The sequence below is a fragment of the Lagenorhynchus albirostris genome, chromosome 10 (assembly GCF_949774975.1).
Source record: "Lagenorhynchus albirostris chromosome 10, mLagAlb1.1, whole genome shotgun sequence".
NCBI lineage: Eukaryota > Metazoa > Chordata > Mammalia > Artiodactyla > Delphinidae > Lagenorhynchus > Lagenorhynchus albirostris.
Genome location: NC_083104.1, coordinates 33,722,787 through 33,794,183, shown reverse-complemented (window position 1 = coordinate 33,794,183; position 71,397 = coordinate 33,722,787). Strand labels below are relative to the sequence as shown.

Genomic DNA, 71,397 nt, shown 5'->3' with positions numbered 1-71,397 from the left:
CTTGCTCACAGCTCGTGGTCAAAGGACAGCACAGCCCTCCAGCGGGTGGCAGTGCTAAAAAAGCACAGGACGGAAACCTGGGAAGGGCCACATCTGCCGTCTACTTCACCCCAACTTTTCCTCGGTCTAGACCCACGCTGTCCCATGCTGCAGCCACGAGCCACCTGTGACCCCAGGAACACGGCTAGTCTGAATCCCTGTGTCCTGGCTGAGATACACTCCCGACCTCGAAGACTTAACACCAGAGAAATGTGAGTTATCTCAATAATGATGTTTACATTGATTTCACGTAGAAATGATAAATCTTTCTGGTATATTGGGTTAAATATGTAATCAGAATTAATTTCACCTCTTTTGCTGTTTCTAATGGGCTATCAGACATTGTAAATTACACAGGGGCTTGGCGTTATATTTTTATCTGACAGCACCGCCCTGGGGTTTCCTTCCCTCCCGCTCAAGCCCCGCCCATCCAGTTACCAGCAGCCCCTTCCTCCCTTTGAAGCCTGCCCCGCCCTTCCTCCAGATTCCCCAGAGCTCCCCATTACAGGTCATATCAAGCGTAAGCCACTCTCCCCAGCTTTCCGGGCCACCTGGTTCATTGACTGACCCCGTCCTGACCCCGGAAGCTGTCTCCATCTTCCTTTCATCTCCTCTGCGTCCTGGCACGCTGCCGCTGCCGCTGCCGCTGCCGGGACCCCAGGGGGAGACCCACCCTCCCCCGGCCCCGCTCCTTCTGGTCTTTTGCCTTCTGAAGTTTGCAGGTAATTGCTCCTTCTCTCCTCTTTTTTTTTTTTTTTTTTTGCGGTGCGCGGGCCTCTCACCGTTGTGGCCTCTCCCGTTGCGGAGCACAGGCTCCGGACGCGCAGGCTCAGCGGCCATGGCTCACGGGCCCAGCCGCTCCGCGGCATGTGGGATCCTCCCGGACCGGGGCACGAACCCGTGTTCCCTGCATTGGCAGGCGGACTCTCAACCACTGTGCCACCAGGGAAGGCCCTTTCTCTCCTCTTTAATGAGCTCCTGGCTCCTGGGCTGCAGGGAACACGGGCCTGGGCTTTGCCCTCCGTCCAGAGCCAGTTGCTGCCCAGCCTCACCCAGATCACCCTAGCGCATATGCCCAACAGGTGTGGGCCCACCGAGCCCAGCCTCTCCCGCTGAGCTGCGCCCCCGTGGGGCACTGACACTGGGCAGAGCCACAGCCACGGGGCGCTCCCTGCTCCCACCGTTCCTCCCCTCCCCGGGAGCTTTTCTGCTGGAGAGGATCTCCCTGACTTCCCTTCCTGCGAAACATCCTGCTCCGCCACCTGCAGAAGCCCCCTCCCACCACCCCAGGCTTCCCTGCCATCACCTCAACCAAGTGTGTACTCTGCTCTTAGAACTCCCAAAGCGCTTACCTCGGGGGCAGAAAGAAGGCCCCGTGGTCTGCAGTCCTCACTGAGGACGTTGATACTCACCAAGCACATTCACCTGTAGCCTTTAATTCCTGCAGCAATTCCACGTGGTGGCAATCATGCCCATTTAACGATGAAGAAGTCCAGGCTCAGAGTGATGGAGGAACGTTCTCAGCATCCCGTGGAGGCAGGCTCCGAAGCCAAGAAGTCGATCTCTGAACTTCCATGCTCTTTAGTGTTGTAAGAAGACCACAGACGGAGCAAGGTTTGAATCTCGCTTTATCATTTTCAAAGTCTGTGACTGTGCAAGCTTCTTTTTTTTTTAAAGTTAATCCCAAACACCTAATTTATCCCCCCTTTCCCTTTGGTAACCATAAGTTTGTTCTCTATGTCTGTGAGTCTGTTTCTGTTTTGTAAATGAGTTCATTTGTATCATATTTTAGATTCCACATTTATGTGATAACATGGAATTACTGTCTTTCTCTGTCTGACTTACTTCACTTAGTATGATAATCTCTAGGTCCATGCATGTTGCTGAAAATGACATTATTTCATTCTTTTTTAAGGCTGAGTAGTATTCTGTTGTGTATATACCACATCTTTATCCATTCATCAGTTGATGGACATTTAGGTTGCTTCCATGTCTTGAATATTGTAAATAGTGCAGTTATGAGCATTGAGGTGTATGTATCTTTTCAAATTAAAGTTTTCTCCAGATATATGCCTAAGAGTGGGATTGCTATATCATATGGTAACTGTATTCTTAGTTTATTAAGGAAACTCCATTCTGTTCTCCATAGTGGCTGCACAAATTTACATTCCCAACAGCAGTGTAAGGGGGTTCCTTCTTCTCCACACCCATCCAGCATTTATTATTTGTAGACTTTTTGATGATGGACATTCTGACTAGTGTCAGATGATACAACTTTGTAGTTGTGATTTGCCTTTCTCTAATAATTAACGATGTTGAACACCTTTTCCATGTACCTATTGGCCATCTATGTGTCTTTTTTAGAGAAAAGTCTATTTAGGTCTTCTGCTCTTTTTTTTTTTTTTTTTTTTTGCAATACGCGGGCCTCTCCCGTTGCGGAGCACAGGCTCCGGACGCAAGGGCTCAGTGGCCATGGCTTATGGGCCCAGCCGCTCTGTGTCACGTGGTATCCTCCCGGACCGGGGCACGAACCCGTGTCCCCTGCATCGGCAGGCGGACTCCCAACCACTGCGCCACCAGGGAAGCCCCTGCTCATTTTTTGATTGGGTTGGTTTTTTGTTATTGAGTTGTGTGAGCTGTTTGTATTTTTTGGAAATTAAGCCCTTGTCATTTGCATTGTTTGCAAATACTTTCTTCCATTCCACAGCTTGTTTTTTTGTTTTATTTATGGTTTCCTTTGCTGTGCGAAAACTTATAAATTTGATTAGGTCTGTGTAAGCTTCTTAATCCCTCGGTGCCTCACTCAGTTTCCTCATTTGTAAAATGCCAGGGATCATCTCAGAGTTGTCATGGGGATTAAGTGAGTTGGTGCAGGGTTTGCATTTAAAGCAGTGCCTAAGGGTGCCATATAGTAAGTTCTCAATAAACGGGAGCTGTTGATATTAATAAGTATTTAATAAGTACCCAATCTTCTCTCCCCTAGGCTGTAAGCTCCTGGAGTATGAGAGATGTGCCCTGGACCATACTTGGCCTCCCAGCCCTAGTCTCCAGTGAGGGTCTTGAAGGTGCTGTGATGATGACAGCAAGACAGGGGGATCCAGGTAAGTGCAGATTTTGTGAACTAAATGTTTGTGGCCTCCACAAAATTTCTATTGAAATCCTAACGCCCAGTGTGTTGGTATTTGGGAGCTACAGCTGAGGGCACAGGAGGCTGAATTTGAAACAGGAGCTGGTTGTTAAAGGTAATCATGTGCCATGGACAAGACGTTTTCCTCTGCTTTCAAGCTCCTTCTCTAGCTGCTTTTGCATCTCCTTGGTTTGGGACAAAAGGAATTGGCTTCTAGATGGATTCTTTAGGTTCCTGGGATATACGTGTGCTGTGGATGGTACTGAAACAAACTTTGGTGCTGGGGAAAATGTAGGACAAATGTTCTGTTGAGTTTGACACCGGCTGGAATTAGACATTTGTTCTTAAGAAATGCAATATTCGTATGTTTAAGTGCAGTTTGTGATTCTAACTTTTGGCTAGCGGAATAAATAATGTGGAGGTTTGAACAGCCCAGCTTCATGGAACAAATAAGCAAAAGGGGAAGCAAAGGCCAGTATTTGTAAGAGTGGTTCCAAGTAACCTGTTCTTCACATGCAATACCATATTAAATCTTAAATCCTACAGAATAGTATTATACCTGGTTCTATAGACAAGGACACTTAAGACTCAGAGGCTTTGTTGGTGACACAGATCACTCAGCAGTAGCTGTGTAGTCAGGATTCAAATCCAACTCTGTTGGCTGCAGTGTCCACGTTTCCTTCCACTGGCGCAGGTGGCAGAGTGACTAATGGGGGACTTAGTCTGAAGGTCAGCTCTCTTATACGTGATAAAATAGCCCATACAATCTGCCCATGTTCATAGGTTCTTCATCAAACTTTTCCCCATAGAACAGGAGGAAAAAACCACATCTAACATCACCTCAATTACCATCTACTGAAAACAGCAATAAATCACACTCATATATTTGTATGTACTATAGTCTTAAAAATGTACATAAAAGCTAAAAGTAAAAAAAAAAAATCCAAAAAGGATAAGTGTTAATGAGGAATTCCATTCACAGAAAGCTAAAAACAGCAACGACAAACGCCTGTTTTAGGGTTGCAAGTGGTTGTGAAATCTCTGGTTGCTATAGGACATGAACTTGATGATTTACAGTATACCAAAACTTATACAACACTGGCTTGCAGAAAAGAAAAATTATTTTCTCTGAAATGATAGGGTGTCACAAATCTGAGTTTACTTGTGTAGTTTGAAGTTGCATTCAGATGATGGAAAACACTGATCTGGTGCTGTGAAGAGGGACTTGTTGGTAGTTATTTGGTTTTGTGTTTTTAACTGAAGTATAGTTGATTTACAATGTTATGTTAGTGTCCGGTGTACAGCAAAGTGATTCAGTTATGCATTCATATATATATATTTTTTTTTTCTTCCTATTCTTTTCCATTGTAGATTATAACAATATGTTGAATATAGTTCCCCGTGCTATACAATAGGACTTGTTGTTTATCTATTTTATTTATAGTAGTTTATACCTGCTAATCCCAAACCCCTAATTCATCCCTCCCCAACCCTTTTCCCCTTTGGTAACCATAAGTTAGTTTTTTATGTCTATGAGTCTGTTTTGGCTTTGTAAATAAGTTCATTTGTATCATACTTTAGATTCTACATAAAAGTGATATTATATGGAATTTGTCTCTGACTTACTTCACCTAGTATGATCATCTCTCGTCCATCCATGTTGCTGCAGATGGCGTGATTTCATTCTTTTTTATGGCTGAGTAGTATTCCACTGTGTGGAGCAAGAGCATGGGATATCTTTCCATTTCTTTAAATCATCCTCTGTTGTCTTTATCAATGCTTTATAGTTCTCAGCCTATGTCTTTCACCTCCTTTTTCAGGTTTATTCCTAAGCATTTCATTCTTTTTGATGTGATTTTAAAAGTGATTGTTTTTGACTTTCCCTTCCCTTTCATTGTTAGCATAAAGAAATGCAACAGATTTCTGTATGTTAATCTTATATCCTGCTACATTGCTGAACCTGATTTTCAGTTCTAGTAGTTTTTGTGTGGCATCTTTAGGATTTTCTAACATAGTATCACATTATCTATGCATAATGACAAATTTACCTCTTCCCTTCCAATGTGGATATGTTTTCTTTCTTTCTCTCACCTGATTGCTGTGACTAGGACTTCCAATACTATGTTGAGTAGAAGTGGTGAGGGTGGGCTTCCTTGTCTTGCTCTAGATTTTAGCAGGAAGATTTTAAACATTTCACTGTTGAGTATTATGTTGGCTGTAAGGTTGTCCTAAATAGCTTTTATTACGTTGAGATATGTTCCCTGTATACCCACTTTCGTAAGAGGGTTTTCTTTTTTTATCATGAATGGATGTTGAATTTTGTCAGATGCTTTTTCTGCTTCTATTGAGATGATCGTGTGGTTTTGTCATTGCATTTGTTGGTGTGGTGTATCAAATTGATTGATTTGCATATGTTGAGTGATCCTTGTGACCCTGGGATGAATCCACCTTGATTATAGTGTATGATCTCTTTTACGTGTTGTTGGATTCAGTTTGCTAGTGTTTTGTTGAGAATTTTTGCATCTATATTCATCAAAGATATGGTCAGTGATTTTCTATTTTGGTATTGTCTTTGTCGGGTTTTGGCATCAGGGTGATGGTGGCTTCGTAGAATGACTTTGGGGGTATTCCCTCCTCTTCAGTTTTTCGGAAAAGTTTAAGAAGGATTGATATACATTCTTTTTGCATGTTTGGCGGAATTCCCCAGTGAAGCCATCCAGTCCTGGACTTTTGTTTCCAGGGAGTTTTTTAAATTACAGGTTCTATTTCACTTCTAGTGATCAATTTGTTCAGAATATCTATTACTTCTTGATTCAGTTTTGGTGGGCTGTACGTTTTAGAAACTTGTCCGTTTCTTATAGGTTGTCCAATTTGTTGCAATATATTTGTTTTTTTAAATTCCTTGTTTTTATTTTACTTTTTAAAATTTTTATTTTACATTGGAGTGTAGTTGATTAACAATGTTGTGTTAGTTTCAGGTGTACAGCAAAGTGATTCAGTTAAACATATACAGGTATCTATTCTTTTTCAAATTCTGTTCCTGTTTAGGTTATTACAGAGTATTGAACAGAATTCCCTGTGCTGTATGGTAGGTAGGTCCTGGTTGGTTATGTTTTTAAAATATAGCAGTGTGTTCATGTCAATCCCAATCTCCCAATCTATCCCTCCTCCCACCCCATCCTTCTCCCCTCTGGTAACCATAAGTTCATTTTCTAAGTCTGTGAGTCTGCTTCTGTTCTGTAAATAAGTTCATTTGTATCATTATTTTTAGATTCCACATGTAAGCAATATATAATAATTGTCTTTCTCTGTCTGATTTACTTCACTTAGTATAAGAATTTCCAGGTCCATCCATGTTGCTGCAAATAACATTATTTCATTCCTTTTAATGGCTGAATTATATTCCATTGAATATATGTACCACATCTTCTTTATTCATTCATCTGTCAATGGACATTTAGTTTGCTTCCATGTCTTGGCTATTGTAAACAGCACTGCAGTGAACACTGGGGTGCATGTATCCTTTTGAACCATGTTTTTCTCTGGACATATGCCCAGGAGTGAGATTGCTGGATCATATGGTAGCTCTATTATTTCTTTCTTAAGGAACTTCCATACTGTTCTCCGTAGTGGCTGTGTCAATTTACATTCCCACCAACAGTGTAAGGAGGGTTCCCTTTTCTCCACACCCTTTCCAGCATTTGTTGTTTGTAGATTTTCTGATGATGCCCATTCTAACTGGTGTGAGGTGATACTTCATTGTGGTTTTGATTTGCATTTCTCTAATAATTAGCGACGTTGAGCATCTTTTCATGTGTCTCTTGGCCATCTGTATGTCTTCTTTGGAGAAATGTCTGTTTAGGTCTTCTGCCTATTTTTTTTACTGGGTTGCTTGTTTTTTTGATATTGAGCTGCATGAGCTGTTTGTAAGTTTTGGAGATTAATCCCTTTATAGTCTCATCGTTTGGAAATATTTTCTCCCATTCTGAGGTTGTATTTTCGTTTTGCTTATGGTTTCCTTTGCTGTGCAAAAGCATTTGAGTTTAATTAGGTCCCATTTGTTTATCTTTGTTTTTATTTCCATTACTCTAGGAGATGGATTGAAAAAGATATTGCTGCGATTTATGTCAAAGAGTGTTCCTCTAAGAGTTTTATAGTATCTGGTCTTACATTTAGGTTTTTATGTTTGTGTATGGTGTTAAAGAATGTTCTAACTTCGTTTTTTAACATGTAGCTGTTCAGTGTTCCCAGCACTATTTATTGAACAGACTGTCTTTTCTCCATTGTATAGTCTTGCCTCCTGTGTCATAGATTAATTGCCCAAAGGTGGGTGGGTTTATTTCTGAGCTTTCTATCTGGTTCCATTGATCCATATGTCTATTGTGCCAGTACCATATGGTTTTGATGACTGTAGCTTTATAGTATAGTCTGAAGTCAGGGCACCTGATTCCTCTAGCTCTGTTTTTCTTTCTCAAGATTTCTTTGGCTATTCGGGGTCTCTTTTGTCTCCACACAAGTTAAAAATTTTTTTGTTCTAGTTCTGTGAAAAATGCCATTGGTAATTTGATAGGGATTGCACTGAATCTGTAGATTGCCTTGGGTAGTACAGTCATTTTGACAATATTGATTCTTCCAATCCAAGAACACAGTATATCTTTCCAAATGTTTGTGTCATCTTTGATTTCTTTCATCGGTGTCTTATAGTTTTCTGAGTACAGTTCTTTTACCTCCTTGGGTAGGTGTATTCCAAGTATTTTATTATTTTTGATGTGATGATAAATGAAATTGTTTCCTTAATTTCCCTTTCTGACCTTTTATTGTTAGTGTATAGAAATGCAACAGATTTCTGTGTGTTAATTTTGTATCCTACAACTTTACTGAAATCATTGATGAGCTCTAGTAGTTTCCTGGTAGTGTCTTTAGAATTTTCTTTGTATAGTATCATGTCATCTGCAAACAGTGATTGGATTCCTTTTATTTCTTTTTCTTCTCTGATTGCCGTGGCTAGGACTGCCAAGACTATGTTGAATAAAAGTGGTGACAATGGACATCTTTGCCTTGTTCCTGATCTTAGAGGGAATGCTTTAACGTTTCACTGTTGAGCATGAGGTTAGCTGTGGGTTTGTTGTACATGGCCTTTATTATGTTGAGGTAGGTTCCCTCTATGCCCACTTTCTGGAGAGTTTTTTTTATCATAAATGGGTGTTGAATTTTGTGAAAAGCTTTTTCTGCATCTATTGAGATGATCATATGGTTTTTATTCTTCAATTTGTTAGTATGGTGTATCACATTGAGTGATTTGCATGTATTGAAAAGTCCTTGCATCCCTGGGATAAATCCCACTTGATCGTGGTGTATGATCCTTTTAATGTATTGTTGGATTGGGTTTGCTAATATTTTGTTGAGGGTGTTTGCATCTGTGTTCATCAGTGATATTGGCCTGTAATTTTCTTTTTTGTGGTATCTTGGTCTGGTTTTGTTATCAGCCTGAGGGTGGCCTCATAGAATAAGATTGGGAGTGTTTCTTCATCTGCAATTTTTTGGAATATGTTCTGAAGGATTAGTGTTAAGTCTTCTCTAAATGTTTGATAGAATTTGCCTGTGAAGCCATCTGGCCCTGGACTTTTTCTTGGGAGTATTTAAATCACAGATTCAATTTCATTACTTATGATTGGTCTGTTCATATTTTCTATTTCTTCCTGTTTCACTCTTGGGAGATTGTACCCTTCTAAGAATTTGTGCATTTCTTCTAGGTTGTCCGTTTTATTGGCATATAGTTGCATAGTTGCTTGTAGTAGTGTCTTATGAACCTTTGTATTTCTATGGTGTCTGTTGTAACTACTCCTTTTTCATTTCTAATTTTACTGATCTGATCCCTCTCCCTTTTTTCTCTTGATGACTCTGGCTAAAGGTTTATCAATTTTGTTTATCTTTTCTTATTTCTGCTCTGATCTTTATGATTTCTTTACTTTCTTTGGGTTTTGTTTGTTCTTTTTTCTCTAGTTGCTTTAGGTGTAAGGTTAGGTTGTTCATTTGAGATTTTTCTTGTTTCCTGAGGTAAGAGTGTATTGCTGTAAACTTCCCACTTAAAACTGCTTTTGCTGTGCCCCATAGATTTTGGATTGTCGTGCTTTTGTTGGATCATTTGTCTCTAGGTATATTTTGATTTCCTCTGATTTCTTCAGTGATCCTTCGGTTGCTTAGTAGCATATTGTTTATCCTCCATGTGTTTGTATTATTTACAGTTTTATTTTTCTTATTAGTCATCCATTTTATATACATCAGTGTATACATGTCAATCCCAATCTCCCAATTCATCACACCCCAATCCCCACCACCCGCCGCTTTCCCCTCTTGGTGTCCATATGTTTTTTCTCTACTTCTGTGTCTCAATTTCTGCTCTGCAAACCGGTTCATCTGTACCACTTTCTAGGTTCCACATATATGTGTTAATATACGATATCTGTTTTCCTCCTTCTGACTTCCTTCACTCTGTATGACACTCTCTAGATGCATCCACATCTCTACAAATGACCCAATTTAGTTCCTGTTTATGGCTGAGTAATATCCCATTGTATATATGTACCACATCTTCTTTCATCTGTCAATGGGCATTTAGGTTGATTCCATGACATGGCTATTGTAAATAGTGCTGCAGTGAACACTGGGGTGCATGTGTTTTTTTCAATTATGCTTTTCTCTGGGTATATGCCCAGTAGTGGGATTGCTGGGTGATATGATAATTCTATTTTTAGTTCTTTAAGGAACCTCCATACTGTTCTCCATAGTGGCTATAGCAATTTAAATTCCCACCAACAGTGCAGGAGGGTTCCCTTTTCACCACACCCCCTCCAGCATTTCTTGTTTGTAGATTTTCTGATGATGCCCATTCTAACTGGTGTGAGGTGATACCTCATTGTAGTTTTGATTTGCATTTCTATAATAATTAGTGATGTTGAGCAACTTTTCATGTGCTTCTTGGCTATCGGTATGTCTTTTTAGGAGAAATGTCTATTTAGGTCTTCTGACCATTTTTTGATTGGGTTGTTTATTTTTTTTTTAATATTGAGCTGCATGAGCTGTTTATATATTTCGGAGATTAATGCTTTGTCTGATGATTCATTTGCAAATACTTTCTCCCATTCTGAGGGTTGTCTTTTCATCTTATTTATGGTTTCCTTTTCTGTGCAAAAGCTTTTAAGTTTGATTAGGTCCCACTTGTGTATTTTTGTTTTTATTTCCATTACTCTAGGAGGTGGGTCAAAAAAGATCTTGCTGTGATTTATGTCAAAGAGTGTTCTTCCTATGTTTTCCTCTAAGAGTTTTATAGTGTCCGGTCTTACATTTAGTTCTCTAATCCATTTGGAGTTTATTTTTGTGTATGATGTTAGGGCGTGTTCTGATTTCATTCTTTTACATGTAGCTGTCCAGTTTTCCCAGCACCACTTATTGAAGAGACTGTCTTTTCTCCATTGTATATCCTTGCCTCTTTTGTCATAATTAGTTGACCATAGGTGCCTGGGTTTATCTCTGGGCTTTCTATCCTGTTCCATTGATCTCTATGTCTGTTTTTGTGCCAGTAGCATATTGTCTTACTACTGTAGTTCTGTAGTATAGTGTGAAGTCAGGGAGTCTGATTCCTCCAGCTCCGTTTTTTCCCCTCAAGACTGCTTTGGCTATTCGGGATCTTTTGTGTCTCCATACAAATTTTAAGACTTTTTGTTCGAGTTCTGTAAAAAATGCCATTGGTAAAAAAAAAAAAAAAAAAAAAAAAAATGCCATTGGTAATTTGATGGGGATTGCGATGAATCTATAGATTGCTTTGGGTATTATAGTCATTTGCACAATATTGATTCTCTCAATCCAAGAACATGGTATATCTCTCCATCTGTTGGTATCATCTGTAATTTCTTTCATCAGTGTCTTATACTTTTCTGCATATAGGTCTTTTGTCTCCCTAGGTAGTTTATTCCTGGGTATTTTATTCTTTTTGTTGCAGTGGTAAATGGGAGTGTTTCCTTAATTTCTCTTTCAGATTTTTCATCATTAGTGTATAGGAATGCAAGAGATTTCTGTGCATTAATTTTGTATCTTGCAACTTTACCGAATTCACTGATTAGCTCTAGTAGCTTTCTGGTGGGATATTTAGGATTCTCTGTGTATAGTATCATGTCATCTGCAAACAGTGACAGTTTTACTACTTCTTTTCCAAATTGTATTCCTTTTATTTCTTTTTCTTCTCTGATTTCCGTGGCTAGGATTTCCAAAACTATGTTGAATAGTAGTGGTGAGAGTGGACATCCTTGTCTTGTTCCTGATCTTAGAGGAAATGCTTTCAGTTTTTCACCTTTGAGAATGATGCTTGCTGTGGGTTTGTCGTATATAACCTTTATTATGTCGATGTAGGTTCCCTCTATGCCCACTTTCTGGAGAGTTTTTATCATAAATGGGTGTCGAATTTTGTCAAAAGCTTTTTTTGCATCTATTGGGATGATCATGTGATTTTTATTCTTCAATTTGTTAATATGGTGTATCACAGTGACTGATTTGCATATATTGAAGAATCCCTGCATCTCTGGGATAAATCCCACTTGATCGTGGTGTATGATCCTTTTAATGTGTTGTTGGATTGTGTTTGCTAGTATTTTGTTGAGGATTTTTGCATCTATATTTATCAGTGAAAAGGGTCTGTAGTTTTCTTTTTTTGTGACATCTTCGTCTGGTTTTGGTACCAGGGTGATGTTGGCATCATAGAATGAGTGTGGGAGTATTCCTTCCTCTGCAATTTTTTGGAAGAGTTTAAGAAGGATGGGTGTTAGCTCCTCTCTAAATGTTTGATAGAATTCGCCTGTGAAGCCATCTGGTCCTGGACTTTGGTTTGTTGGAAGATGTTTAATTTGGTTTGTTGGAAGATGTTTAATCCCAGTTTCAATTTCATTACTTGTGATTGGTCTGTTCATGTGTTCAATTTCTTCCTGGTTGTCCATATGTCCATTGGCATAGAGTTGCTTGTAGTAGTCTCTTAGGATGCTTTGTATTTCTGCGGTGTCTGTTGTAACTTCTCCTTTTTCATTTCTAATTTTGTTGATTTGAGTCCTCTCCCTCTTTTTCTGGATGAGTATGGCTAATGGTTTATCAATTTGTTTATCTTCTCAAAGAACCAGCTTTTAGTTTTATTGATCTGTGCTATTGTTTCTCTTCTTTGTGTTTCATTTATTTCTGCTCTGATCTTTATGATTTCTTTCCTTCTGCTAACTTTGGGTTTTGTTTGTTCTTCTTTCTCTAGTTCCTTTAGGTGTAACGTTAGTTTGTTTATTTGAGATTTTTCTTGTTCCTTGAGGTAGGCTTGTATAGCTATAAACTTCCCTCTTAGAACTGCTTTTGCCGCATCCCATAGGTTTTGCATTGTCGTGTATTCATTGTCATTTGTCTCTAGGTATTTTTTGATTTCCTCTTTGATTTCTTCAGTGATATCTTGGTTATTTAGTAACGTATTGTTTAGCCTCCATGCGTTTGTGTTTTTTATGTTTTTTCCCTGTAATTCATTTCTAATCTCATAGCATTGTGGTCAGAAAAGATGCTTGATATGATTTCAATTTTCTTAAATTTACTGAGGCTTGATTTGTGACCCAAGATGTGATCTATCCTGGAGAATGTTCCGTGCACACTTGAGAAGAAAGTGTAATCTGCTGTTTTTGGATGGAATGTCCTATAAATATCAATTAAATCTCTCTGGTCTATTGTGTCATTTAAAGCTTATGTTTCCTTATTAATTTTTTGTTTGGATGATCTGTCCATTGGTGTAAGTGAGGTGTTAAAGTCCCCCACTATTATTGTGTTACCGTCCATTTCCTCTTTTAGAGCTGTTAGAAGTTGCCTTATGTATTGAGGTCCTCCTATGTTGGGTGCATATATATTTATAATTGTTACATCTTCTTCTTGGATTGATCATTACATAGTGTCCTTTCTTGTCTCTTGTAACCTTCTTTATTTTACAGTCTATTTTGTCTGATATGAGTATTGCTACTCCAGCTTTCTATTGATTTCCATTTGCATGGAATATCTTTTTCCATCCCCTCACTTTCAGTCTGTATGTGTCCCTAGGTCTGAAATGGGTCTCTTTTAGACAGCATATATATGGGTCTTGTTTTTGTATCCATTCAGCAAGCCTGTGTCTTTTGGTTGGAGCATTTAATCCATTGATTTTTAAGGTAATTATCGATATATATGTTCCAATTACCATTTTCTTAATTGTTTTGGGTTTTTATAGATCTTTTTCTTGTGTTTCCCACTTAGAGAAGTTCCTTTAGCATTTGTTGTAGAGCTGGTTTGGTGGTGCTGAATTCTCTTAATTTTTGCTTGTCTGTAAAGCTTTTGATTTCTCCGTTGAATCTGAATGAGATCCTTCCTGGGTAGAGTAATCTTGGTTGTAGGTTCTTCCCTTTCATCACTTTAAGTATAACATGCCACTCCCTTCTGGCTTGTAGAGTTTCTGCCAAGAAATTAGCTGTTAACCTTATGGAAGTTCTCTTGTATGTTATTTGTCGTTTTTCCCTTGCTGGTTTCAATAATTTTTCTTTGTCTTTAATTTTTGCCAGTTTGTTTACCATGTGTCTCGGAATGTTTCTCCTTGGGTTTATCCTGTATGGGACTCTCTGCACTTCCTGGACTTGGGTGGCTATTTCCTTTCCCATGTTAGGGAAGTTTTTGACTATAATCTCTTCAAATATTTTCTCTGGGCCTTTCTCTCTCTCTTCTCCTTCTGGGACCCCTATAATGCGAATGTTGCTGCATTTAATGTTGTCCCAGAGGTCTCTTAGGCTGTCTTCATTTCTTTTCATTCTTTTTTCTTTATCCTGTTCCACAGCAGTGAATTCCACCATTCTGTTTGCAGGTCACTTATCCGTTCTTCTGCCTCAGTTATTCTGCTATTGATTCCTTCTAGTGTAGTTTTTATTTCAGTTCTTGTATTGTTCATCTCTGTTTGTTTGTTCTTTAATTCTTCTAGGTCTTTGTTAAACATTTCTTGCCTCTTCTCAATCTTTGCCTCCATTCTTTTTCTGAGGTCCTGGATCATCTTCACTATCATTATTCTGAATTCTTTTTCCGGAAAATTGCCTATCTCCATTTCATTTAGTTGTTTTTCTGGGGTTTTATCTTGTTCCTTCATCTGGTACATAGCCCTCTGCCTTTTCATCCTGTCTGTCTTTCTGTGAATGTGGTTTTTGTTCCACAGGCTGCAGGATTGTAGTTCTTCTTGCTTCTGCTGTCTGCCCTCTGGTGGATGAGGCTATCTTAGAGGCTTGTGCAAGTTTCCTGATGGGAGGGACTGGTGGTGGGTAGAGCTGGCTGTTGCTCTGGTGGGCAGGGCTCAGTAAAACTTTAATCCACTTTTCTGCTGATGGGTGGGGCTGGGTTCACTCCCTGTTGGTTGTGTTTGGCCTGAGGCGACCCAACACTGGAGCCTACCCGGGCTCTTTTGTGGAGCTAATGGCAGACTCTGGGAGGGCTCACGCCAAAGAGTACTTCCCAGAATTTCTGCTGCCAGTGTCCTTGTCCTTTGGTGAGCCACATCTTACCCCTGCCTCTGCAGGAGATCCTCCAACACTAGCAGATAGGTCTGGTTCAGTCTCCTATGGGGTCACTGTTCCTTCCCCTGGGTCCTGAGGCACACACTACTTTGTGTGTGCCCTCCAAGAGTGGAGTCTGTTTAACTCAGTCCTGCCGAAGTCCTGCAATCAAATCATGCTAGCCTTCAAAGTCTGATTCTCTAGGAATTTCTCCTCCCCTTTCCAGACCCCCAGTCTGGGAAGCCTGACGTGTGGCTCCGAACCTTCACTCCAGTGGGCGGACTTCTGTGGTATAAGTATTCTCTAGTTTGTGAGTCACCCAACCAGCAGTTATGGGGTTTCATGTTACTGCGATAGCTCCCCTCCTACCATCTCATTGCAACTTCTCCTTGTCTTTGCATGTGGGGTATCTTTTTTGGTGAGTTCCAGTGTCTTCCTGTCGATGAATGTTCAGCAGTTAGTTGTGATTCCAGTGTTGTCGAAAGAGGGAGTGAGAGCATGTCCTTCTACTCTACCATCTTGAACCAATCTCCCCTACAGTTTTTTTCTGGTTGTTGATTTCTAATCTCATAGTGTTGTGGTTGGAAATGGTGCTTGATGTGATTTCAGTTTTCTTAAATTTGCTAAGGCTTTCTTTGTGGCCTAGCATGTGATCTATCCTGGAGAATGTTGCACTTGAAAAAAATGTGCATTCTGCTGCTTTCAGACAGAATGCTCTATAAATATTATCTAAGTCCATCTGGTCTAATGTGTCATCTAAGGCCTGTGTTTCCTCATTGATTTTCTGTCTTGGCGATCTGTCTGTTGATATAAGTTGGTTGTTATAATCCCCCAATATTGTGTTACTGTCAATTTCTTCTTTTATATCTGTTAACATTTACCTTCTATATTGAGTTGCTTCTGTGTTGGGTACATATATTTACAATTCTTATATCTTTTTCTTGGATTGATCCCTTGATTATTATTATCTATTTTATACTAATTAGTGTATATATGTCAATCCGAATCTCCCAGTTCATCCCACCCCCACTCCCCTGCTGTCCCCCCTTGGTGTCCATACGTTTGGTCTCTACATCTGTATCTCTGTTTCTGCCTTGCAAATTGGTTCATCTGTAACATTTTTCTATATTCCACATATATGCGTTAATATACGATATTTGTTTTTCTCCTTCTGACTTCCTTCACTCTGTATGACACTCTCTAGATGCATCCACGTGTCTACAAATGACCCAATTTCGTTCCTTTTTACAGCTGAGTAATATTCCATTGTATATATGTTCCACATCTTCTTTATTCATTTGTCTGTCGATGGGCATTTAGGTTGTTTCCATGACCTGGCTATTGTAAATAGTGCTGTGGTGAATATTGGGGTGCAGTTTTCTTTTTGAATTATGGTTTTCTCAGGGTATATGCCCAGTAGTAGGATTGCTGGGTCATATGGTAATTCTGTTTTTAGTTTTTTAAGGAACCTCCATACTGTTCTCTGTAGTGGCTGTATCAATTTACATTCCACCAACAGTGCAGGAGGGTTCCCTTTTCACCACACCCTCTCCAGCATTTCTCGTTTGTAGATTGTCTGATGATACCCATTCTAACTGGTGTGAGGTGGTACCTCATTGTAGTTTTGATTTGCATTTCTCTAATAATTAGTGATGTTGAACAGCTTTTCATGTGCCTCTTGGTCATCTGTATGTCTTCTTTGGAGAAATGCCTGTTTAGCTCTTCTGCCCATTTTTCGATTGGGTTGTTTGTTTTTGAGCTGTGTTGTTTGTTTGTTTTTTAGCTGTGTTTGCTGTTGTTTGTTTTTGAGCTGTGTGAGCTGTTTATATATTTTGGAGATCAATCTTTTGTCTGTTGATTCATTTGCAAATATTTTCTCCCATTCTGAGGGCTGTCTTTTTGTCTTGTTTGTAGTTTGCTTTGCTGTGTAAAAGCTTTTGAGATTCATTAGGTCCCATTTGTTTATGTTGTTTTTATTCCCATTACTCTAGGAGGTGGGCCAAGAAAGATCTTGCTGTGATTTATGTCAAAGAGTGTTCTTCCTATGTTTTCCTCTGAGTTTTATAGTGTCCGGTCTTACATTTAGGTCTTTAAATCCATTTTGAGTTTATTTTTGTGTATGGTGTTATGGAGTGTTCTAATTTCATTCTTTTACATTTAGGTGTCCAGCTTTCCCAGCATCACTTGTTGAAGAGGCTGTCTTTTCTCCATTGTATATCCTTGACTCCTTTGTCGTAGATTAGTTGACCATAGGTGCATGGGCTTATCTCTGGGCTTTCTATCCTGTTCCATTGATCTATATTTTTGCTTTTGTGCCAGTACCATATTGTCTTGATTACTGTAGCTTTGTAGTATAGTCTTAAGTCAAGGAGTCTGATTCCTCCAGCTCCGTTTATTCCCTCAAGATTGCTTTGGCTCTTTGGGGACTTTTGTGCCTCCACGCAAATTTTAAGACTTTTTGTTCTAGTTCTGTAAAAAAAAAAAAAAAAAATAGCCATTGGTAATTTGATAGGGATTGCATTGAATCTGTAGATTGTTTTGGGTAATATAGTCATTATCAAAATATTGAGTCTTCCAATCCAAGAACATGGTATATCTCTCCATCTGTTTGTGTCATCTTTGTTTTCTTTCATCAATGTCTTGTAGTTTTCTGAGCACATGTCATTTACCTCCTTAGGTAGGTTTATTCCTAGGTATTTTATTCTTTTTGTTTCAGTGGTGAGTGGGATTGTTTCCTCAAATTCTCTTACTGGTCTTTCGTTGTTAGTGTATAGGAATGCAAGAGTTTTCTGTACATTAGTTTTGTATCCTGCAGATTTACCACGTTCATTGATTAGCTTTAGTAATTTTCTGGTGGCATCTTTAGGATTCTCTATGTATAGTATCATGTCATCTGCAAACAGTGACAGTTTTACTTCTTCTTTTCCAATTTGCATTCCTTTTATTTCTTTTTCTTCTCTGATTTCCGTGGCTAGGATTTCCAAAACTATGTTGAATAATAGTGGCAAGGGTGTACATCCTTGTCTTGTTCCTGATCTTAGAGGAAATGCTTTTAGTTTTTCACCATTTAGAAGGATGTTTGCTGTGCGTTTTTCATATATGGCCTTTATTATGTTGAGGTAGGTTCCCTCTTTGCCCACTTTCTGGAGAGTTTTTATCATAAATGGGTGTTGATTTTTGTCAAAAGCTTTTTCTGCATCTATTGAGATGATCAGATGGTTTTTATTCTTCAATTTGTTAATACGGTGTATCACAGTGATTGATTTGCATATATTGAAGAATCCTTGCATCTCTGGGATAAATCCCACTTTATCACGGTGTATTATCCTTTTAAGGTGTTCTTGGATTGTGTTTGCTAGTATTTTGTTGAGGATTTTTGCATCAGCGTTCATCAGTGATATTGGCCTGTAGTTTTCTTTTTTTGTGACATCTTCGTCTGGTTTTGGTACCAGGGTGATGTTGGCATCATAGAATGAGTGTGGGAGTATTCCTTCCTCTGCAAATTTTTGGAAGAGTTTGAGAAGGATGGGTGTTAGCTCTTCTCTAAATGTTTGAGAGAATTCACCTGTGAAGCCATTTGATCTTGGACTTTGGTTTGTTGGAAGATGTTCAATCACAGTTTCAATTTCAGTGCTTGTGATTGGTCTGTTTATATTTTCTATTTCTTCCTGGTTCAGTTTTGGAAGGTTATACCTTTCTAAGAATTTGTCAGTTTCTTCCAGGTTGTCCATTTTATTGGCATAGAGTTGCTTGTAGTAGTCTCTTAGGATGCTTTGTATTTCTGCGGTGTCCGTTGTAACATCTCCTTTTTCCTTTCTAATTTTATTGATTTGAGTCCTCTCCTGCTTTTTCTTCATGAGTCTGGCTAAAGGGTAATCAATCTTGTTTATCTTCTGAAAGAACCAGCTTTTAGTTTTATTGATCTTTGCTATTGTTTCTCTTGCTTGTGTTTCATTTATTTCTGCTCTGATCTTTACGATTTCTTTCCTTCTGCTAACTTTGGGTTTTGTTTGTTCATTTTTCTCTAGTTCCTTTAGGTGTAAGGTTAGATTGCTTATTTGAGATTTTTCTTGTTTCTTGAGGTAGGATTGTATTGCTATAAGCTTTCCTCTTAGAAGTGCTTTTGCCGCATCCCATAGGTTTTGAATCGTTGTGTTTTCATTGTCATTTGTTTCTAGGTATTCTTTGATTTCCTCTTTGATTTCTTCAGTGATCTCTTGGTTATTTAGTAACGTATTGTTTAATCTCCATGTGTGTGTGTTTTTTGTTTTTTTCCTTGTAATTCATTTCTAATCTCATAGCATTGTGGTCAGAAAAGATGCTTGATATGATTTCAATTTTCTTAAATTTGCTGAGGCTTGACTTGTGACCCAAGATGTGATCTATCCTGGAGAATGTTCCGTGCACACTTGAGAAGAAAGTGTAATCTGCTGTTTTTGGATGGAATGTCCTATAAATATCAATTAAATCTCTCTGGTCTATTGTATCATTTAAAGCTTGTGTTTCCTTATTAATTTTCTGTTTGGATGATCTGTCCGTTGGTGCAAGTGACGTGTTAAAGTCCCCCACTATTATTGTGTTACTGTCGATTTCCTCTTTTAGAATTGTTAGCAGTTGCCTTATGTACTGAGGTGCTCCTATGTTGGGTGCATATATATTTATAATTGTTATATCTTCTTCTTGGATTGATCCCTTGATCATTACATAGTGTCCTTCCTTGTCTCTTGTAACATTCTTTATTTTAAAGTCTCTGTTATCTGATACGAATATTGCTATGCCTGCTTTCTTTTGATTTCAATTTGCATGGGATATCTTTTTCCATCCCCTCACTTTCAGTCTGTATGTGTCTCTAGGTCTGAAGTGGGTCTCTTGTAGACAGCATACATATGGGTCTTGTTTTTGTATCCATTCAGTGAGCCTGTGTCTTTTGGTTGGAGCATTTAGTCCATTCACATTTAAGGTAATTATCAGTATGTATGTTCCTATTACCATTTTCTTAATTGTTTTGGGTTTGTTTTTGTAGGTCCTTTTCTTCTATTGTGTTTCCCACTTAGAGACGTTCTTTTAGCATTTGTTGTAGAGCTGGTTTGGTGGTGCTGAATTCTCTTAGTTTTTGCTTGTATATAAAGCTTTTGATTTCTTTGTCATATCTGAATGTGTTCCTTGCCGGGTAGAGTAATCTTGGTTGTAGCTTCTTCCCTTTAGTCACTTTAAATATATCATGCCACTTCCTTCTGACTTGTAGATTTTCTGCTGAGAAATCAGCTGTTATCCTTATGGGAGTTCCCTTGTATGTTATTTGTCGTTCTTTCCTTGTTGCTTTTAATAATTTTGCTTTGTCTTTAATTTTTGTCCATTTGATTACTATGTGCCTTGGCGTGTATATCCTGCCTGAGACTCTCTGCACTTCGTGGACTGGGAAGCTATTTCCTTTCCCATGTTAGGGAAATTTTTGGCTATAATCTCTTCAGATATTTTCTCGGGTCCTTTCTCTCTCTCTTCTCCTTCTGGGACCCCTGTAATGCGAATGTTGGTGCGTTTAATGTTGTCCCAGATGTTTCTTAGGCTGTCTTCATTTCTCTTCATTTTTTTTCCTTATTCTGTTCTGCAGCAGTGATTTCCACCATTTTGTCTTCCAGGTCACTTATCCGTTCTTCTCCCTCTGTTATTCTGCTATTGATTCCTTCTAGTGTATTTTTCATTTCAGTTATTGTATTGTTCATCTCTGTTTGTTTGTTCTTTAATTATTCTAGATCTTTGTTAAATGTTTGTTGCATCTTCTCAGTCTTTGCCTCCATTCTTTTTCTTAGGTCCTGCATCATCTTCACTATCATTATTCTGAATTCTTTTTCTGGAAGGTTGCCTATTCCACTTTATTTAGTTGTTCTTCTGGTGTTTTATCTTGTGCCTTCATCTGGTACATAGTCCTCTGACTTTTCATTTTGTGTATCTTTCTGTGAATGTGGTTTTCATTTCATAGGCTACAGGATTGTAGTTCTTGCTTCTCATCCCTGAGGTCTCTTAAACTGTTCCCTTTTCTTTTCATCTTCTTTTTTTATCAGTATTTTTATTGAAGTATCATTGATTTACAATGTTGTGTTAATTTGTTCTGTAGTGCAAACTGATTCACCTATCCATACATATAATAATCCTTTTTATATATTCTTTTCTATTATGGTTTATTGTAGGATACTGAGTATAGTTGTCTGTGCTATATAGTAGGAACTTGTTGTTTTTCTATTCTATGTATAAAAGCTTACATCTCCTAACCCCAACCTCCCACTCCATTGCTCTCCCAGCCCATTCATTTTGGCCTCCAACAGTCTGTTCTATGTCCATGATTCTGTTTCTGTTTCACTGATAGGTTTATTTGTGCCATAGTTTAGATTCCACATACAAGTGATATCATATGGTGTTTGTCATTCTCTTACTGCCTTACTTCACTTTGTACAACTCTGTAGTTGCATCCATGTTGCTGCAAATGGCATTATGTCATTGTTCTTTATGACTGAGTAGTATTCCATTGTGTATATTTATCACATCTTTATCCATTCACCTGTCAATGGACGTTTAAGTCATTCCATGTCTTGGCCTTTTTAAGTAAGCAGTGCTTCTATGGACATAGAGGTGCATGTATCTTTTTGCATTATAGTTTTGTCTGGATATATGCCCAGGAATGGGATTGCTGGACATATGGTAATTCTAATTTTAGTTTTCAGAGGAACCTCTGTATGGTTTTCCACAGTGGCTGCACCAACTTACATTCCCACCAACAGTGTGGGAGGGTTCCTTTTTCTGCACACCTTCTCCAGCATTTATTATTTGTAAACTTTTTAATGGTGGCCATTCTGACTGGTGTGAACGCATGTCATTGTTGTTTTCACTTACATTCAATAGCTCTGCTGAGCATCTATTTATGTGCATATTGGCCATTTGTATCTCTTATTTGGAGGAATGTCTATTTAGGCCTTCTGCCCATTTTTTGATTGGGTTGTTTTTTGTTGTATTTTTTTTTTTTTTTTTTTTTGCTGTACGCGGGCGTCTCACTGTTGTTGCCTCTCCCGTTGCGGAGCACAGGCTCCGGACGCGCAGACTCAGCGGTCATGGCTCACGGGCCCAACCGCTCCACAGCATGTGTGATCTTCCCCGACCGGGGCACGAACCCATGTCCCCTGCATCGGCAGGCGGGCTCTCAACCACTGCGCCACCAGGGAAGCCCTGTTTTTGTTTTTTTTGTTTTTGAGTTGTATGAGCTGCTTATATATTTTGGAAATTAAGCCCTTGCCAGTCTCATCATTTGAAAATATTTTCTCCCATTCTGAAGGTTGTCTTTTCATGTTGTTTATGGTTTTGTTTGCTGTCGAAAAGATTGTAAGTTTGATTAGGTCCCATTTGTTTGTTTTTATATCTTTTGCCTTGGGAGACTGACCTAAGAAAACATTGGTACAATTTATGTCAGACTTTTGCCTATGGTCACTTCTAGGAGTTTTATGCTGTCATATCTTATGTTTAAGTCTTTAAGCCATTTTGAGTTTATTTTTGTGTGTGGTGAGAGGTTGTGTTCTAACTTCATTGGTTTATATGCGGCTGTCCGGTTTTCCCAACACCATTAGCAGCCACTTTCTTTTTCCCATTGTATATCTTTGCCTCCTTTGTCGAAGATGCCTTGACTGTAAGTGTGTGGGTTTATTTCAGGGCTTTCTATTCTGTTCCACTGACTCATATGTTTGTTTTTGTGCCAATACCATGCTGTTTCAATTACTGTAACTTTGTAATATTATCTGAAGTCTGTTAGGGTTATGCCTCCTGCTTTGTTCTTTTTCTTCAGGATTGCTTTGGCAATTCTGGGTCTTTCATGTTTCCATATTTTAGCATTATTTGTTCTAGTTTTGTGAAAAATGTCATGGGTAATTTAATAGGGATTATATTAAATCTGTAGATTGTTTTGGGTATTATGGCCATTTTAATAATATTAATTCTTCCAATTGAAGAGCATGGGGATTCCCTGGCCATTCAGTGGTTAAGAGTTGGTGATCCCACTGCTGGGCCTCTGGTTTGATCCCTGGTCAGGGAACTAAGATCCCACAAGCTGTGTGATGCAGCCAAACAAACAAATAAACAAACAAAACAGAAGAGCACAGGGTATCTTTCCATTTCTTTGAGTCATCTTCAGTTTTCTTTATTAATGTTTTATCGTTCTCAGTGTATAAGTCTTTCATCTCCTTGGTCAGGTTTATTCCTAATTATGTAATCTTTTAGGGTGCGATTTAAAAGGTAATTTTTTTACATTCCCTTTCTGATATTTCACTATCAGTGCAAAAAATGCAACCGATTTCTGTATGTGAATCTTGTATCCTGCTACCTTGCTGAATTTGTTTATCAGTTCTAGTAGTTTTTGTATGGAGTCTTTAGGGTTTTCTATATATAGTATCATACCATCTGCATATAATGACAGTTTTACCCCTTCTTTTCCTATTTAGATACACTTTATTTCTTTTTCTCATCTGATTGCTGTGGCTAGGACTTCCAATACTGTGTTGATTAGAAGAGGTGACAGTGGGCATCCTTGTCTTCTTCCAGATTTTAGCAGGGAGTCTTTTAGCTTTTCACCATTTGGTATTATTCAGGTGTGGGTTTGTCATAAATAGCTTTTATTATATTGTGATATGTTCCCTCTATACCCACTTTGCTAAGCTCTTTTATCATGAATAGATGTTGAATTTTGTCAAATGCTTTTTCTGCGTCTATTGAGATAAACATGTGGTTTTTGTCTTGTCTGTTGTTTATGTGGTGTATCACATTGATTGATTTGTGTATGCTAAACCATCACTGTGAACTTTGGATGAATCCCACTTGGTCATGGTGTATGATCTTTTCTATGCATTGTTGGATTCAGTTTGCTAATATTTTGTTGAGAATTTTTGTATCTATATTCATCAAAGATATTGGCCTTTAATTTTCTTTTTTCATGGTGTCTTTGTCTGGTTTTGGTATCAGGGTGATGGTGGCTTCATAGAATGTCTTTGGGAGCGTTCCTTCCTCTTCAATATTTTGGAAGAGTTTAAGGTGGATTGGTATAAGTTCTTTGTGTGTTTGGTAGAATTAACCTGTGAAGCCATCTGGTCCAGGACTTTTGTTTGCAGGGAGTTTTTTAATTACAAATTCTATTTCACTTCTAGTGATCAGTCTGTTCAAATTATCTATTTTTTCTTGATTCAGTTTTGGTGGGCTGTATGTTTCTAGAAACTTGTCCATTTTTTCTAAGTTGTCGAATTTGTTGGCATATAATTGTTCATAGTATTCCCTTATGTTTTTTGTATTTCTGTGATATCAGCTGTTATGTCTCCTTTTTCATTTCTTATTTTGTCTATTTGGGTTCTCTCTTTTCTTTTTGATGAGCCTGACCAGATGTTTGGCAATCTTGTTTATCCTTTCATATAACAAGCTCTTGGTTTTATTGACTTTTTCTGTTGTGTTTTTCTTTTTATCTTTTTTTTTTTTTTTTTTCCTGTATGCGTGCCTCTCACTGTTGTGGCCTCTCCTGTTGTGGAGCACAGACTCCGGACGTACAGGCTTAGCGGCCAAGGCTCACGGGCCCAGCCGCTCTGCGGCATGTGGGATCTTCCCAGACCGGGGCATGAACCCGTGTCCCCTGCATCGGCAGGCGGACTCTCAACCACTGCACCACCAGGGAAGCCCCTCTATTGTGTTTTTAATCTCTATTTTATTTATTTCCTCTCTGATCTTTATTTCCTTCCTTCTGCTGACTTTAGGTTTTGTTTGTTCTTCTTTTGCTAATTCTTTTAAGTGGTAGGTTTCGTTGTTTATTTGAGATTTCTCTTGTTTTTTGAGTAAGACCTGTATTGCTATGAATTTCTCTCTCACAACTAATTTTGGTGCCTCCCATAGATTTTGTATGGTTGTGTTTTCATTGTCATTTGTCTGAAGATATCTTTATTTTTCTCTTCTTTTCCACGTTGACCCATTGGTTGTTGTTTAATCTCCATGTAATCTTTTTTTTCTTATTTCTTTTTCTGTGGTTAATTTCTAGTTTCATGCCACTGTGGTCAGAAAAGAGGCTTGAGATAATTTCTATGCTCTAAAATTTGTTGCTTGTTTTGTGCCCTAGTATGTGGTCAATCCTAGAGAATGTTCCATGTGCACTTGGAGAGAATGTGTATTCTGGGTTTTTTTGGATATAATGTCCTGAAAATATCAATTAAGTCTAACTGTTCTATAGTATCATTTAGGATCTCTGTTGCTTTATTGATTTTCTGTTTAGAAGATCTGTTCATTGATGTGAGTGGGGTGATAAAATTTCCTACTATTATTGTATTTCTGTCAATTTCTCCTTTTATGTCTGTTAGTATTTGTTTTATGTATTTGGGTGCTCATATATTAGGTGCATATTTGTTGAAAAGTGTAAAATTCTCTTCTTGTGTTGATCCTTTTATCATTATAGAGTGTCCTTCTTTATCTTTCTTTATGGCCTTTGTTTTAAAGTCTATTTCGTCTGATATGGGTACTGTGACCCCTGCTTACTTGTCATTCCTGTTTGCCTGAAATATCTTTTTCCATCCCCTCACTTACAGTCTATGTGTGTCCTTTGCCCTAAAATGGGTCTTTTGTAGGTAGCATATCATAGGCACTTGTTTTTTTGTTTGTTTGTTTTTTAAATCCAATCTGCCACACTGTGTCTTTTGATTGGAGCATTTAGTCCATTGACATTTAAGGTAATTATTGATATATATGAGTTTATTGCCATTTTAAACTTTGTTTTCCCATTGATTTTATATTTCTTCTTTGTTCCTTCCTTTTTCTTTTCTTTCCTTTGTGTGTGTGTGTGTGTGTGTGTGTGGTTTGATGATTTTCTTTTGTATTATACTTATGTTCTCTTCTTTTTGTTTTTTGTGAATCTGTTGTATATTTTTGATTTGTGGTTACCCTGTTTTTCAAGTATGTTACCCCCTTCCTATATCTACTTGCCTTAGACTGATAGTTATACAGGCTCTAACACATTTGAGATAAAAAAATCTGTTTCCTTTCTCTCCCCCACCACATTTTATGATTTTGATGTCCTCTTTTACATCTTCCTGTTCATCCTTTTTCTGTTTATGGTGGTTATCATCACATTCACAGAAATTTTTTACTTTTTTAAAAAATCCATGTACTGGTTTATTAAGTGATTTTCTTTCCAATTGTGATTTTCTTTTTCCTATAGATTCTTAATACTTTTCTATTTAGAGAAGACCTTTCAATACTTCCTTTAGGATAGGTGTAGTAGTATTCCTTTAGTTTTTGCTTGTCTGAGAAATTTTTTCTCCTATTCTAAATGATAATCTTGCTGGGTAGAGTATCCTAGGTTGCAGGTTTTTCTCTTTCAGGACTTTGTATATATCTTGCCACTCCCTCCTGGCCTGTAAGGTTTCTGTAGAGAAATCAGCTGATAGCCTTATAGGGGTTCCCTTGTAAGTAGCTCTTTGTTTTTTCACTTGCTGCCTTTAGAATCCTCTCTTTAACTTTTGCCTTTTTTATTATAATATGTCTTGGTGTAGGTCTGTCTGGGTTTATCTTGTTTGGGACCCTCAGTGCTTCCTGAAACTGGATATCTGTTTCCTTCTTTAGGTTTGGGAAGTTTTCAGCTGTAATTTCTTCAGATACATTTTTGATCCCCTTTTCTCTTTCTTCCCCTTCTGGAATCCCCATTATGCATAGATTGACCCACATTTTATTACCCCATAGGTCTTTTATCTTGCTTTCACTTTTTTTTTTTTGGTCTTTCATTATCTCAGTTTTGAAATGGGCGTCTATTAGACTAAAGAGATTTGTTTCCTTGTTTGTTCTTTCAGGGGAATTCTCTTGGTCTTTTACCTAGGAATGGGTTCCTCTGCTTCTTTATTTTACGTACATTTCCCTTGCTCTCTGAGTTTAGGAGAAACAATTACCTACTGTGATTTTTTAGGGCTCTTTACATATGGGAGGGTGTCACTGTGTAGCTTGGCTGGGGTTAGTATATTGATATTTGGTGTGATGGTTGTTTTTAGTATAGATGCCTATAGCCTCTTTCCTCAGCATGTGCTGCTCATTATCCCCTTGAGTGGGGGTGTGCAGATAGGGTGGCTGATACCCAATCCTGGGGTTCTCAGCAGCAGCGGCAGCTCAGGTGCACCCCTGGAGCATGTGATGGGAACAGAGGTGGCTCACAACCTCTCTTGGAGTCTGGATGGGCAGTGAAGGCTCGAAACCACTCACAGTGACTGGACAGGTGACAGTGGCAGCTCACTACCCCTTCATTCTTTTTCCTTTATTCTGTTCCACGGCAGTGATTTCCACTACTATGTCTTCCAGATCACTGATCCATTCTTATACCTCATTTATTCTGCTATTGATTCCTTCTAGTGTATTTTTCACTTAATTTATTGTATTCTTCAACTCTGATTGGTTGTTCTTGATATTTTCTAACTCTTTGTTAAAAACTTCTTGTAACTTCTCGCTTTGTGCATCCATTCTTTTCCAGAGTTCTTGGATTGTCTTTATGATCATTACTCTGAACTCTTTCTTGTGTAGATTGCCTTTTCCAGATAGATTGCTTATCGCCATCTCACTTAGTTGTTCTTCTGGGGTTTTATCTTAATCCTTCCTCTTGGAACACATTCCTCTGCCATCTCATTTTGTGTAAATGTCCATTTGTATTTTCATGTATGTGGTATGTTTCTTGACCTTGGAGAAGTGGCCCTCTGTAGGGGATGTCCTGTGTATCCCAGCAGTACATTCCCCTCTCGCCATCCAAGGGCCAGTGATGAGCCCCACGGTAGGTTCTGGCTGGGGTTTGTGGACTCAGTTTCACAGGCTGAAGGACTGTAGAATTTTGCCTCTGGTGTCTGCACCCTGGTGGGTGAGGCTGGTCTAGAGGCTTGTGCAGGCTTCTTGCTGGGAGGGGCTCATGCCTGCCCACTGGTGGGTGGAGCTGGGTCTTGGCCTTCTGTTGGGCAGGGCCGTGTCAAGGGGCATGTCTAGAGGCGGCTCTGGGCTCAGCACGTCTTTAAGCAGCCTGTCTACTGATGGGTGTGGCTGTGTTCCTACCCTGTATTTTGTTGGGCTGAGGCGTCCCAGCACTGGGGCCTACAGTCAGTGGGGGCCAGGTCTCGGTGCTAATGACCTAAGTAAGATATCAATCTCCAGTGAAAATTTACTCAGATGAATAGTCCCTGATATCTCTGCCACCAGTGTCTATGTCCCCAGGGTGAGCACAGTCTCCCCCCTTCCCCGACTCCCCAGGGGACCCTCCAAGAATAGCAGGTAAGTCTGGCCCAGACGCCTATGAAGTCACTGCTTTTGCTCTGGTTCCTGGTGCTTATGAGACCTTGTGTGTGCCCTCCAAGAGTGGAGTCTCTGTTTTCCCCAGTCCTGTGGAGCTCCTACAATCAAGCCTCGTTGGTTTTCAAAGCCAAATGCTCTGGGGGCTCCTCCTCCCAATGCTGGACTCCCAGGCTGGGGAGCCTGATGTGGAGCTCAGAACTCTCACTCCTGTGGGAGAACTTCTGTGATATAATTATTCTCCAGTTTGTGGGTCATCCCCCCAGGGGGTATGGGATTTGATTACATTATGTGCATGCCCTTCCTTTATGTCTTTGGATGTAGAATACTGTTTTTAGTAGGTTCCAGTCTTTTTTATTGATGGTTGTTCAGCTATTAGTTGTGATTTTGGTGTGCTTATGAGAACAGGTGAGCTCACAGTTCTTCTACTTCACCATCTTATCTCTCATCCCTTAAAGGAAGCCATACTTTCTTCAAACACACTTTCAATCCCCTTTTCCCTTTCTTCTCCTTCTCAGATCCCTATTATGTATAGATTGGCTCATTTTGTATTATCCCATAGGTCTCATATATTGCTTTCATTTTTTTTCATTTGTCTTTCTGTCTGCTGTTTTCACTGAGTGATCTCCATTGTTCTATCCTCCAGATCACTTATTTATTCTTCTGCATTATTTACTTTGCTATTTATTGCCTGTAGCTTGGCTTTCATCTCAGAAAATGAATTTCCTAATTTTAATTGGCTCCTCTTTATAGTTTCTAGTTCCTTGTTACAGTGATCTGTATTTCTATCAATAACCTTTCTTAATTCCTTCAGTATTTTTATTACCTCCTTTGAACCAGGGATCTGGCAGGCTGGAGAGGTCTGTTTCATTGTTCCTTCTTTCAGGGGAATTCTCTTGTTCTTTTAGTTGGGAGTGGTTCCTCTGTTTCATTTCTCTGACTCTATTAAGTTAGGAGAAACAGTAATCTACTGTGGTCCTGAAAGGTTCTTTGTATGTGGAGCCTGTGTGAGTCTAATATTTTTGGTGTGAGGGCTTTCTTGAGTCTGGACACCTACCACATCTTTCCTCAGTGTGTTCTGGCCATTATCACCTGGATAGGTGGTGTGATTGCTGTTGTGACCCAAGCTGCACTAGATGTTGAGTGGGGTGTCTTCTTTGCTCTGTGGTTGTCACAACACTGTCTGGGGCAGGGTGTGCTCCCCAGTTGTTGGAGTAGAGGCCCCCGGATCTCCTTCTGATCTGTAGTGTGAGGTAGGTGGGACTGCAGTGCTTCTGCTGGGAGAGGAGCCACCGAGTATTCCTTGGCAGGAGCTGTCCACCAGGAAGTGCACTCTGCAGTATCACCCGTCACCCTCCGTGAACACTCACAAAGTACACTGTTGCTGGCGCTGCCCTTGGCCCCGCCTCATGGGAATGCAGGCAGTCAGCCCAGATGTCCCTGAGGCACTGTGCTCACAAAGCCTCCAGTGCAGACCTACTGAAGTCAGACACCAGGACCAGCTTGTAGTCACACACCTGGACCTGCCAAGGAAGCTGTGGGGTCAGCCCAGACCCTGGCCCCACCTCAGCATTTGTTATTTATAGGCTTTTTGATGATGGCCATTCTGAGCAGTGTGAGCTGATACCTCATTGTAGTTGTGATTTGCATTTCTTTCGTAATTAGTGATATTGAGCATCTTTTCATGTGCTTATTGGCCATCAGTATATCTTCTTTGGAGAAATGTCTATGTAGGTCTTCTGCCCATTTTTGATTGGGTTGTTTGTTTTTTTTGTTATTGAGCTGCATGAGCTGTTTGTATATTTTGGAAATTAAGCCCTTGTCAGTTGCATCATTTGCAAATATTTTCTCCCAGTCCATCCACAGGTTGTCTTTCTTTTGTTTATGGTTTCCTTTGCGGTGCCAAAGCTTGTAAGTTTGATTGGGCTCCATTTGTTTATTTTTGCTTTTTTTTCTTATTGCCTTGGGAGACTGACCTAAGAAAACAGTGCTGTGATTTATGTCAGAGAATGTTTTGCCTATGTTCTCTTCTAAGAATTTCATGGTGTCCTGTCTTATATTTAAGTCTTTAAGCCATTTTGAGTTTATTTTTGTGTATGGTGTGAAGGAGCGTTCTAATTTCATTGATTTCATGGGGCTGTCCAGTTTTCCCAACAACACTGGCTGAAGAGACTGTCTTTTTCCACTGTATATTTGGGAAGGGACAGAGCAGGGACCTGTGTAGAGAATGGGGAGATTGCTGACACTGACTTATGCTTTTTACCAACTATTTTGAAAAATTAGTCAGGAAGAATTTGTTGATTATCTACCTTTCTCCTTTTGATAAAATGAGCTTTAGCAAGCTATATCTCTCTCAAGAATACCCCAGGGCTTCCCTGGTGGCGCAGTGGTTGAGAGTCTGCCTGCCGATGCAGGGGACACAGGTTCGTGCCCCGGTCTGGGAAGATCCCACATGCCGCGGAGCGGCTGGGCCCGTGAGCCATGGCCGCTGAGCCTGCGCGTCCGGAGCCTGTGCTCCGCAACGGGAGAGGCCACAACGGTGAAAGGCTCGCGTACCGCAAAAAAAAAAAAAAAAAAAAAAACCAGGGAGTTTAGATATATGTCTAGCTACAAACTGTTAGCAGGAAGACTTTGATAGCAAGTGCCTTGTACTTTAGACTGGGTCTTATCTTATCCTTGGGAATCAAGCGTGTCTGGCTGGCTGCCTTTCTTCTTTCCTTCCTTCTACTTCTCTACTATGAATTATAAATAGAAAGATATCATTTTAGTAGAAAGCCCAACATCTTCAACACAATTTGCAAGCTCTTCATGACCTCCAGCTGAACTTCCCAGCCCAGTTGGCCACTGTCCCCACCATTCTTGGTCATCCAGTCTCACTGGCCATTTTTCAGCTTCTCAAAGATGCCAGTCCACCACAGGGCCTTTGCATTTGCTGTTTCTTGTGCCTGGATTACTCTCCCCTGACACCACTCTCCCCAGCCCTGCCTTTGCCCAAGGTACCTCCTACTTATTCACCAAGCTTCAGTGTAATTCCCAGCTCAATTTCTCTTTCTTTGAGGGAAACTTTCCCTGGTCCCCCCGATTGGGTCAAGCTCCCTAGTATAAACTCTCAGAGCACCATGAGCCCTTCATATCAGTTACCAATTGCAATTTCATATTTATTTGTGTAATGGTTTGATTGTCTGCTTTTCCAACTATCTGGTGAATCCCGTAAGAATAGAGACAGAGTTTGCACTGGCTCATACCTGATTCCTGAGTGTCTAGCACACAGCTTTGTTATCATAATATTTTGTGAGTCAAAGGGATGGATGAATAATTGTCATTTCATACCCAGGAAAACATCCATTTAAGATTGATGGTTAAATAAAAATATTTTCAATAAAAAAAAACTAAGACAATTCCCATCAACTCACTAAAAGAACTTCTAAAGGCTGCACTTCTGGCGCTAAGGAAAGTCAATACAGATCACAGGTGGTCTAAGAGACAAGATCTAGGCATATATGTTGGAAAATCTAAATGAACATTGGCTGTATAAAATAATAACTGCAGTATCGACTTTAGGGCATTAAGCAACCAGGACACTGGTCAAATAAGAGTATATACATTAGGAGAAGAAAAACTGGAATTGAAATGATCTAGGAACCTCACGTTGCTTGAGAAGATGATCAAGGTACTGATTAATATTAGACTTTATTCAATATAAATATTTAAGCATAGAGGGTATCCATATTTTTAAAAAAATAGGAAATATAGCTTCCGAAACAAAAAGTAAGAAAATGGAATGAGAAAAAGGAAATACAAATCACCCCAAAGAGCAAGGAAGGAAGATAAACAAAAGAAAGAAAAAGTAGGACAAACAGAAAGCTCAAAATATATACAATCAAAATAATGAACTAACTTTTCAGTTAAAAGGCAAAGAGTGAAGATTGTCAGAGTAAAGAAAATCCAACTCCAGATGTTTAAAAGAGACACTCAAAACCTAAAGATACAGAGCAGTTGAACAAAAGGATTAAAAGAGGCAAGTACCAACCAAAAGGAGACGACGGTAGCCGTACTGATACCAAACCCAATAGAATTTGAGGTGCAAAACATCTGGTATTAATAGGGATAGTATATAATAATAAAAGTTTTTATTTGCCAGCAACATAGCAAGTGAAGAAGATGCCGTCAATTCATTTGTACCTTCAAGTCATTGTGAAAACATGTCCATGGAAAGGGAGCAGCTCTGTTGAAACCAAGGGGGAAGCTCACCCCTCAGCTGAGGACGCATCAGCCCAGGGGGGATGCCGTCCGCCTTTACCACCAGCCTCAAACAGAAGGGCCTCCCCGAGCTCACCATGGCTTCACTTCCCTTGACTGCCGGCCGAGTGGACTGACTTCTGCTGCCGTTTGGCACAATTCCTCAGTCACCCCCACTGAGAGCGACAACTGCTCACCCACACGTCCTTGGTCCCGTGCTCTTCCAGCCCCAGGTCAGAAACCTAAAGGAACCCAAATGCTCTGTGTCAAGTAAACATCCTCTGATTCTCCCTCCTCCCCAAGCTTCACCATGTGAGTCTGACTTAAATTCTTTCTTCATTTTTCCGTCCTGTACTTTTGCATAATTATCAGCACTGAGCACTGTCCCAGGTACAAAGGAAAAACCCCTTCAGAGTCCTTAGCCTGACTCTCAGGACCTAGCCTAGTGGGTCCTCCTCCCATCGCCTCCTGCGGAGGGAGCGGTGTGACGCCGATTACGACTCCTGAGCCGTTCTCCACCCTTGGAAGCCAAAACTTTGCTTAGCTTCAAGCGTGAAGTTAGCCCTCAGAGATCATTTTCCACACTGTTCACAGGGGTAGTCACACGCATGTCAACCATTATTTCATGTGTCCATTTTTATATTTAAAAATGACCTTTAATGATTGCAAAAAAATCATTTTCATCATAGAAATATTAGAATATAAAGATTAATAAAACTGAAAACTGACTTCACCGCTGTGAACACTTTGGTGCACTGCTATTCAGACATTTTTCCCATACACACAAACACACACACACAGGAATAGTTTTACCCATTCATTTCCATTATGAAATAGAGCATTTAGTCTGAGGGCAAAAAGGAGATGAAGACCCTTGGATATCACCAAGTCAGGTGTGTGAAGCGCCCCTTCAAATCACGTGTTCTCAGGACTAAGTTTTTCACTGAAAAGTTGCAAAATCAACAGCACATTAAATAGTAAGAGAAATGGCTTTCAAATTGTTTCCCCCCAAAAGAAAATAGAGCTCTTTGAATTGGTTACCTGTGACTGCATGACAAAATGCCTCACTACCCCTAGACGTCACAAAATAAAGCCCTGAAATGGCATTGGCCCCGTAGGAGCTGTGTCTGTGCTCTCTGAACACCTCATCAAAACTCCCTCCCTTTTTTCTTTAAATTGTGGTAAGAGAACTTAACATGAGATCTACCTGTTAACAAATTTTTAAGTGTACAATACAGTATTGTTAACCGCAGGTACAATGCTGTACAGCGGGTCTCTAGAATTTATTCTTCTTGCGTGACTGAAACTTTATACCCGTTTGAACAGCAGCTCCCTATTTCCCCCTCCCCCCATCATCCCTGGCAACCACCATTCTAGTCTCTGTTTCTAGGAGTCTGACGATTGTGGATGCCTCCTGTAAGTGGAATCATGCGGTATCTTGTCCTTCTGTGACTGGTTTATTTCACTTAGCATAACGTCTGTCCTCCAGTTTCATCTACGTTGTTGTGTATGGCAGGATTTCCTTTTTTTTAATCGAAGCTGAATAATATTTCCTTGTGCGTATATACCACATTTTCTTTATCCATTCATCTGTCGATAGACACTTAGGCTATTTTCAGATCTTGGCTATTGTGAAGAATGCTGCACTGAATACGGGAGTGCACATGTCTCTCTGAGATCCTGATTCCAATTCTTTTGGACAAAGACCCAGAAGTGGGACTGCTGGGTTATATGGTAGTTCCAGGAATTTAGACCCCAGGAATCGGACTTGAGCCCAGAAACTCTGCTGCCCTTCCTCCCCACCCCCAGCTGTGCTGATTGAACAATGGCAGATGAATGGGCGAATCAGATCCTCGCTCTGGATTATGGCATTCAGCCTGGCAGCAGGGTTTCTAGAAACACAGGAGAGCTGGGAGTGCAGATCTGGAACATAGGTTTTAGTCTCATCCAAGGAGCCTAGAAAAAACAGATTCCCAGGACTCCCTCCAAGCATAATGAATCTGCACATCCAAGGGAGGGCCCTAGCATCTGTATTTTATGAATATCCTAGCCGATTCGGGAGCTCTGTCAAATTTGGAGAGCACAGCAGAGGGCAAATTCACGCATTTCTGATCTGAGGTCCCCGGAGCCACCCCTATGGCTCGAGACTTCCTTGGCTTCCAGGAGACATGGCAACATCTTCCAAGGAGCTGTTGTTTCCTCTAGCTGAAGTTGGATTCTGGGATTGTGGTCAAAAGAACCTTAACTTAATACGATCCAGAACCATTGGCACTCTGGGCACCTGCCGTGTTACAGCCTCCATTTTGCACTTTGCAGTCTTTGCTGTTCTTGTGTTGCATCTGCCTCTCTGTGGAGTATTTTCCCGCATTTGGACATTATGCATACGAGAAACAGGGTCCTCAGAACAAGACAGCTGATTTGTGAGTTTCAAATTCTCAATTCTGGGGAAGCTGATCTCTGTAAGGTGTTTTTCTGATTTAAGTCAGCACCCTGTTGGCCGCAGGTGTTGGTGTGGTTTAAAGGTAGTGAAGGCCACATTGCTTCCTGCAGGTACAGCTTGAGCATCTAGGGGGTACAGGCACAGCTCCAGGCCAGTGCTTCCAGTAGAACTTTCCTCAGTGCTGGAAAGTGCTGTAACTACGCCATCACTTTGGATGTGTGGTTGTTAAGCATGTGAGATGTAGCCAGTGCAACTGAGGAACTGGATATTTTATTTTATTTTAATTAAATTTAAATCGCCAAATGTGGTTAATGGCTCCTGTATTGGACAGTGCCGTTCTAGATACTTCACCTGATTAATTATGCAAGGCAGGAACACCGGCTTCATGATCCAGGTGAGGAAATCGACTCTCATAGAGGCAAAAGGAGATGCCTGAGGTCCCCAAGTGAGACAGGGCAAGGATTCAAACCCAAATTCAAGCCATGGTATGATAACTGGTCTCCCCCGCCCCCCCACACACAAATATACAAGCACAGACACACATACACAATGTGTGTGAAATCCTGAGAAGGGATAAAATAAAACTGAACAGCCCATCTCTGAGGCATCAGCTCTGTTTTAGTTACAAAGCCAAAACGAAAAGAAAAGCCACAAAGCAGGACACACACTGTCAATTCCTCCTAACCCTGTAGCCGGTCAGGGCAACGGGCTTGGCTTCTCCTCCAGCCGTCCTGGCTCAACACGGGGCCTGTGGTCGAGTGTGTTTTATTGCATGCCGAAAACTCCAAGATAGCTCGGCCTCCAAGAACAAAAGTGATTGTGGGGTGAAGAGGGAAGGGGGCCAAGAGGCAGTCCCTCCCGCCTCCTAGGACGAACACTGCGTCTAACAAGAGGCATCCTGGCCTTTAAAACTACCGCCCAGCTGCGGAGGGGCCCTGTGCCCCGGGAAAACTCCATCACTAACAGTTATGGTCAGCCATTTAAATCACATTACACTGTAAGTGGATATACAAATTGTCAGCCCTAATGAAATTTAGGAGGAAGCAGTGGGAGAGGTGAAAACACTTAGAACTGGTTTCTTGGTTTGCGAGACCCGAATTCAAGTGGTTTAAACTGCTCGCTGAGAACGTGCTCGAGTGTGGTTTTCCTGCCGGTGCGTGGAGGCTCCCTGGGAATCACCGTGCAGTCTCCTTCCTGGTTCAGCCTGGACTTGCACCTCGCCGTCGACCTCGAGGTCAACTTGGAGCGGCTCGAGGCATGAGAGGGTCTCGCTCTTTTCCGCACCTTGCAGAAGGCCTGGCGCCCAGCAGCGTCTGGGGAAGGTGGAGGGAGAGAATAAAAGCAGACAGCCTTCAGGCACAGCCGGAATCGTGAAAGTCTGAAGAGGCCCTAGGAAGGGAAATCCACCTCGAGGATGCCAGGAATCCCTCCAGAAAGACGGCCGGGGGCTGGGAGGGCTGCGAAGAATTGACCGCTTTTAGTCTCTTCTCCCAGGAAGCACACTCAGGGGACAACGTGCCGAGGAGTGCGTTGGAGTTAACTCGTGGATTATCTGCTGCTACAGAGTTGATCAGGCTTCTCTCTCCAGGGTGGGAGGGGTCCCGGCAGACAGGCGGGCTTACAGATGAGGATAATAACATAAGAGCTTCTGGTTAATGAGTGGTCACCATGTGCCTATCACTGCGGGAACCCTTTTCCAGGTAATCCTCACAGGAGCCCTGCACCGTGGATAGGGTTTGCCCCTTTCACGGACCAGGAAATGAGAGCTCAGAAAGGTCAGATTTGCCCAAGATGGTGCAGGTGTTTCTGATTCTGACACTCACAGTTTTCCTGTGTTGCCACCTCGTGCTGGGTGGGGCATGGAGACAGGACGTGGTAGAGGAGGACGCACAAACGAGATGCTCTCCCTGTATGTATCCGTAAGCAGCGGAGGCCGGTTTTCATTTGCATTCTTTTATTCCCAAGTATTAGGGTTTGAGGCCTGTTCTCCACCTCCACATGCCAGCAATTTCCTGGGACGCGATACTGCTGAACAGGAAACCAAACTCAGTCATGTGACCCCATCCAAACCATTGTGCACATGTCAGGAAATAAGGCCCACCGAGGGGAAGGGATTTGCCCAAAGTCACACAGCAAAGTGGTGGCCAGAGTTGGGCCACTATCCAGATGGTGAAAATGCTGTTGGGCTGGTCATAAAGCCAGAGTCTAGGTCTCTCAGGCCTGGTTCATGTGCAGAGGGAAACCTTGCAAGAGTGTGTGAACTTTCACCAGGGACTCCAAGGTGGTCTCAGCTCGAAAACTAGGACAAGTGACTCTGGGTCAGGAATGAAATATTAGGTTTCTAGCCTTCCATTTTTCTCTTTCCAGTAACCCTGAGGTAGTGTCATCTTGTGGATAAAATGAGGGCTCTATAATCAGAGGGACCTGGCTTTGCTTCTTACCAGCTCTGTAGTTTCGGAAAAGACACTTAATCTTCTGGGGCTTCTGTTTCTTCTGGAAAATGTAAAGAGTAACCCTTCTTTTTGTTGGATGCCATGAGATCAAACAAAATAATGAAAAATACATTAAAAAAAAAAAACAAAAACCACCCAGGACATGTGTGCAGTAAATGGGAGCAGTTGCACAGGTCTTATTATTTCCACTTGATAGACAGGAACCTGAGGCCCAAAGGAAGCTCACTGGCTTACGCACGGGAGCACGGCTTGATACCCGCAGGAAGCGAAGTGGGGTACGGTGCAGGGTGTGCCTAGGGTTCAGGGCTGCTCTTCTCAGCCTCAAAATCTTGCTCTGTAAAGAAGAGGTAGGTCCCCACCCTGCTCGTGTCACAGGTCTCTCCTGAGACATGGGAAAACATTCCTCGGAGTTTCCCAGGGATGGGGGAGGACTTGGCATGTCTGAGCTGAGGCTGAGCCCATCCTCTGATTCCCCACCCTCTGCTTCCCCAGCCTGAGCCTGACCAGGAACCTTCAGGAGTCCCCTCCCAGTGCCTTGAAGGGAGCGCCCTGCAATTTGCTGAATCAGGGAGGCACATGAGTCATCAAAAGCTGGTGATGGGAATGTGGCTGTTTTCTCCCCATGCCAGTGGGTGACTGCTGCCACCACCACCATCATCCCTGCCACTGCTTGAGGTCCTACTCGGTGCCATGCTCTTCACTTCCATGATTAGCAGTCCTCACCAACACCCTATAACGTTACCATATCCTCATGTGCCACGTGAGAATACTGAATGAAGCTCAGAGGCGTTAAGTAACTGGCTGAAGGACACACAGCTAATGAGAGCAAAGCTTGGAACCAGGTTTTCTTGACTCCAAATTCTTTGTCCTAGCCTCTGCCCCATGCTTAAGGTGGGTTTCTGGGGGTGAGAGAAGGGAATCCTATTGCAGGTGCTGTCAGAGGAGAGAGGCGAGGTAGAGCCACTCAAACACTGTGGAATCTTGGCCCACGGGAGGGACCATTTGAAGGATGCTGCAGCAACTCCTCCCAATCCGTACAGATCTCCTTTGCAATGTGGCTTTGCCACTCCTCTCATTGAGAGGTGGTGCCTATTTCTCTATCTCTTTGAATCTGGGCTGTCCATGGGCTTGCTTTGGCCAGTGAATGCAGTGGAAGTGATATATAGTCATCCCTCCATGTCCATGGGAATTGGTTCCAGGACCCCCCCTCAGATACCAAAATGCGAGGATGCTCAATTCCCAATGTCAGCGTTCTGTATCTGTGGATGTGGAGGGCCAACTCCAGTGTAACTGGATTTCAGGCCTCAAGAGGCCTTTGAGGCTTCCAGTCTCACCTTCGTGGGATGTGGTATCACAGTGTGAAAGAGCCCAGGGCACCCCTTATCCTTAAAGATGAGAGACCACATGGAGAGAAAGGCCCCGCCAGCAGCCAGAACCAGCTATTGAAGTGTGCGAGAGAGAGGCCGTGTGGGATCAGCCAGCCCCTCATCCGTCCGCTGGTCCCTCACAGTTAACCCAGCCCGTATCGTTTACCCACAGGATCCCAAGCAAATACAGTGGTGATCGTTTTCAGCCACTGATTTTTGGTGTGAGTGTGGTGTGTTATTCAGCAATGGACAACTGATAAAGGGAGTGACTTAATTCTCCCAGCCTCGGCATCCTCATCTGTAAAATGGGCATGATGCTCACGTCCGTGTCTGATAAGCTTGTCAGGGAGAGTGAAGGAGAGGAAGCCTGTGAGTCTCGAGGCGCTGAGTCTAGTACGGTGTTGGGGGCATCGGCATCAAGGGGTCACCACTGGTGTGAGCGGCTCTGGTCAGGGTCTCTGAGGCAAGAGGCATGTGGTAAGCCCCTCTGAGGGTCTGATGCACACAATAGCCCCTCACAATTATTTGGCCCAAAATGTCAGTCAGGGTGAGGTTGAGAAACTCTGAGTTAGAGGGAAGACACTTGTGACAACCATGGCAAGTGCGTGAGTCTGCAGGGGTCAGTTAGGTGGCATAAATGGCTGGCTAACTGGACACAGCCGGCCTTGTCTGGAAGGCGCAGTGGCTGCTGGGATCCAGCTGAGTGTCGCTACAGGGGACCTGTGACACCATGTACTCAGGTGGCCAGTTCTTCCTGTTCTGAAGCAAGAAATCCCAATTTGAATGTGAAAATACTCATCTTTTTAAGTGCTGCCAATTAATTTGAGTATCTTTTTAACGCTTGCCAGTCAAACAAAACACATCTGGAAATGTTATATACACAGAGGGCCACGGTTTGTAACCTCCCCCAAACACTAAGGGGGCCTTCCTAGCACTGAGCTAGCCGCTGGGGGGTATTTTAAAGAACACTGGCCCTCCTTCCTGGGTTTAGTCTTCAGACATACTTCATCCTTCTTAGCTAGCCTATAGTGAGCTCTTCCTATGTACTCGAACCTGCGCTAAACAGTCCAAACACGGTAACTCATGTTTACAAGAACCTACAGTGTAATACTCTCTCCCACTTTAACTGGGTGCTCACAGAGGTTATACAGCTTTCCCAAGGTGACAGAGCTAAGGGCGATACCAGTATCTGAACACAGGCGGTCTGGCTCCAGAGCCTGTATTCTTCATCACTGAGCCAGGCTGCCCTGTGAAGGATGCTGCAGCTCCACACTCTACATGGGAAAGCTTGCAAGGGACCTCGCAGGTTCATTAGTCACCCCAGGCAAGCACCAGTCCACCACCGTGGTCAGCCTGCGTGCCCCAAGTGCTCAGAACCTCAGTTCCTCCATCTAGAGCTGTGCGTCTCACCTGGGGTTGATTCTGCACCCTGGGGTACACTGTGCAGTGTCTAGAGACACTTCTGCTTGTCACAAATGGGGGAGCTACTGGCATCTAGTGGGTAGAGGCTAGTGATGCTGCTAAACATTGCACAGGACAGCCCCCCACAATAAAGAATTATCCAGCCTGAGAACCCAGAAGTGCTGAGGTGGAGAAACCTGATCTAAACACCTGGCTGGCAACCGTGGCAATTTCCAAAAGGGAACCAGCAGAGAATATTCCAGGTGATTCAGGCTGTTTACCTAGGACATTTTTTTTTTCTCTCCTCAAATCACTCTTTCTTCTCTTGCCCTGGTATTTCTTCACAATCCCATGTCGCTGTGCGAAATGCCTGCACTGAATAATAATCTCCCAACACAACTCTCATATATTAGCAGCAGAACAAATAAGAAATGGGGAGAAAAACAGCTACAGGCAAAAAAAGATAAGCATTAAAATACACAATAGATCCTTGAGATTTGACCATAGTATCATCTACATGCCTGAAATGGGCATTTTTTCCTGGATTCGCTAAGCCATAATCACACTCTAGGCCCACATCAAATTTCAACTGCCACGGACACCATCTCTGCCAAACATACACGTGACCGCACTGATTTTATAAAATGACTTTAATAGAAAAGTAGTACAAGATATGAACAAAAATAAATAATCTTTATCTATTTCTAGCCCAGCAAATGGTACACTGCTTGTAAAATTGGTCTTTTGCATGCAATTTTCCTTATTCCTTTTTTGCTTTTGAAATACTGAGACAGAATGTTAATTAAATCTTCTAGATTAAAATTGATACATTTTTGGTTTTAAAAAAAAAATCGTACCGACCTTTAATCATTCCACATCCATTTTTAAAAGTTGGCTAACAAGATGATGTTTTACTAACATAAAATATTATCCAGTCATCAGAGTTAAATGTAAGGTCTGTGCGAACAGGTAAATTAGAAGATTCCTTTACTAAGTTTTAATTCCTACGTTGCTGAATGTTTCCTGTATTAAGAATGCGTTTCATCATCTTACTTTCAAAGTATGGCATCTGGCTTTCACCATTCCACAGAGAGGGGAGACTAACAAATACTTTCTTAAAAAAATAAATATTTTAGAAGTACACTTTACAGTGATAATGCAGTATCTTAGACCTATGTCTTGGTGCGTATTTGCATCGTATATACCCTTCAAGTTATCAGTACCTTTTCTAGTTGTCTCTATTTAAATTACGGGTCACTCAGTCTTTGGGGACTGTTTCTGCTAACGATCTCTGTGAGTCAGCCAGTGACTCTCTTATTTGGAGTACTTATCCTGCTACAGTGTCATCTTTGATACTTCTGGTGGCTTGAACAAGGTCTTGCAAAAACAAATTGAAAATTGTATTGGCAAATCGTACAAGCAAAGGGTTTGCATGGGCTACTGAAACACAGTGCCGGTCTCGGGAGGTCAGCAGCTTGAAAAACTGAACAGATACACTGGACTAAAGCTTAAAACAGTCTTCCTGGTACTTAAGTCCATAATTACTATTTTGAACATAGCTCTGTTTGTCGCTGCCTGTATATAAATTTTTTGTTAATTTTCCTGTATTGGGAAGCTCTTGAATGCACTCCAGGATGAGAAGGAAAAAAAATATGCTGACGCTCCTAAATCGCGTATATGTTTTTGCAATAAAGAACACTGGTCAATATACAACTGAGGAAAAACTGAAACAGATGTGAGTCCTAGAACCACAAGCGTTTGAATTTGCCCAGAAATGCTATTTTAAACACTCTATATGTTGGTCTACTGTTTTTTTGTGGAATAATGCATTCTTGGCATCCTTAAAAGGTTTCAATATGTTACAAGGTTATCCGGAAAGAAAAAAAGCAAAGGGCTAACGTGTCAATCTGTGCGTCGCGGGCCAGGCTTCGCTGCGCGTTTTCAAGAAGCACAGGGCTTGTATTAATTGCACTTAACACAACGAACCTTCAGTTTCCTTCATTCTCTGCAGACTGAGGCTTGCTTTTCATAAACCTGCTTTCCAAGGGGCAAAGAGACACTCCATCCACACAGTAACTTCGAACTAGAGCAGCGCGCTAGCTGCAGTGGTGAACACAAATACACTTTTTTTTGGACTAAACTTCTGGTCATGGATAAAAGCATGTGCCTTTTCAGTTCTTAGCTCTGAGATGTTACAACACCAACAAGCTCTAAAACAATTAAGTTACATGCCTAATGCTCGAAGAATGTGAGCAATCCTATAACCAGCTTTAAGCCATCTGCTTGATTTCTTTTTTTGAGGAACATATATAGGAAAAGAGAATTCCCCTTTTGTTCCGTTACATATAGAAATCTTTTGAAGCTCCCAAATAGTTTGGTTTTGGTAGAATTCTCCACTCTTCTGTTATTCTGACATGTAGTCACCCCTAAACTATCCCTCATGTTTTCTCAAAAACTCTCCACATGAAGTATCTGAAGGACAATTGAAACCACTTACCAATATCCAAGTAACGTTTTATTTTATATTCTATCTTCCATTTGGCATAAGCCTTTCGATGTTTGTTTGTTTTCTGAACCAGTGAAATATACAAATCGCACGAGACAGAAATATGTACATGAAAAGTATAGAATAAAGGCCATAGAAGATATACATAATATCTGAATGACAAGTAGAGTATTTTACATTAAATAGTTTCCTTTAAAAACTAGGATTGTTAAACTCAACTCTCTTCATAAACAGGAATCACTAAAAAGGAACAAAATCTGGTTTAGCAAATAAAAAGAACTTACTTCATGGTTTTTGTATAATAAAAACCAAAAAAGTGACATTTTAAGCTAATTAGTGCTTCTTACTTTCAAGATCTTTTGCTTGCAATTCACTGCAACTGCAGGGGAGTGAACATCCTTGTGCAACAAGAGCCGCAGGTGGCTGAGGTGATCTGAGGGCCACCCATTCCCACGAGGGCTGCAGGAGATGTGTATCTTTCCCAACTTTTAAAGCAACAGAAGTCTGAGATAAGAACACATTTGACGGTACTCTTTGCAAAGAGGTGTCCTGGTTTAAAAAACTTTTTAAACTAGCCATATATGTTGTGAGCTGGATTTTCCTCAGGGACTCAAATAGGTACTATCAGGTCTAATGGGCACCAGTTTCCACTCTGCAAAACGCATGAAGGAAAGGGAAATGCCGACAGTGCTTCTGAGTGTTGAATTATCTCTTCATTCCCACGTCTGTGATGAATAAGTAATGCCCTCTCCAGAAAGGGTACAGAAAAGGAGGATGGGGCGGGGAAGATAAAAGAAATCTTCAAACCAACAATGCACATGAGTATGAGACCTTCCGGATTCCTCAGAAACAAGGCTGCTCCGTGATGCTCAGGGCGTGATGGCATGGAGGCCACAGCCCCAGCTCAACTCAGAAACCGTCTGCAAAAATCCCAATTGGATTGCAATGGAGGACGACAAGGCTCTAGACCCGAGTAAACTGTAAATCTAAATCACTGGCTGCACTGAGATATAATTATATCTATATTTATATATATATATGTATATATATATATATATATATATGTATGTTATGTACAAGAGACTGAGATATCAGGCACCATTAAACCACATTTCCCCCCTTATAAATGCAACTGTTCAAGTCCTCTAGGAACAGTTCTGGGGTACACCTGCAGGGTAATAGGAAAGCGTGAGTGGAGAGTCTAAACACAGGATCATAACAGGGAAACGCTGCCACACCTCTGTGAAGTCCATTCGCCAAGTAATGTCATTAAAACATAGAAAACTACTGCTCCTCAAAGTAAAAGTTATAGGGGAAAACCAAAATCCCTAAGTAGCAAACTGTCTCCCAAGCGGAGCTCCTCTGTTTCATTTCCTGTCCTACTATCAGAGGGGACGCAGTGGAGCTGCCGTTTGGAAACGTGGCCGGCGTCACAGCGCAGCAAGGCATGGAGGAATCGGACAGGGCGCGGGGTCAAGTAGGGAGGGCGGATGTCACGTTTCCCCCTCAAATAGGTTTTCTGCTCTGGTGCAGTGCTGAACTGCAGGCAATTACCTTGTAGCTCGGGCTGAGGATCTGTGAATGGAATTCGTTTATTAGTTTCATTGTTATCATTTATTAACCAAGTATCCCTAAGAAAATTACAGTATATTTTCCTTTACAGTCAAGTCAACCTCCCTTGCCCTTCTCCAAACAAAAAGTCTAGTACCCAGAATCGCTCGGGGATCCTTTTCCAAGTGGATAACCTAATTCCCACAACAGCGTCAAATCACTGACTTAATATAAGGAGTTTTTAAGCTTTCTCTTTTTTTTTAATTTCTCGGGCTTCCCTCCCTGCTCCCCAAGTTTCAGTAGCTAGTAGAATGGACCATCTGTAGATGGAATGTTTGAGAACAGTGCGACACGTGATAAGCCTTTTTTCTTTAAGGGATATGAGATTTTTGCTCTTAGACTTTAAATACCATTTTGGAAATGTTTCAGGCTGGCAGCCCCTGGGAGAGGGGCGGGGGGGGTGTGTGGGTCTCATTGTTTTGTTTTTTTCTCAAGACCTTTCAACTTTCACCAGAGCACCGAATTCCTTTTAGTCACAGGAGCTAAGTCACGCATAGATCTGTACCACCCTCTTGCAGCTGGACGCTACCTGTCCCATATGACCCCATAGTTGAGACAAAGAAAACAGTGTTTCCTTGACCTTCCAGATGTGCACACATCTAACTTAAGGTGTGCGTTATTCCCCCCTCATCCTATATACCAGCAAAAGAAGTCTTGTCTTACTTTTCAATGATCCACAAAATAAATATTTTCTTGGTTCCCACCCCCCCTTTTTGCCAAATAATAATTATAATATTAATAATAAACCACAGAGTTCTCAGATGGGAACAGAAAAAAAAAAAAGGTTCCGGTTGCAATTCTTGGGGACAAAAAATAAACAGTATTAAAGACAACAACAACAACAGAATCACTGTACTTTCTATAAATAAGTGGGTCCTGGGAGTGGGGCTGGGTGACAGGCGGGCGGCGGGGTGCCCACTACTTGCACACGAACTGGTCCACGATCTCCGTGCACTTCTTGCACTTGACGTAGCAGCACCAGTGGAACTTGCAGTGGCAGCGCTCGGTCTGCACCGTCTTAAACTGGTCGTAGCCACGGCCGCAGCACATGAGCTCGCAGCCGTCCATGCCCTCGGACGTCTTGTTGCACAGGCGGCCCTGTGTGCCCAGCGAGCCGGTGCTCTCGTTGCGCACGCAGTAGTCGGGGCTGGGGTCGATGTAGACCAGGTCCTGCGTGGTGGGCGAGTTGAAGCGGCTGTTGACCTGCACCAGCTTGCCCCGGCTGTTGAGCCGCATGGCCGCTGCGCTGTCGTACTTCTCCTTCAGGGCGTCGCCCACCTTGCGGAAGTCGGCCAACTGCAGCCAGCACGTCTTGAGGCTGCACGAGCCTGACACCCCGTGGCACTTGCAGGCCACGTCCGCCAGGTTGTACACCGTCTGTGGGGAGAAGGGGACAGTCAGCGAGCGAACTCACCCGGGAGCCCAGACTCGGGCGGGGGTCGGGTGACCGAGCTCCCCGGCTGGGTGGAGCCCTGGTCACCAGCTCAACCTGGGCCTGGGCTACTTCCCCCTCGTCCTCCATGACCAGGAGCCTTGTGTTGCCTTCTTTAAAAAGTCTGCAAAATAAATAGCCTCTTAGCCCCTCATTATTACACATCATCATAATAAACAACCACAGTGTTTGAATGGGAGCGGGGAAAAAAATTGGTTCCATTTGTCTCTTTTTTTTTTTTTTTTGCAGGGAAGAACATTGGCAGCAACTCATACATCTTGAACACTCAGCCCAGAGCTGCTATCAGTTCCTCACCTGCGTCACCTGGATTCATCCTCACCACCAGCCCACGAGGGAAGAGCTCTATCATCTGCATCTCACAGAGAAGGGAAGCGAGACCCAGCAAGGTGAGTTACTGACCCAACCACTGGGAAGGGGCGGGGGCGGGGGCGGGGGGCAGAATTTGAACCCAGGCAGGTGGGCTCCAAGCTCATGCTCATGACTTGGCCCTGGGCACCCAGCTGGTAAGTGGCAGGGCTGGGCAGGTGTCCAGCCCAGGTAGGATCAGGGTTCAAATCTTTCCTCACTCTTACTATCACTACTGCTGTGTGGCAGGCACTATCGTAAGAGCCTTTACACTCTTCATCTCACTTAATGCCCCCAGCGAGGTTGTAACGTGGCCTGGATTAGATGATGGCAGTGACACAGACAGAGGGTAAGTGGCCCGCACAGGTCGCACAGCTAGAATGTGGGAGAACCGGGCGTGGATCTCAGGTACCCTCACTCCTGCTTCTCGCACACTCCCTACTCCCTATCTGCCCCTGCCTAGGCGAAAAGCATCCATCTTGGGCCCAGGCGGACCTGGGTTCTGTCCTAATCTGTCCCTGAATTTAGGCAACAGGCTTCACCATTCTGAGCCTCCGTTTTCAATTTGGGAAGGGCACTGTGATGGTTGCAACCTCACAGCACGGTTGCAAGGATAAGATCAGGAGATGCATGGAAGTACTTAGCAGGCAGGATGCAATCAGGAAACCTGGTCTGCAGGGTGACCGTCTGGACGCTGGTCCTGGGCCCTTGCCCAGTCACCCTGGCCTCGCAGTAGCAGCACCTATGGGTCTGGCCTCACGGTGCTGTGTGCCCAGCAGTCTGGGAGGTGGCGGCTGCCTATTTATAGTGCCGACTGCCCACAGTTCCTGTGCCAGTGACCCTCCAGAGCCGGCGTGCCGCTGGTACGCTGCACAGCGCCTGTCAGGAACCTGGAGGGCCAGAGTGAGTTAGAAGGCTGCTTCGCCCAGAACAGCTACCTTCTCCCTCCAGGGATGCATAAGGGGCTTTCTTACAAGGGGAGCTGAAGTGTACTCCCTTGATATGAAGTGTTTCAGTCCCGCTAGTCTGCAGAAGGGTTTTGCAAACCCTTCTATGTAACCTTCGCTCCCCTTTGAGGAAAATCAAAAGCTAATGTCCCAAGGAGATTCTAATATGATTTCCTGGTACAGTGTCTAACTTTCCTCCTCCCACCCCCACTACCCCGCAGAAAAACTGTCTTCCCAGTAATCTCCCCCACCAGAATCCAAGCACAGTTCATTGCTCCAATTATAAAATTTCCAAAAACACTCCCCCTAGTTAAAAATCCAAATGTTAAATGAAATTCTATTGAAGGGGCTTTTCCCACTCTCCAAAATCCCCTCTCTCCACCTGGAAATCCCTTGACCTTCTCTTCTTGGTTGCTGTAAGCCCCTAAGGATCTCTCCATGAGGGAAGTCGAAGAAATCCACAAAGATGGATGAAAGCACCAAACAGGGGCAAAGTGGGGCACAGAAGGGTCAGCCATACCTGTCCTGGAAGCGTTTCTGGTCTGAGAAGCTGGGCACCCGGCATGCAGCGTAAGGTGATGTGTCCCTGATGAGGGCAAGACCAAAGTCCTAGGGCCCCAGAGAGAGCGGGACTGGCATGCCCACTCCATGGCGTGGGTCGTGGGGCGTGAGTCCACGCACACTGCCAGCACCACGGCAACGGGCGGCCTCGGAAAGGAGGGGCCGCACTCACCTGGAGCAACTACCTGGCCCCTCAAGGCACCACAGGTGAAATTCTTCAGAGTTTAGTCTTTCCCTGAGAACCGCCCCCCCCCCAAATAGTTAAGATCAAACTTGAGAAGAAATGGGTTAGCTGGAATGATCTAGATAATCTTTGGCTTCCCGAAGTCCTTTGCTTCCAGTAACTAAGCTATCATTTATCAAGTACTTACCTCAGCCCTTCAATTGAACCTTATGAAATTGGATGTCAGAAATGGTGAAGTATTGGTAATAAGGTACAATCTACTATGTGATGCCAGTGAGTCCTACAGCAACCCCAAGTGATAGCTAACGCCCATTTAACAGATGTGCAAATGGGGAAACGGAGGCTCAGAAACGAACAGACAGAAAGGGATTTTAACCTAGATTTCTTTAATCCCCAAAACTATGGCCCTTTACCCTCGAGCTGTGACGCATTAGTTTCATTAAAAAAAAAAAGCGCCTGGGCTTACAGGTCAATCCACTAATTCTCCCCACGGGCTTGAAGTGGTTCTCCAGCCTCAGTTTCCCAGTTTTTAAATGAGGGGGTGTGGATGAGGGGCCCAAAGGCTCCTTCCAGGCCTCTAGCTTCACTCTGTGATTATCGTCCCTTTTCCTCACCCCAAAATACAGAAGACTGAAATCTCTGACCAGAAAGTTCCTGGCATTTACCTTGGGTTCTGTGAAAAAATAATGGCTCTGGTTTTCAGTGCTGCCAAAGTTAGGATAAGTTTTCACCCCTTCATTATAAAGCAGCTATAAAGTGCCATGTGTTTAACCACAGGAAAAAAGGGTCTTTTTTAACGATTGTGGGCGAGCCTTTCACATCCGCATCAGGGGAAGGAAAGAATGAAACCGGGAGACTGGGGCTACCTGGCAAGGATTTCCTCTCTGCACACTACTGAGTGGCTCTCTCCCCTCCCCAGAGCATCTCTCTGCACACCTCTGAGTGGCTCTCTGCCCTCTCCAGAGCATGTCTTTGCACACCTCTGAGTGGCTCTCTGCCCTCTCCAGAGCATCTCTCCGCACACTTCTGAGTGGCTGTCCCCTCTCCAGAGCACGTCTTTGCACACTACCCAGTGGCTCTCTCCCCTCTCCAGAGCACCTCTCTGCAAATTTCTCAGTGGCTCTCTCACCTTTCCAGAGCATCTCTCTGCACAATTCTGAGTGGTACTGCCCTCTCCAGAGCATCTCTCTGCACACTTATTTTTTTTTCTTTTTTTGTGCTACGCGGGCCTCTCACTGTTGTACCCTCTCCCGTTGCGGAGCATGGGCTCTGGATGCAAAGGCTCAGCGGCCATGGCTCATGGGCCCAGCCGCTCCGCGGCATGTGGGATCTTCCAGGACCTGGGCACGAACCCGTGTCCCCTGCATCGGAAGGCAGACTCTCCACCACTGCGCCACCAGGTGAGCCATCTCTGCACACTTCTGAGTGGCGCTCCCCTCTCCAGCACATCTCTCTGCACACTTCTGAGTGGTGCTCTCCCCTCTCCAGAGCATCTCTGTCCACACTTCATTTTTTTGGTGTTGTTTTTGTTTTGTTTTTTTGTTTTGTTTTAGTTTTTTGCGGTACGCGGGCCTCTCACTGTTGCGGCCTCTCCCGTTGCGGAGCACAGGCTCTGGACGCGCAGGCTCAGCGGCCATGGCTCACGGGCCCAGCCGCTCCGCGGCATGTGGGATCTTCCCGGACCGGGGCACAAACCCGTGTCCCCTGCATCGGCAGGCGGACTCTCAACCACTGCGCCCCCAGGGAAGCCCTCTCTGCACACTTCTGAGTGGCTCACCCCTCTCCAGAGCACCTATCTGCACACATCTGAGTGCCTCTCTCCCCTCTCCAGAGCATCTCTCTGCAACTTCTGAGTTTCTGTCCCCTCTCCAGAGCACATCTTTGCACATTCCTCAGTGGCTCTCCTCCCTATCCCGAGCACCTCTCTGCACACTTCTGAGTGGCTCTCTCCCCTCTCCAGAGCATCTCTCTGCACCTCTGAGTGGCTCTCTCCCCTCTCCAGAGCATCTCTGTCCACACTTCATTTTTTTTGCAGTTGTTTTCATTTTGTTTTTTGTTGTTTTGTTTTTTTGTGGTACGCGGGCCTCTCACTATTGCGGCCTCTCCCGTTGTGGAGCACAGACTCAGGACGCGCAGGCTCAGCGGCCATGGCTCACGGGCCCAGTCGCTCCGCGGCATGTGGAATCTTCCCAGACCGGGGCACGAACCCGTGTCCCCTACATCAGCAGGCAGACTCTCAACCACTGTGCCACCAGGTAAGCCCGCTCTGCACAATTCTGAGTGGCTCACCCCTCTCCAGAGCATCTCTCTGCACACTTCTGAGGGGCACTCCCCTCTCAACAGCATGTCTCTGTTCACTTCTGAGTGGCTCTCTCCCCTCTCCAGAGCATCTCTCTGCACACCTCTGAGTGGCTCTCCCCTCTCCAGATCATCGCTCTGCACAGGTCAAGTGGCTCGCCCGTCTCCAGAGCATCTCTGTGCACACTTCTGAGTGGCTGTCACCTCTCCAGAGCAGGACTTTGCACACTGCTCAGTGGCTCTGTCACCCCTCCAGACCACCTCTCTGCACACTTCTCAGTGGCCCTCTCCTCCTTCCAGAGCATCTCTCTGCACACTTCTGAGTGGCTGTCCCTTCTCCAGAGCTCGTCTTTGCACACTACTCAGTGGCTCTCTCGCCTCTCCAGAAAGTCTCTCTGCACACCTCTGAGTGGCTGTCTCCCCTTTCCAGAGCATCTCTCTGTACACTTCTGAGTGGCTCTCCTCTCTCAAGGGCAACTCTCTGCACACTTCTGAGTACCTCTCCCCTCTCCAGAGCACCTGTCCGCACACTTCTGAGTAGCTCTCTCCCTTCTCCAGAGAATCTCTCTGCACACTTCCTAGTGCCTCTCCCCTCTGCACAGCATCTCTCTACACACTTCCGAGTGGCTCTCCCCTCTTAAGAGCATTTCTCTGCACACTTCTGAGCGGCTGTCCCCTCTCCAGCGCATCTCTCTGCACACTTCTGAGTGGCTCTCTCCCCTTTCCAGATCATCTCTCCGGACACTTCTGAGGGGCTCTCTCCCTCTCCAGAGCACCTCTCTCCACACTTCTGAGTGGCTCTCTCCCCTTTCCAGATCATCTCTCCGGACACTTCTGAGGGGCTCTCTCCCTCTCCAGAGCACCTCTCTCCTCACTTTTGAGTGGCTCTCTCCCCTTTCCAGAGCATCTCTGCGGACAATTCTGAGGGGCTCTCTCCCCTCTCAAGAGCAACTCTCTGCACACCTCTGAGTGGCTCTCTCCCCTCTCCAGACCGTCTCTCTGCACACTTCTGAGTGGCTGTCCTCTCTCCAGAGCACGTCTTTGCACACTACTCAGTGGCTCTCTCCCTTCCCAGAGTACCTCTCTGCACACTTCTTCACGGGTCTCCCCTCTCCAGAGCATCTCTCTGCACACTTCTGACTGGCTCTCCCCTCTCTCCACAGCATCTCTCTGCGCACCTCTGACTGGCTGTCTCCCCTCTCCAGAGCATCTCTCTGCACACTTCTGAGTGTCTGTCCCCTCTGCAGATCACGTCTTTGCACACTACTCAGTGGCTCTCCCCTCTCCAGAGCATATGTCTGCACACGTGTTAGTGGCTCTCCCCTCTCCAGAGGATCTCTATGCACACCTCGGAGTGGCTCTCCCCTCTCCAGAGCATCTCTCTGCACACGTCTGAGTGGCTGTCTCCTCTACAGAGCACGTATTTGCACAAACTCGGAGGCTCTCTCCCCTCTCCAGAACATCTCGCTGCACACCTCTGAGCGGCTCTCTCCCTTCTCCAAAGCCCTCTCTGCACATTTCTGAGTGTCTCTCTCCTCTCAAGAGCATCTCTCTTCACACTTCTGAGTGGCTCTCCCCTCTCCAGAGCATCTCTCTACACCCTTTTTTTTTTCTTTTTTTGCGCTACGCGGGCCTCTCACTGTTGTGGCCTCTCCCATTGCGGAGCACAGGCTCCAGACGCGCAGGCTCAGTGGCCATGGCTCACGGGCCCAGCCGCTCCGTGGCATGTGGGATCTTCCCGGACCGGGGCACGAACCCACGTCCCCTGCATCAGCAGGTGGACTCTCAACAACTGCGCCTCCAGGGACGCCCTCTGTGCACACTTCTGAGTGGCTCACCCCTCTCCAGAGCATCTCTCTGCACACTTCTGAGTGGCTCTCTCCCGTCTCCAGAGCATCTCTCTGCACACTTCTGAGTGGCTGTTCCTCTCCAGAGCATCTCTCTGCACACTTCTGAGTCACTCTCTCACGTCTCCAGAGCATCTCTCTGCACACCTCTGAGTGGCTCTCCCCTCTCCAGAGCACCTCGATGGGCCTGTTGGTCAGACCTATATAAAACTCAAGTCTGATAAAAATGCTCCTCGTTTTGGTAGAACTTGTGTATCTGAAAAACCCTGAATCCATCATGCCTGCTATCTAATGACACGAGGAGGGGCACGAAGCAAGCAGCGGGGAAGGTAAGTAACCCTGGAAGCTTGGGTGAGGGCCTTATGAGCTGGGCACCTACTGGCATAAGTAACTCCCCTGTCCTCCATTTAAGCCCAGCCACAAACTTGATCCCGGGCGGAGGGCAGCGAACGTCAGGAACATTTTTATTGGTGAGCTGGCCTGGCCAGCCCTACTGTGGACCAACTACAAAGGCAAAGAAAGCTCTTTCTCAGGCCAGGTCGGGAGCACCTTGGCTGGAGGGGGCCAAGGCGGGATGCTTCCCCTCCAGGAGGCCTTTCTGGGGTGTCCACCCCTCTCCAGGGAGGCCTGTGTGTAGCTGCTTGGGGAGGGGGTGGGGGGAGAGTGGAAAGAGAGCAGCAGTGAGAGGCGGGGAGAGACCGGCAAAGCTAGGACGGGAGGCAGAGACGGGAAGAGAGAGGGAGACCCAGACGCAGAGACAGAGAGGGAAACGGAGAGTGGAGCACAGCACCGCCCGCCCCCAGGAGGGACGCGGCGGCGGGGATGCTCACCCTGCGGCCGGCCTCGTTGTTGTGCAGGTTCATGAGGATGCGCGCGCTCTCATAGGAGCCCTTGGCGTGGATGCGCTCCCGCTCGCGCGCGTCCACGAACTCCTTGGCGAAGCGGTAGCCGTAGTCGATGTTGTCGCCGCAGCCGCCCCACAGCCAGTCCCGCGGCAGGTCCTTGGGGCGCGCGGCGCGGCTGCAGCCACAGGTGGACAGCTCGCCCTCGCGGCAGGCGCGGCTCATGGCGTTGACCACCCCCGCGGCGCTCACGGCGTACGTGAAGGCCGTCTCGCGGCTGCCTGCGGGCGAGGACGGGTGAGTGGGCGCCCCGCGCTCCGCAGCCCCGGCCGGGGCAGTGCCGCAGAGGGCGGGTGGCGGGGGACCGGCTGGCACACCGCCGAGCCCCCGCTCCTGGCTGGGGAACAAGGAGGCCCTGAGCCTCCGCGCCCCCCCCCCCGCCCAGGGGGAAGGCGGGAGACATTCCCCCCACACACGTAGAAGCGACACGTGACAAAGGAGTAGCATCCCTGGTACCTCTGCTCTGACACTTAAGAGCCCAAGGCAGGATTCTAAGCAGTGCTGGCCTGAGTTTTCTCTACACCTCTTATGAAAATATTCCAAACTTATTTTCCAAAATGCCCATGAAAGAAGTCACTGAGGGAAACGTAGACTTGGGGTAGACTTCCTTACACTTATTTTAATGTTTGGTATTATTTTCATTCTGAGTTACCTACAGGGCAGGAGCCTGGGAGCTGCAAGGCTTAGAGCCCCTGCAGCAGCCCCTCCCCACTCCCTGCGGCCTCGGTGGTTGAAACCCGTCTTTCCCATCCTCCATCCACAGCATCTAGCCTGTCTCAGAACAAGGCTCCTGACTTTCCCAGAGGACGTTTCTAAACTGGTCCCTAGAGAGTTTTAAATGAAACTCGCCTCTTCTCAAACCCCAAGCTGACCGGGCTGACACTTCTCACTCACGTAGGTGAGTGTCTACTTTTAAAACAGCCCACGGTTCCTTAGTGTCACTTCTGCAGCTCCCCAGCAGCCTGTGACTCCAAGTGTTAGCATAACAGCAAAAAGGAGGAACAAAAATAATAAGGTTCTTCTTCCCCAAACTTGTAAAGAATATACAGGCCTAGAGGAAAGAAGTTCTCTCCTTCCCTAAAACGTGTAAAGAGTATCTCCCTGTCAAACGGTTCTATAGGAGCCCGATGTGTAAGGACAAAACAAGAGGTAACCATAGACTACCTCCATCTCCACTTGCATGTGGAGACATTTCCACATGTAACAAGAAGTCACTTAAAGTATTGTCCTATGAGAGAGAGAGGGTTAACACCCGGCCAGCTGAAGCTGGACCTGGGGTGGAGGGGTGGAAGGGGGGGCAAGATGAGGGGGTCCTTAGTTTCCTCAACTATAAAATTAAGGGTATTGAACTAGATGCCTAGGGAAAAAAAGGGCCCCTTCTGGCACTAGAATCTCTTTACCGGAAACGGTTGCTCCTATACTTAAAGAGCTTGCTAACAATCTTTTTCTTTTGGGGGGGGGTGGACAAGGGGGGAGAGCACAAGAACAGCTGACAACAGGACTCAGCCCCAACCATCCTGCAGGAAGACGGCTCTGCCCAGGCAAGTGTCCCCCAGGCTGCCCTTTTCTTGGACTTCTGCTCCACACTTCAATCCACAGCCATTTGTGATCTCCCTTCCAGGAATAGTGATGGTTCTGATTTACCAGAGCTTCCCTCCCACATTTTAAAAAATGAATAACTTGAGGACTGTACCGGTGGTTGACAGGAGGATCCAGGAAGTTCCTGTTGGGGGGGGGGTGCGGCGTGGGGGGGTGTTACAGCTACCTAGCCTGAATTGGCAAGGCAGAGAACAGCAAGGGAGTGGAGAGAAATGAGGAGAGCAGACAGATTCTAGGGAGTGATTTGAGGATTAACGCTGATAATATAGAAAATGCTGTGTCCCTGGACGGGAGACTTGTAGAATAAAGAGGTAGTCTGAGGAAGAGAGAGAAAAACAATCCTCTGGAGACAGAGAAAATAAACCACTCTCCTGTATAGATAGAGCACAAAAGGGCTTTTACGTAAAACAAACACAATAATGCTGCTATTTTCATAAGTCTATCTTGAACGTATCCTTTTTTTGCCCCAGAACACAAACCTGGTAGAAAGAAACCTCTAAGCTAACTGGTCATTGCAGGGAAACGTCAGCTTGGAAAGTGCTCTTTGGCTAAAGCCTGTGGATACAGTCATCCTGGATGGAACACTGCTGGTCCAGTTACAGCTCCCTCCCTGTGAAATCTGCATCTACTCCTATTCTCACCCTCCTTAAAAATGGCGCCTTTCTTATACATCTTTTCACAGCATGGAGACAAAGATGAGACAGAGACAAAAGCTGGAAGGAAAGGCTAGCGTGATGAAAAAACGAGAAAGTTTCCACAATGAAGAGTGGGCCCTTTATGAGGCGACGGTGTACAGCGCCTGGACTGGCCTTGAGAAAGGAGGTAAGGGGTTGGGGGTGGCAGCCTGAGTCAGACAGACACTGGCCCCATCACAGGGTCAGATTCTCAGGGACAGGAACTGGCCTCCACGTCCCTGCTGTACTAAGTGCTCTGGAGTGGGGCACCCACACACCTAGCATCAAAGGTGTTTTAAATTTTCCCTTAGCTCATTCTCTTCCAACATACCGTTAAATAGAAAAGTGAAAGCTAAGTAACTTTTCCACTACTGGTGTGGGGTCCATGTTTCTCTTCCATAAAAATCTATTCTGATTTTTCTTCTCTCCATCTCTCTTTTTTTTTTTTTGAAGGCTCTGTCTGCGTTCACCCGAAAGCCACCCAGCAGTAGCTTTCTGCTCTGAGACCTTGGACACCTGAGGATCCTTGGGCAGGGTGCTCCCAGGGCCTCTGTGACTTGCTAATAGGATCTAGGAGGGCTCCCTCCTCTGAGGCCGCCACAAGGTTCCACTCCCGCCCAGTTCGATTCAACCTAGACAGTGCCACACAGCTGAGGACCAGAGAGTCGACTTCCAGGGGACAATTAAATACAGGCCTTTGTACCAAGGGTTCTGCTTGCTCCCTGAGGAAGCAGGCTCTTTGAATCTTGGACCACATTTTAAATAAATCTTCAGCAGAACTCAAATCCACTTAGCAAATGATAGCTTATTCCGAACGTGTTGGCCCAAAACAGACTACGCAGGAAGAGGATCTTAAAGCTGTGCTCCAATGACTACCCAGAAAAACAGTTCCAACTGCTGTCTTCCTTCCTTGTTGCCATCGGAGGTGTATGATTTTCACTAACTCATATACATGTGAAAAGCCACTCCCATAGTTTAGTGTGAGAGGAAGGCAGATAGGGGGAACATATAAGGCAAAGGTGACGGGGGAAAGCTGACAGGTCACCATTCTGATACAGCCAAAAAAAAAGTTTTTGGGTCACTCACAATATCAAAATGCAGCAGAATTCAATCTTCACTACACTGCCAGTTAACTACATAAGGCAGCCCATAATCGGGGAAAACTCCGGTGTTCCTGAAGCTTAACTCCTAGAGTCAGAGCCCAGTACATACATTAGCACATTTTAATCATTAACAGGAAGGACAAAGCCCTATGAAACTCTGCAGGCTGAGGCTGCAGACCATTTTCCCATTCAATTAGAGGAACAGCTTCCAGTCCTGTATTATTTTAGTTTATGAAGCCGCTTGGCTCAAACATCCACTGACAACTCTTTTTTGTTCTCAATGAATGCACTTTTCAGGGTTTTTAAAAAAGCGTTTTATCCGTCCATGACGGACATTAAGCCAACTTTTTATCTTCAGTCAGTATAAATAGTTAATTGCTTTGATAAATTGCTTCTTATTTTAGGAGTCACTGCAGTCATATTAATTACACAGGCTTGTTTGCATAAAAGTAAAAAGAGACCGAAAATACTCACTAGAAAACACAGACAGGACCACATCTGTCAGACTGTAGCCTATGCTATTCAACCAAACCAGAGGCAAACTGATGTGCCAAATTCTTTGCCTTTAGCCCAGTTTTAACGCCACCTCCTCCCTGAATGGAATAGCAAGTTCAACAACACATTGAAAAATAAAGCATTGGACTGTGAGCCGTACGTTAAAACTTTTTAAAGTTTCTAGGCTGAGATCTGAAGCACGTGCCTTTATATCAATGGCCAACATCGCAAATGTAAATTGGATCACATCTGATTAAACTTCTTTCTGGGACTAAAAATAAAGCCTTTAACATATATCTATCTTGATAGCCTTAGGAAATATCTATATTAGGAAAATTGAAACCTTGTTTACTTCCAACACATCCAGCATTCTGAAAGATGACAGTTTTTAGTCTGGTGCTTGGGCCACTTTAAGGTGACTCAGCTTTCCTCCTCATCTTTCGAGAGACCAAAATAAGTGTTCTGCTACTACTGTTTTAAACAAAATGCTTTTTAGAAAAATTAAGTGTGCAGAAAAATGAAGGTGTCTTTGATGCCCTCCCCCATCTCCTGATTTGGGTCAAGAAGTCCAAAACCTATAATTAGATGTGGGGACAGGCATGCACACAGCCATAATGACAAAACTCCCAAGCCACCAGCCTGCTGGAAGACTCCCTCCATATCAAGCTTGTAAGTAACACTAAAGACTTCTCCTAGGAGAAAAGTTTCTACATATTTAAAAATACATTAAATGGTTTCCTACCTATCTGCATGACCCTGCCGAAGACTGAGGTGTTATCCACGGTGCTGCAGTTCCACCTCCGGTGTCGGAACTGATACTGGCATTCTTTGATGCCTGTCTTTGCGCCCTCTCCGATGTACTGCATGTGGTCCTGATACAAGTGGCATAGTTTCTTCTGTCCTTGAGAAAGTCCTGCCAGTTGGCTGCACAGAGGCTGTGCTCCTATGATATATACTTCTGACATCTGAACAGGGTTATTCATACCTAGCGACCTAAAAAAGGGGGGGAGATGTGCATTCAAGATTTACGTGAACTCTCAAGGTGGGCCCCCTGAAAACATGTCAGCAATACATAGTTTTAAGCACACAGATGCTTTTTCTCTCCTGCTTGTCCTCATGACAAAGTATGAGAAGGGCTTCATAAAACTCCTCTGTTTAAACTCCACTCAGAAAACAGAGGTATTGTGTAGTCCCCATCCCGCCATCTGGCTCCTCCGTTAGAGTTTTCACTCCCTTCCTTGCCCCTCGCCGCCATATACCTGAAGCAGAATTTCACAGAATTCTGAAATCCACACCAGAGAAGGGGGAAGTGGCAGTTTGGGGTACGGGCCTCTGACATTAAAGAAAATGACTCACTTTGCCCCACAAACTGGACCGATCTGCCTTGAAAAATGTATGAATGCCGAAAGTAGACACAATTAGACACGGGTAGGAGATAGATAGCAGTTCCTTTTGACTGATGGAAGAACAGTAGGACAAGTGTACTGAAGAATACTTGTCCTACCGAAGAAAAATTCAGCCCGTTCCGGACATTTTAAAAGGGCTCCTTATGTGATTGTGAAAGACCCAAGACAGGGTATCCGGTGAACAGAAGTCGTGTTTGACAGTCAGAAAAATGCTGTTCATTTACAGCGAAAACATATCCAGAACGCCGTCAAAAATAATCCCCTGGATATACTGCAGTCTATCTTCAAGGCCCCTGCCGGCAAGAAACCCTCGTTTAGGGACATTCGACTACTTCAAGTTGACCTCCTTTTGATCAAATTTCAAGCCCCAAATACCCACTTGGAGGTTAGCTGTCTTCCTACAACTCTGCCTACCTCAGACCCTGAAGGTTAATAACCTCAAGTGACAGAAAATAAACGCTGGAACTCACTTTTACTGCCTCGAGGTGGCAAAAAGTAAATTTTATAGATAGGCTTACAATTATTAGAGAAGTGAATTTCGGTTCCCCTTTATTACATGATGTCCTACAAGCATACCTCTGAACAAGGACCTCATAGAAAAAGGTCTGAATTTATAGGTTCTGATTCCCTATGGAGCTAAAGATAAGCTTCAAAGCATTAGCAAATTTAAAAATGTTTTGATTTAAAGGTACATATATATGTATATATATACCTGTATAAGATATATATATATATATATATATATGTATTAGATAAATGCACCCAAACTCACGACTCAGCTTTAAATACTGCAGCATTATACAAACGAATCTTTAAATAAAAGAGTATGCACATAGAAAAACTTACCACCAAGAATTGCCTTCTATTACGACCTGGGCGAAGGAGATAAATATGGCCAAAGCCATTAGGAAGAACTTGGAAGACATTGCCCTTCCAGCCGTCCCCAAAGCAACTCCTGGGCTTAATATTCCAATCGACTTCTGGAGAGGGAAGAAAGGAGCAGATGTTTATTGCCTCTCAGATAATTTTCAAGCATACAAGTTTAAACAACGGAAGCATCCGGGGTCTCTTAAGTTTACTGCTGATTTGACTGCGCTTCTCCTCCGTGAGTTTTTTGATGGCAAGATATAGGCAGTTTCTTTTTCCAAATTAATCCACCCACGCAACCTCACCAGGAAATCTGATTTCGCTGGGATCCTGCGCGCGGGGCACGCCAGCGATTACAAACATGTCTCAATGCTGTTGAGTCAAAACCCCGGTGCCAGGCGCTGCCTCCTTCCTGCTTGCTCACGTCCCGCACCCCCTCGCTCCCCTCTAGTTCGCGCTGCGCTGAGTCCCTCCTCGGGAATTCACTCAGGAACCCGCTGCCACCCTCGTCCGCTCCCCGACCTGGGCAGAGCAACAAGTGGAGCCGGAATTAATTCCATGGGCGAGAGGAGCGCAAAGGCGAGAGGATCGCGCCGCCGGCGGCTGCGGAGGAGGCGGAGTGGCCGGGGTGGGGGGTGGGGGCAGCACGCGGGGGGAGGGGGGGCGAGGCCCCCGGGAGCAGCGCGCGCGCGAGTGTGCCCAGCTGGGAAATGCGGCTCCGAATTAACATCGTCTGTTTCATAATCAGTTTACGGCCCGCTTTGGGGCCAGCCACTTCCAGAGGGGGAAGGGCAGCCCGGGTTTCCTTAGAACGCTCTTCAGCCAGACTGGAGGGGGGAGAAGGAGATGGGGGGGCACAGGGGATAAGGGGGAGAGCGAGCTGCTCTCCCAACCAAGGAAAGCGGAAAACAATGCCCTCTCCCCTGCCTTCGGCCTCCTCCTTGGACTCAGTGTACCCCAGAGAAGGGATATACCCCAGAGGAAAGAAGGAGGTCTGGGTCCCGCTGTCCCGAGAGACGGGATCCCTCGGCCCTCCCCGCAACCCTCCCCCAAATTCTGATTTTCTCACTCCCCCTACCGCCCCCCTCCGATCTCCACTCCTGGCAGCTGCCACGGAGAAAGGGGAAAGGAAGCCAAGAGGGACTCCAGTTTCCTTTGGTCCGGGTCTGGAGTTGACCATCTCTCTATCGCGACACCGTGAGCCTGGTCCTGGAACAGCGCTACCCCACCCTCCAGCCCAATTCAGACTTGGTTGGGTCAGTCCCGAAAGGTGAGGGTCCAAGGCGAGGCCAGAGCCGGTGCGAGTGAGCCCCCGCCGGCGGGGCCAGAGATGCTCCCGCGCCTCAGCTGAGTCCCTGCATTCCAGGGCGCCAGGGCCCTTGGCGGCGAAGGTTCGCGTCGTGAAGAATTTCGGAGGCAGGGGGCGGCCTTGGAAGCTTCCGCTGCCGTCCTCCCCACTGGTGACTTCTCCACCTGTAGGCGGCGGCGGAGCGAGGCGGTGGAGGGTGCGGGTGGGAGGAGCGGGTTTCCAAAATCCCCTTTTACATCTCTGATAAGGGTAACCCGGCCGCGCTGCGCCGCCCGCAACCCCCGAGGGAGCCCCTTCCTCGGAAAAGGGAAGGTGAGCCTCCTCCAGGCGGCAGAACGGCCTGGCCTGGAACCTGCGCCGGAAAAGAGATCGAGGGAACCTAGGCAGCCGTGGAAACGCGAAGGGGCTCGGGAGCGCGCCACAGCTTTTCCCTGCCAGCCGCCCTTTTGGCCCAGACTCCTTGGGGCTCCTCGAGAGGAAATGCTTATGTGGTCCCAGTGCCCGCTACCCAGGGCTCCGCGCCTGTGTCCCACTGGTCCCTAAAACGCCGCAAAGCCCGGGGAGCATCCCGGAGAATAGAAACCTGGGGTTTCCCCAGCCCAGCAGAGAGAAGGCTCCGTCTTCCTCCCCACCCCCGCCCCAAGTGTCAAGTTTCCTCCAGGGGAGGGGGTTGGTTGCGAGGGCTGCCTTCGCGCGCGGCCCAGGCTGCGAAGTCTCCTCTCCCCAGCGGCGGCCAGGACCGCGCGCGCGCGCACACATTCATACACACACTCACGCACATTCACACACTCACTCGTCCACAGACACACACGCTCCGACGTGCTTCCAAGGAGGCGGCAGAGATCGCTGCGGGCCGCGCGCACTTTCCGAGCTTCCCGACGGGCGGGGCGCGTGGGGCGGGGAGCGGGCAGTGGAGAAATTGGTAACAGATTCGGCGGATTACTGCGGATCTCTTTGTTAGAGGCGAAGCCACACAAACCGAACCCACTCTCGGCCCGACGACCCCGGGGCGAGTCCACTCGTTCACAGAATGGGGGCCACCTGGGAGCGGGCCATTTGGTTTGTGCGACTCGGGTCTCTAAGCGCCAGGCTGGGGGTAGGCCGGAGGTGTCCCAAAGGGGATCCGGCAGGAGAGCCCCGCGAGTCGCGTCTCCACTTAACCCCGCGTGCTTGGCCGGAAACACCTTGGTCCTCTTCCCGCTCCAATCCCCGCGCAACCCAGAAAAGGCCCCACAAGTTTGAAAGACAAGGAACCCACAGCAAACTCACTAATACATCTACTCTGTAGGGTGAACGTCCCTGCCTGTTTGCCAAGAGATCTGATCCGAAAAGAGTACGAATAAGACCTCTCCGGAGACTGTTAACACCGAGGGTAAAACAAAAGTTCTGGGGAGAAGCTGAGTTTACCAAAGAACGGACTAAAAGTTTTTGAACAATTTCAGGGCCCAAGGAAACCGACTTTGTAAGGATCCTTGGAATCTGTTCCTAGTGTGCGACAAGTAGGAGGGTTGCGGGCATTTGAGAGGTTCAAGCACAGGGGAGGGGTGAGGTGGGGGTAGGGCGTTCGTTCGCACGCCCTTGTTTCCAGCCTCAGAACAGATCCATAACCCTTCTTGAGAGAGAGAGAGAGAGAGAGAGAGAGAGAGAGAAATCCGTCACACTAGTTCAGAGGACGTTTGGGGCAGCAGAAAGCTTCGGAACGCACGCGCAAACTCGCGCGGCACCCAAGTCCGAGGCCGGAGGCCACTAAAACGAAATTCCCCGGAGGGAGGGCGAAGATTCTGGACCCTCGGCCGACGGCGCTACCTCACTTGATCTGGGTATCCCCTGACACCTCCACCCTCAGCCCCCACCCCCAGTCTCTGGGAGCGGAAATGATGGAGAAACTGGGAGGAAGAAATTAGATTGACCTGGGCTCGCGCTGGCGAAAAGCACAGGAAACCCCAAGAATCCCAGCTCTTAGTGGGAGATAAATTTTGTTTCCCCCCCCACCTGCGATCTCTCCTGAAAGCAAGGAAAGAGACGGCGAAAATTGCAGAAGAAAAATCAGTGGCAGCCACAAAATTGGGGCGTCCTGCCCAGGGGAACGCCGCTGTGAGAAGCAGGAGGGGATGATGGGCTGAAAGGAGGTCCGCTTTGGGGAAGCAGACAAGGAGCCAGAGCTCCGCCAAGGGTGCCTCGGGAAGTGTCCACAGCGCTGAGTGCTGGGGGGGGGGCGGGGGCTGTGTGGAGCGGAGGAGAGAGGAGGTGGAGGAGGGAGCTCCTTGAGCCCAAATCAGTGCAAGGAAGGTGTGCAGCCTCTGATTGCCCTGTCTCAGAACTGACACCAGGTCCGGTAACAGGGCATATCCAAGGGAAGAACGGTGGCCAAGTCTAGTTCTGTTCCTTGCCTCACCTCATCCATCCCCAGACAAGGCTCTCCAGACTGCAAGACAACTCTCTCTCTGTCTCTCTGTCTCTCTCTCTCTCTCACACACACAGATGCCACTTCCACCTTCCCACACAAGATGTCTAGCTCTCTCTAGCCACAGGCTCTCAACTCTATCCAGAAGAGCTGTTTGTCGGCAGAAGGAGAAAGAAAATTAAAGAACACTTCAACCCCCACTCTTCAGAGGCAGTTTCAACTCCACTTTTTAATAGACAAGAAACAGACCGAGAGGGAGAGAAAGCACCACTTGTCCTGGACCACAGGGAAAACTGGTGAGAGCGCCAAGGCCAGACCAGAGACTTCCTAGGGTGACGCTCCTGTTCCTTGCTATGCCCTGGAGAAGCGGTACCAATCCTTCTTCCACTTGCCCGAGCCCCATTTGCTGCGTCGCACCCTTGGCCCCTTCCTTATTAACGCAGCCGCCCAGTGCAGCTTGGCCTCTGGGGGCCTCCGAGGGCCCCTCCTGGGAGAGTGGGACCTGGTGATCTGAAGGGATGTGCTTGCAGAGCCAGAGGTGGGAGGAAGAGGCGAGCAGCTGCCCGCCGGCCCAAGGAACCGAGACTCCAAGACGTCCTACCTCAAGGCAGCCAACAGGGGGCAGCCGGTACCGCACAGCGAGGAAGAAAAAGACTTCAGGACTAGCTGAGGTCTGGCGCACCGTACTAACCCCTTGTGCACCGGGGAGCTCCGCTGAGCGGAGGGAAAAGCAAGGGACTCTGGCTGGGCCTCCTGGGCAGGGTCTTCCTTTGTGGAGACGGGCCTGGCTAAGTAAGGCTAGTATATCCAAGACCCGAGAACAACTGACCTTCTACTCCGCCCCAAAACACGCAGGGCACAGATCCACACACTCGGACACACAATTTCCACTGCCTCCCATCGCCTGCGCGCTTTCTTTCAGCTTTGGCCCCTCGGAACTCCCCTGGCAGAGATTGTCTAGAAACAAAATCTCCGCATCTGGCTGGAGCAGCCTTGAACGTTGGCGGGAGGGCAGGGGTCGAAGAGGTGCGATCCCACCGCTGGCTCCAAGTGACTTCCAAACAGTAAGCTGTCCATTTAAAGAAAGACGAGGGAGGAGAAGGGACCCTGATGCCAGGCTGCGATTGGAAAGTAAAACAAGGCCACAGGGTCTCCCAAGTTTGGGGGTTTTAAAAACGGGGTTTTTTTTGGTGGGGGGGGCTTGTTTGCTTTAGGAAACATCTTAATTACAATTCCAAGCTTATTTTCTAGAAAAACTGAAAAGGGGAGAGATCAAGAAAAATGAAAATAAGGATCGAAGCTTGGAGGACAGAGAGGAAAAGTTGTTCGGAAAATAGCAAGTTATACCGCAGGAAGAAATGTTAACTTTCTGTAAAAGTGAACTCTCGGTGACCCTCGGAGTGTGTGACTCGGCTTTAACATACAACTGACAATTAAAACAAACAAGAGTTCACAAACTGCCCCCCGCCCGCTCTCCCAACGCGGAGGCCCAAATGTTTCTAAAGGACAAGGCAGATTCCGCGCAGGGGGCCGGGGCGCGCTCTCCCAGCGGACAGGATTAGAGCCACCACTGCCAGCCCTCCCCGCCCCCATCACTGCTGCAAACTGCGGAGCTCACCCAGTGGCAACTAATAATGCTAATAACGCGACCCCGTTCCCCGAGCCAGGGTGCACGCTGGCCCCCTGCCAGGCACTCTTAAAGGCACAGGGCCTGCAGCGCTTGGGTCCCCGGCTGCGTTGAGCTTGCAACCTGGCCTCTGGCTGCAGAGGGCGAGAGGTGCGCTGCTCGGCACAGTCGGCCCCTAGTCCAGCTTCACGGTCTCTCAACCAAGGAGTCCCCTTCCCCTTTCTGAGCCCTGGCTGCACACCTTCTCTGTGCCCGCGCTTGGTAAATATTTGTTGAATTGAATCATTATGCTGTTACTGAAATATACAGAGTAAATTACACTCGCGTTTCTCAGGGCAAAAGGAAACTCATCCGTGAACCGCTGTGTTTCTGTCTCGTCTCTTCCCCACTTTTTCTCCAAAGTCTAAAAAGTTTGCAGAACGTTTGGTGGGACCAGGTCTCCTGGGAGGCCGAGGCAGTGCGCGGGGCGGGGGTGGGGGGGTAGCGCGGCAGGGAAAGGGTAGGGGTCCCTGCCAGCTACGCGGGAGTTCTAAGCCTCTCCAGGCATTAGGAGAACTGGCGGGGGAGGGATAGGAATAGGTGGAGGGGGGGGCGGGATATTTAGTTAACTTCCAAAAGAAAAAAAAGTGGCGAGCGTCGGCGGAGCACAGAACACCTACCTTCATTGCGAGGGGGAGGGGGCGCGGGGAGGAAGTCGCCGCAAGACCGAGGGCAGCCGAAGAATCTGAGCGGAGCGGCCGGGTTAAGCCTGGAGGGACGATCCGGCGCAGAGCTGCGTGCTCCTCCAGGGCGCGTCGGGCAGGCTCAGGGGATTGGAGCCCAAGCGGTCACTGGCATCGAGTCTGGGTGCCTGAGCCGGAGCAGCGCTGGGATGCGTCCGTGAACCGAGGGGCGCCGAAGTCCGCCTGCCGGCAGCAGGAACAGGGCCCGGCCAGCGCGCAACAAGGGAGCCGCGGGTCCGGCGAGGGCGCGCAGGCGACTGTTTCGCGGCGAGGCGCTCCCTCTCCAACGTCCATCAGCGACGGCGGTAATTAGGGCTTTCCAACCCCAAATGTGGGCGTGATTGTGCAAAATACTTTACAACAAATAAAAAAAAAATCTTCACAAGCGGGTGAAAAAAATGCCCCACAACTCAACTCTGGCCCGGGGCGGGGGGGTGGGGGAGGCGATCCGTGCGCCCAGGTGCCCCCAGTTCATTCACACCACGGATTCTGCAGACTCCTGGCGGCTCACGCCTCCTGATCTCCAGCTCCTCCTCTCCAAGTCTGTGGCCGAAACGTCTGCTTCCAGGCGCTGATCCTGCGGCCGCGAGTGAGTGTGTGGATGTCTGTGTACACACACAGACACACACCCAAACACACACACACCCACACGCACTGCAGCTTGGGGGCCACAGAACAATCAGGCGCGCATGGGTTTTTCTCCGGGAGATGCCGCTGAAAATGCAGAAGTCGCCATCCGAGCTGTAAGAGTCAGCGCCAACTTTTGTCCTTTCATTTTAGGGTTTGGTAAAAAGGGGGAGCAAACTGGGTAAAAGTTGTCCCCGAAAGTTCTGCCTCCAGTGGGTTCGGGGACGATGCGCGACTGCCCCAGGGGAGACACTGGCTCCCCCCTCCCAACCCCCTTCTTTCCCTCTTCTGGTTAATCCCCCTCTTTTCCCCGCCTTTCCAGGGCGAAGAGGCGCGCGGGCACCGCGGCCGTGGGGCTAGAGAGGGGCGAGGGCGAGGGACTCCGCGGCGGCTGTTCAGCTCCGGCGGTCCATGGCCGGCGTGGCTCCCCACCTCCTCGTTTGGCGCCGGGACGAAGGGGCGGGAGAGTGAGCAGGCGGGCGGCGGGCGGTCGGGGCACGGCGGCGGCGGGAGGAGCTCGCTCGGCAGCGGCCGCACGGAACCGGACTCCGGGCGGCGGAGGCGGCGCCTCGGAGCTTGCAGCAGCCTTCCACGCGATCCTGCGCCCCACAGACAGACTGACCGACCGCAGGGACCACGTACCCCCCACCCACCCCCCGGCCTCCCTCTCTCCCTCACTCTCTCCGGACTCCTCTTTCCCCTGGTGTTCTCAGAGGGAAAAAAAAAAATTTTTTTTTAAGTTTTAGAACCAAAGGCTGCTGGAAAGGGGGGGAGGGGAGGGGAGACAGAAAGAAAAACTCAACTTTGTCTTTGCGCATGCGTGCTGAGGCCGACCTATGACAAACTCTGCAGGATTTTAAAGCCGTACCACGAGCTGGGGTGCAGGGGGGCGGGATACACTCCCTGCTCGATCCCCCTGCTTTTGGCTCCCCATCCCCCAGGCGTCTGCTGAGAGAGAGAGAGGTCCACTCCGCAGCCGCTGCCTGACCGCCGCCCGGCCCTCTGCTCTCCTTCCAAAACCGCCTACCCAATGGAAGCTGAACCCCAGCTTCAGCCTGGACCCCTTGGCTCACCTGTCCAAGGCCGCTCGCACTGGGGCTGCACAGGGGGCTGTCGCCATGACACGGGATCTCTAGCAGGACCTCCTTCCCATTCTTAACCTTGGGGGAGGGTCCCTAAGCCCGGGGGCTGGAGACGAGGACAGGCACACACATCCTGCCCCGCCCCCAGTGTAGGAGATCTGGGTGCTGGGGTGCGCGAGTGAGCATCTGGCTGCGACCCAACGCATCCAGAAGCGACCCATGATCCTGCCGGGTTGCATCTTGGCTGGTCCCCTCAGGTGAAAAGGCTGCGAAGTTCGGCAAAACCAGGTTCTGCAGGGCACCGCAACGTGCAGGCACTTCCAGACACCTGTGGTTTGGGCGACCCCGATTGGGCGGGGTTGGTGGACGTGTGACCCCTACCTCCCGCACGCCAGGGGCGCCACCCACAAACAGTGGTTCACATTGGAGTGCAGTTCTTGTTCTCAGCCCTCCCCATCCTCAACCCAAGGTGGAAGACACACACACACACACACACACACACACACACACACACACACACACGCGCACGCACACACACACACGCGCGCGCGCGCGCACGCACACACACACACACACGCACACACTGGATTCAATTTCTGCCATACATCTGGCATGCCCTTGACCTTAAAGCACAAAACCCTTGGCCTGGGTACTTGGGGCAGTGGCTGTTTCGTTCTTTCCATCCCCCACTCCAATCTCTGGCTGACCACCCCAGGGCGATGCTGCCCCACCCTCTGCAAGTCCCTTCCTGACCCTTACTTGTCCCAGCTGCCTGTACCCCTCCAGGGTCCTGGCCTTTGCTGGGCACACCAGAATGGCAGTGTGGGCTTCCCACAAACTACAAGAGAAGCCCTGGCTTCCTCCGGGGACGATTTCTTTCACCAGGGACGCATGCAGACTTAAGAAGGGGGAACCCAACTTTATCATAGATGCCCTTGGGACATCTCCCATTCACCTGAATCCCCTCTCCCTTCACATTCTCTAGGCCTTGACCACATAGTGGCTATTTTCCAATTTCTAATCTAGCCTTAGATCTGCCCATGGGAAGGAGGGTCTAAACAAAGAAGGGTCCCCTCCTGGCAAACTGCCCCTGGGCAGTCAGTGTCTCTCCGCAGTTCCCTCCCTCCAGCTCTTTGGCCCAGCGGCTGGCAGCCTGGATTCTCCGGGCTGTGGGGAACACACCCTCCTCCTGGGCTGGCACCCCAGCAATGCTCCGCAGCATGGCTTCGGACCCAGTTCACCCACGGAGGCTCTGATAAGTGTCAGGAAGTAAAGTGACTAAGAATAGAGTTCCCAAAGGGTGCTGAGCTGAAGCCCCCCACGTGGGGGGCACCTGAGTGCTGGAGGTAGAATGCTTATAAGATCCTATTCTGAGAATTTGCTCCAGAAACCCTAGCTACCTAACCACAAACCTTTAAAAAAAAAAAAAAGTTATATTCTGAATTATCAGAATAATTGCCGGCTTCTCTCTAATTGCCTTTGTTAGTTAGCCTTTGTTAGCCCCAAGAGTTTCATATCCTGTTTTGCTGTCTTTCCTCTAGTGGGAACTGGTGCTAGGTTATGGTTGAGTGTAAACTCTGCAGTCTGGAGTTCCAGTCCCAAATCTGCCTCTTTCCAGCTGTGAAACCTTAGACAAGTCATTTAGCCTCTCAGAATCCTCTTAAACACACACACATATGACAACACAAATATTGATTTTGTTACAATACAAACAAACAAAACCCAGAGAAATATAATGACCTCGCCACACAACAAAGAAAAACAGAAACATGATGACCTACCTGGTAGGAGAGCAGTGAAAACGAAACAGATGACCTTGAAAATCAGGGGTGCAGTGAGAATGAACAGTGATGCTTCTGGAGAACTTAGCAGGGGTCAGGCACGCACTGGGCACTGAATACCTGCTACTGTACAAAAAGCAGCTCTGAAAACAGGTTTTTAAGCTCCTTTGGTGGCAAAGCTGTACCTCCCATGACAAGATCATTTATAGTCTTAATTTATCCCAGTTGGAGTGAATGTTCGTACTCTTCACAGATGAAATATGAACGGTGTTGGGTTACCGGGTACTTCCCCAGACCTCACTGGGGCTATGTGCAAACTAAATAATCATATGCCCCATTTTATCTTTCAAAAAAAATTCCAAAATTTCCAACAAACCAGTCTATCCCCAAGCAGTTCAGATAAAGGGTTGTGAATTTCATCTGATGAAATTAATATTGGGTGTGCTGAGATTATACCCCACGAGGATGCAATAACCTCTGTGACAGTGTTTTGCACGGCTGTAACTCCAGTGCTCAGAACAGTGCCTGGCACTTGGTAAGTGCTCAACAGTATTTGTTGAACGACCAAATGAATGCATGAATGGATGAAGGAATTCTTTCCAGGGGAAAATGTCAAGGGAGACCAACTGTGAAATCCACTGAGAACCTTCAACCAGGTTCTGCTCTGGAAAGTCGGGCTCAGTTGTAAGAACCAGTCCCACCATGGGTGCTGGTTAATTTGGCTGTGAGAGGAGCAGACAGTTGGAAGGAGGCAAATGGATGCCTCTTCACCTCCACCTTCAAATATTCTCGTTTAACCTACCTCCAATTTGTGGAACTCCATGGTTTCCCTTTGCAAACCGTGTGTGCATTTGGGTGTGTGCACACAGATTGAGTCATCTGCAGACACACTGGCAAGGCATCGCCATACTCCACTCATTAAAAATGCTTTTGAGTCTGTGGAACAAATAAATCAATATTTTTGGCTGCTCTCCCAACAGGGTTATTTCACAAAACAGAGTGCAAGATAAGGAATTTATGAACGATCGCATCCCTGTGCCGCCTTTCCCAGTGGGAGAAAGCAGGGCCTGGGTTGTCATTCTGGGAAAATCTACCCCCCTTTTATGCCCAGCAAATAATATTTTATGGCCCTAGGTTTATGGTGGTGTTTTAATGATCCGCTGTAGAAAGCGGTTTTCTCTCCGGTCACTAGAATTTGTCAAGAAGGGCTGGAGGCCATAAAAGAGGGACGGGCCCCAGGGACAAACAGGCTCCATTTTCTGAAATAAACTAATAAAGATTTCCAAGATGTTTACTTCTCCACCTCAGAGTCAAGACCAGCCGGGCTGCCGGCGAGGGGCCCACAGATGGAGCACTAAACAGGACAAAGAGGCCGGAAGGGGGTCAGGGCTTCCTCACCACCGCATGGCCACAGTCAAAGTAATACCACCACATTGTGTTGCCACTGGCCACCGGCCTTGCAGGGAGGAAGGGACAGAGGCTCCTTTGAGGTTGGAGGACAATTTTGGACACTGGGCAGACTCAAGGAGTCTCTTTGAGAACCTCAGGCTCTCCTAGCACTGGCCTAATCACGGTGCTCTCCTAACTTAGAGCCCTCTTTATTTTTATAGTCAATGGTGCTTTTTTTGTGGGGTGGGGGGGTGGGGGGTCTGAATGGATGCTTTGTTTTTTTGAGTTTTAAGGGACATCGAGGTCAAACAGACCTAAGTCTGAATCTCCACTCTGCCTCTTGCTGACCAAGTAACCTACAGGGGTCACTTTCCCTTCTGAGCCCCATCTCCTCACCTGTAAGATGGAACACATTAGGGAGGCTCCAACAATTGAGACAATGTACAGAAGGCCTCGGTCCAGCCTCTGCCCGTGGAGAAGACTGCTGCACTGATTTCAACATGAGGAATATCTGTCCCTGGGTCTCCGGGGAAAATCCTGAGACAAATGAGTTGCCTGAGGAGGGTAGGGGTGGATGTGTGGGAAGAGGAGAGAAATATGGTAGGCAATTATACATGATCCGCCGGGTCTGCACGGTAGAATTCAATAAGGAGGAGGCTGATAAGTGCTGAGATAATAATGAGTAATGAATAATAGTAATGCTTGCTGGTAACATTTATTGAGCTCTTACTATGTGCCGGATACCAGCTCCTGTCTGAACTCTTTAAATTCATGGCTTTGTTTCATCCTTACTACTTCATGGGGTAGATCCTGTTATTATCTGCACGATATGGAGGAAAAAAAGGGTTCAAAGAGGTCACGATTTCTATAAACCCAAGCTGTTCTAGTATTCAAACCCAACAGTTTGAACCCTGGTAATCTGCATCTAAATAACAGAGGCTTAACCACCATACTTTACCTATAAATAAAGAGAAAACCACTTTTTTAAAGGTATCTCCCCGATTCCCCAAATGTGCCCACACTTTTCCCCTTGGCCTCTCCCACATGAGGCTTACCTTAGTGGAAAGAGTCTTTTCCTGAAAGCTTCTGATTCACTCCACTAAGCCCCGAACACAAAAACCACCAGAATAAGCCACACCAGGAAAGTCTGATTCAAGTCCAGTTCAGTCTGATGGATCTGTCAAAGATTTGTCCTTATTTCATTCACTGGCGTGCCGTGAAGCCACGACTTCCCTGCCCTCATTCCACCAGCACCGTCAGCAGTCAAAGCATCCATGCTCAGCAACTCACCTGGAATGCTGACCTTGTCTGGACAATGTCCTCCGAATTCCCGGTTCTCTGAGAAGGCCTTGGCCTGCTGCTCCTCCTGTGTCATCCCTGACACGAGAGATGGGGGGACATGAGGGCTCGCCCCCCCCAGTGCAGCTCAGATCATATCACTCCCCTGCTCGAAGTCTTGCACGGACTCCCTACCTTACCAGATAAAGTCTAAACAAGTTGACCTGCCTGACAGCCACATCGTAATGCATCCTTCGCGCCTGCTGTTCCCGGTGCCTGGAAAGCTATTCCTCCCGCCTGGGCACCCTCACTTCATTCAGGCCACCACCTCAGTGTATACATCCTAACCTAAGGGACCTCCAGCTCCCCCTGCCGGTGGTTCTCTGCATGATTTTCTTCTTCCATCCTGGTCTAAAATGAGCTCATT

At 45.7% G+C, this 71,397-nt stretch overlaps 1 protein-coding gene across 1 annotated transcript; it reads right to left on the bottom strand.

Annotated features, from left to right (window-relative positions):
• Window positions 1-40,588: 40,588 nt before the first annotated feature.
• Window positions 40,589-64,875, bottom strand: WNT5A (Wnt family member 5A). The gene is made up of 5 exons (XM_060161571.1): window positions 64,751-64,875; window positions 58,731-58,864; window positions 57,221-57,471; window positions 52,536-52,828; window positions 40,589-45,447 (listed from the first exon to the last, which is right to left on the bottom strand). The coding sequence occupies exons 1-5, from the start codon at window positions 64,754-64,756 to the stop codon at window positions 44,989-44,991; spliced, it is 1,143 nt and encodes a 380-aa protein (XP_060017554.1). The 5' UTR covers window positions 64,757-64,875; the 3' UTR covers window positions 40,589-44,988.
• Window positions 64,876-71,397: the final 6,522 nt, after the last annotated feature.

Excerpts from the sequence above, each read along its gene's own strand:
- WNT5A (XM_060161571.1), bottom strand. Across the intron at positions 52,829-57,220 it reads CGGCAGGGTCATGCAGATAG|GCAGCCGCGAGACGGCCTTC; the intron begins GTAGGAAACCAT and ends CCTCGCCCGCAG. Across the intron at positions 45,448-52,535 it reads ACAACGAGGCCGGCCGCAGG|ACGGTGTACAACCTGGCGGA; the intron begins GTGAGCATCCCC and ends TTCTCCCCACAG.